General features: G+C 41.6%; 1 protein-coding gene across 1 annotated transcript; it reads left to right on the forward strand.

Annotated features, from left to right (window-relative positions):
• The first annotated feature begins 6,751 nt into the window (after nt 1-6,751).
• LOC137295139 (serine-rich adhesin for platelets-like) lies at nt 6,752-33,454 on the forward strand. The gene is made up of 4 exons (XM_067826461.1): nt 6,752-7,979; nt 21,066-21,115; nt 23,465-23,605; nt 33,355-33,454. The coding sequence occupies exons 1-4, from the start codon at nt 7,331-7,333 to the stop codon at nt 33,415-33,417; spliced, it is 903 nt and encodes a 300-aa protein (XP_067682562.1). The 5' UTR covers nt 6,752-7,330; the 3' UTR covers nt 33,418-33,454.
• Nucleotides 33,455-50,967: the final 17,513 nt, after the last annotated feature.

A 50,967-nucleotide genomic window follows, 5' to 3' on the forward strand; every position in this document is an offset into this window, starting at 1 on the left:
TAGGACATTACTTCGTGTTCCGTTATTTATTGTAGGATCGGTTTTTTATACTTTCTGAATGGAGTGAGTGAATGAGTGAGTCTATTTTTACGTCGCACTCAGCAATATCCCAGCTATACGGCGGCGTTCTGTAAATAATCGAGTCTGGACCAGACAATCCAGTGATCAACAACATGAGCATCGATCTGCACAATTGGGAATGTGTCAACCAAGTCAGTGAGTCTGACCACCCGATCCCGTTAGTCGCCTCTTACGACAGGCATTGTCGCCTTTTATGGCAAGAATGAGTTGCTGAAGGCCTATTCTATTGAGTTTTGTTGTACCAGTTTGCAGCATAGACGTACACGTATGCAATTGTTTTAAGTTCGCACAATCGTACTGACACGTACATAGATCAAGTAAGTATTCTCTGTACAGGAATAACAATGATGTAGCTTTCAGGTGTCAGGGGAATCCACTGCAGACAGCTTCAATGGATTACAGCTGTCTTTTCTGTCTCTGATATCAAAGAATTGACCGTCTTAGTTGATCGGGGGCTGTTTGATCTCTCTCGGAAGAAAGGCAGACACCAGGTGCATTTGCGTACTCTAGCAGTGGTGTAAATGTACGTTCTTTGACTAAAACCTTTAGCTCGATAAAACTCTTTCATAGTATGCAGGTTTTGTCGGCTACATAGCGGAGCGTTATTTGTCAGAGGGTGTTATCTGATTGTTAGCAATCGACACAGGAGCTTTGGAAGTTTGGTCTCTCTCATGTCGATAAGATCTTGTTTGCAGTAAAGTGTTCCCTGAGGAACAGTGGGTACTGGTTTAGGCGTCTATTAACAGATTGAACGGCCGTGTTTGACCTCGCGTATGAGCAGTGTTTGTTGAGAGAGCATCTGTAGCAGTCATTTGAGGATGTTGAGAGGATGTGACTTGGAGTTCAGGTTTCACACCAGCCCGAGTTTGTGGTATGAGGCGACTAAAGGGATAAGGTGACGAGACTCGTTGACTGGATGCATATCATTTTCATCCGATTGTGAATATTGATGCTCATTACATCAACCATGATACAATAAGCCCGAGTTTGTGGTATTCCATCAGGTTCCATCAATATTCAGTCTTATGAATTTCGATATGAAGAAATGTCTTGAAATCTATATCACTAATTACACTCTAGTGTTGACGGCTTGTCTGCTCCTGGTTCAATGCGACTTGATCCGCATTGATGATCTGATACCTACGTTTCTTTTACCTGGTGTTCTTCGACGTCTGCCCATGGCATCATTCTAAACATGCCTGGAGGTACAGAGCTAAAGAAGTAAACATGGGACATGTGATTCATGCATGGATATATCATGTATTAATAACCAGGTGGAAAAAGTTCAACGAAAACGAACATGTGAATATTTGATGTGATTCTAGTTTGGACGTTATCAGTGAAACTTTGCTTTGTGGAGTTTACAATGCAACTTCGAATTGGAAAACGCGTTTTGTACCGAATATGTATGCATGATTATGCATGAATATGCATGATTTGAAAAACTCAAATGAGCCATTCCGAATATTCACAGATTCCTATGAATGAGTAACATATTGAGTTCCCTCGACAGTTGCATGTTTAGGAAACAATTAATACCAATCGTTTTCAAATTTTCAAACTAATACATGTTTTTTCAGATAATATAATACCATTTTCATTTCCAGTGAGGTGTTGGTTAAATAGTTTATACGTGTTACAGTCAGATTGTGAAATCAGCCACTTCGCTTCGCTTCATTTTGTGTGACAACAATCAGTACCCTTCATTCATTTCATAAAATTTGATTTCATCTGTATGCGGCGGTCAGGGTGTGTGAGGTACCTGTGCTCTAGACACAGCGGTGGATTAGCCTAGTGGTTACAGTGTTTGCTCATCACGCCGAAGACTCAGGTTCGATTCCCCACCAGCGCTCTTACATGGGTATCCGTGTGAAGCCAATTTCTTCCGTGATATGTCATATTTCATATTGCTGAAAGCGGCGTAAAATCTTACTCACTGGATTCGTTACGTAACTAGGTATTTATGTCGCATCGTTCACTGAACGCGATACCCGTTATGACCCGCTTAATACCTGTTCTTCAGTTACCCATGCTTGTAGTAAGAGGAGACTAACAGGATCGGCTCGTCAGACCTGCAGTCTAGATTGACACATGTTATCGTAACCTAACTGCGTAGATCGATGCTCAAGCTGTTGATCACTGGATTGTCTGGTCCAGACTCGATTACTTACAGACCGCCGCCTTATAGCTGGAATATTGCTGTGTGCGACGTGAAACTAAACTCACTCACTCAACGGAATGTCAGGCATGCTTCATACATATCGCACGTGACACTATTCAAGTGACATTTCAGGGACCTTTATGTCAATGATGCATTAAACAACTTCAAAGAATATAAATACCAGCCTCGATCTCAACCATACTCATATCAGTTGGTAAACACCTTCTTTTAACTGAATTTTAAAAATTCCAATTTCACAAAAACACTCATCACTTCCTATTGTTTTTTCCATGACCCAGACGTGAGACATCCCATTGTCAGATTGTTGGCTCTGTTATCTGAGACATAAACATTATAGATTCTTTCCCTCCCTGGCAAAACAAACAGGATTTAAGTTAATATTGCGCCTCCAAACTTCTCATTGCAAAACGGATGAGCTGGCTTGCCATGCTATTCACTAGTTTGAGGATCGGCAAATAGCGGCAATACGTTATAAACATTATTTTCTCGGTCTGACAAATCTTAGATCACGGAATGGATAATAACCTAACAGTCAGCACGGCGACCTAAACGCTGCTGCAACGACTTGGATGACATGACAACTATGGCACGGGAACATATGACGGTATCATGGCTTAGCGACAAAAAACGCAGTTCCGTCTGACGGTGAGTTGTGAGAATGGGATTTGTAGCAGAATGGGCTACATCAATGCAATGTTATGTGTTCTCCTGGAATCAACTTAATCGGCTTCATAAACATAATCTTTACTGCTCTTTTAGGGTAACCCCAGTAGACTACATAAACACAATGATGTCTGTTCTTAAAGAGTAACCACAGTAGGCTACATCAACACAATATTGTCTGGTCTTTAAGGGTAACCTGAGTAGACTATATCAACACAATGTTGTCTGGTCTTTAAGGGTAACCTGAGTAGACTATATCAACACATTGCTGTCTGGTCTTTAAGTGTTCCTTGAGGGTAAACGACACAACCCCATCGATATCTGACGTTGTGTTTTTTTCAGTGACACCACGGACTAACATCACCAAAATGAACATTGCCACAACCGATATAACTCGTTGCCTTGCAGAATTTCTGCTGGTAAAAGATCATGGGAATATTTGCACGTTCCTGAAACAGAAATATCCGTTCATATCTCTTGATTCCACGATATTACTGGTGAAAATTATTCACCTGTTATTCATGTCAGAAGACGTAATATCTTTATGCATGACCGAAGATGCCATTTGTGTTCATACATGACGCAGTTTCTTTCTTTTCACAATATTTCAGTCCTTTATGTCGGCCACAATTCCATGATGTTATTTATGTTCGAATTACGTTTCGCCTTGATTATGATGATTGAGATCCGATCCAACGCTCCCATACTTGCAGAAACAGGCGGGATTATTGCGTGACAAGCGAACGCTCAAACCGCTAAGCTAAACTTCTCTAACTGCTGTGTATTGGTTCTTGGTACCCGCTCATAGCGATCCTCTTCCATACATCACTACACCATTCGTTCCATCTATGCATAATTTGACCACAGAATTCAGAATCTGAGAACCTTCCATAACAATGGCCGATTTGTGGAGTCTCATCTTTTCAAATGCAGTGTCAAAGCATCCATGTTTCAAAATCAATAAAAAATATTGTGGTCATTACATGTTCATATTTTCCAGAAAATAGCATAAGAGAAAGGCTTATATAAGGCTTTTGTCCACGATAAATGCATTACTGTTTCTTCTCCAATCTTTCAGAATGCGATTCCTTGGTCTGGTATATGCGCATAGTATGTTTTAAACTACATGTATTCAAGAGTTTAATTTCTTTGGCGTGGTCACCATTTTGAAGACCTGATCATATTCAAGATTATACCGCATGCAGTTGTTGGCATGTTCGGAGGCGTAATTTAGTTTTGGGTGAAACTGAAGAATGTTATGTCTTTGTTTCAACAAATTGTAAATTGTAAACCTTCAGCGTCACGCCATTGAATATCTGTCTATACAACGACGATTTTACTCTCCCGTTTTATAAACACCCTCAACAAACTACTGATCTCTTATCTGTGTGATAGCTGACAAGGTGGCATGCATGATCGTCCTAATTAGAACACGTTCTGTCACAACTTCATCAGTTCTAAAAGTCTGAATCTCTTTGACAAGTAATTGATGCACAGTCTAAAGTGGGTGCCATTGTGCTTATTCCCATCAGTGCCTTTGAACTTAATGCCTTTTGCCTTTTTTTTTCTTTTTTTTTTAATAATTTGGTGATTTTGTAATCCAGAAAGATAGATGAACAAAGCTCCTTTGTATCTTGTCGTAAACAAGAAATAAAGTGTAAAATGGAAATATGTAAAATGAACCTATCAGATGCGTCGGAGGAGCTGAGGGCATTCAGATGACGAGCTCTTTGTGAGACAAGATTCTGTTCAGATTAACCTTCCCATCAAGAGGTTCTTTAGGTGCCACACCATTAGATTTATTTTTGTGCTTATTAGATTCTTAAATGTAGGAAATCTGTCATTTTTTAGGAGGTGGGGGAGAGCTAAGTTCCTCATAACCGCCAGGGAATAATGTAAATCCTGATCTTCAGCAACCAATCCTTGTCGTAAGAGGCAACTAACGGTATCGTGCGGTCAGGTTCGCTGATGATACATGTCATCTGTTCCCATTTGCGTAGATCAATGCTTACGATGTTAGTGACTGAACTGCCTGGTCCAGATTCGATTATTTACACACAGTTGCCATATTGCCGGAATATGTCTGAGTGCGGCGTAAAACTAAACTCACTTACTCACACTGTGTAAATCTTGCTGGCAGTACCCAAAAGCCTATGTTTGCTAGTATGGTGACCACTTGTAGTTACTGGCGATCTATAGCCTCCATAAATACTGTAATTATTATGATCAACATATCCTCAAACATTCTATTACCTGCTTTTAAATTATACCTGTGAGAATCTATTCCACGACAAGATTTTGGTGTAACACTAGGTTTAGAGTTTATATTCAACTTGAGGCCACGACAAAGCTGCAAAATTCCCAGTGTGACGTTAAACTGCATCTCACTTACTCACTCACTAAGAGTGTGAGTGAAGTGAGTGAATGAGTTTAGTTTACGTCGCTTTCATCAATATTACAGCCGGGGACACCATGTGGGGAATCGAACTCGGTCCTTCGGCATGACGACGAATGCTTTAACCACTAGGCTACCCTCACTGTGACACACAGGCATTATCATCTGTACCAGACGCATCTCATAACTGTCAGAGGTGACACGCGTGAGTTATTAATTTGAACAGTGAATCAGTTTGAAAGCCGAGAGATCAAATCAGTTTAAAACATGCTGCTCGCTCGGTAACATGATTTAATACCTAAGAGAGCTTTTATCACCTCTAATGTTCTTTATGATGATGCGTGCAACTTTACCATCACAAATACATGTCGATATTGCACGTGTCATCCATTACTCTGTTTGTGTCTTCGCCAGTCATATCTAATACGTCTCTCATTTCGGTATATGGACTGTTATTGATCCCGCACAAACCCCTTCCTGCCACTATCACTAGCAGCAAAGGATCGTCCCTCATTTTCTTGTGTTGAGGTGAGACGCCCTACACGAATACAGGGATCACTGACTGTCGGTTTGCTGAAGTTTATCCGGCAAATCATTTAGTCATGTTTCCCGGCACCTGCCCGCGTCGTTTGATTTGTTGTGCAGATAATAGCTGATGCAGTGTTCGTGTTTCGTGATGAATTGTTGTAAGATATCCACCACGATGGAAGAGGACTGTTTTGACTTGATACGAAGGATCCCGTACATTGCACTTAGAGCAGGATAGCCTGGTGGTTTGAGTGTTCACTTGTCAGAAGTCCCAGGTTCAATTTGTGGTTAGAATGTTTGAACCCATTTATCGCATCCCGATACCGTATATTGCTACAGGCGTGAAACCATCCCCACATCCAGCACTAACAAGCTCTCGGAATCTTAAAGGACTGACGTATTATGAAAGGCGCCTAATGTCCGTTTATGAGCGGATTTTCAACTATCAGTGTGTGGTCAGCCTCTCTTATCAGCCAAAGAATGGAACCAACCCCTTGAACCATGATATAGAATGGTAAACCGTCCTAATGGCGTGAAAATTTCTTGCCAGCATTACTTATGATCATTAGGTAAAGAAGCCTGTTCTAAGACATACAGAAAATGATACTGTTTTCATCTACTTGGGAAAAATGTATATCACAACTCACAGATAATAATATATTTATTCCCATCCATATGAATTCTGTGCAGAATAATTATCCACCCACGGACACAGTCTTGCTGTGATCCAGTGTAACATCATTTATCAGCATCCAGACAGACACCAGCTCCATCCCTGAGGACAAATACCATTTTTTCTCTCAGGTTTAATACTTGGTATTTTAAACTAATATTTTTTCATGCCTGCAAACTATGTGTTTTGCTGGGAACGTGAATAATTTGAATCATCTTTTGTCTTCCAGATTCACTGCATGAGGACACTCATACCGATGTCTGATTCCAGAACAGCAGTGGAGCGACGTGTAACAGATATTGTATTGCAAACAGGCAAAGAAACGCCCCACAAACAATGTGTTTGAAATCATCGGGGCTTGCTATGCTTTAGTCGAGATAAAATGGAGTTGTGATCTCGTTGTGATAGACTTTCTTTGGTTTACCGAAGCAAGAGTGGTCTACATTAGAAGACTGATCTTTTGCTCTGCGTGAGAATGAGTGATCTGAATCAATAGGTGACCCTTTGGCTTACGAGCAAAGGTGTTGATCTGTGAATAAATGATTCTTTGGCCAACGAACAAAAGTTTGCATTGAATAGTTGATCCTTTGAGTTAATGGAAGCAAGAGTGATCTTTGGATCTGCGGAGGAAATTGTGATCTACATTGATTAGGTGATCCTGTGGTCTAGGGCCAAAGTGTGATCTTCATTGACCGGGTGAACAAAATAGTATTCTTCATTGGAGAGGGGATCCTTTAACTACGGTGTCACGTGTTGCCTCTGTACTAATACGTGCAACTTTTCTGTCCACTACAATCGTAGTACTGGAATGGACATCGGCATGCAGTCGTGCAGTGGACGTTGTATTGCGGTGGTGCTGGTGCTGGTCCTACAGGTGCAAGTGCACTGGGACGTGGCATCCGCTGGGAACGTCACTGTGGTGGATAATTCCACGTCACCGACATACTTACAAGACAGTATTGTGACAGGTCCTGGCAGGACGTTTGAGAATCCGGATACCGACATTTCAAGGAATGAATCTGATATTGAAATTGCATGTACCAACTGTTCATTGAATGAAAGTGATATTGATATTGACACTTATACCACAAGGACGTACGACAGCAACTACAGCACAACAACAGTGACAACGGAGACGACATCAGCAACAACAGCAACGATGACAACTGAAACAACATCAAAGGGCGTTTCAAAATCAGACTTAACAGAGAGCAGCCTAGACATTGATAACAGTTCCAGTGTAAGTCATAACGTTACTAAGGTATCGTTTGACCAGTCTTATGACAATTCAACGCAAACTACAAACTCAACGTCACAAGCAAAGGAGAACAAACCAGTTACTAGGACCAAGAAACCACGGCCCCATATGACAAAAGCGCAGTATGAGTACTTGGTTCGGCACTTCACCGGGTTCATGCAACACCTCCGGGTAGGACATGCCACGCCCAACAGTTTAGGTAAGATAAAACGGCGTATTTGCATTTTTACCTTGAGATGAAAGGAAGTACGTGTCTTTAGTCTGTGCTTCCATTTTACGTGGTCGCGAGGTGCGGGTGCGGTGGGGTAGTAAAATGGTTAAAGCGTTCACTTGTCACACTGAAGCTCCGTGTTCTATTCGCCACAAGGATACAATGTGTAAGGCCCATTTCTGGTGTCCCCCGTCCTGATATTGCTGAAATATTGCTGAATGCATCGTAAAGTCATAACCACTCACTCATTCAGTGCAAGGGGCGTGTTCATATTTTCACGTCATTTCATTAGTTTGTTCTTTGACGCTTCACTGAGCAATATTCCAGCTATATGGGGGGAGTCTGTATATAGTCGAGACGGGACTAGACAGTCCAGTGATCAATAATATGACTATCGATCTATGCAATTAGGGCACCGCGAAATGTACAAGTAGAATGTACAAGTCAGTGACCACCCGTTGGTTGCTTCTTTCGACAAGCATTGGTTGCTGAAAACCAACTCTTCAAGGTACGTTATTTTATTAACTGATAACACTCAATGTTGTAATTTAGAACCATATATGGTTTTACTGCTTTAGATGAAAAATGTCTTCTCCATTTAAAAGTCTAGCCGCTTTCCCATCCCATTCATCTTCTTCAAGTAGACCACAGGGTTGGTTCACATTCAACAGAATGTCACTTGTCTACTGAAATTATGAATTTTTCAAGTTTCGTACTGACAGAGTCAGTAAGAATGTTTTTATACAACCGTCACTATGTAAACTGCTTACCCTCTTCGAGAACACCCACTTCAAGATCACCTGGTGTCATTGATTTTTTGTGATCCATTAAAATAACTTACCTTATATGTCTGATGGAATCTGTCTCGGTGAATAATCGAAACTGGTTATCATCTGGCATTGGCTTTTTACAGTTCATATTTGTATGACAATACACGTAATGTCAAATAAATTGCATTCATCCGCTTCAATGAAATTCACACTACTCCGGACATATCCAAGTCTCTGTTTTCAGTTTGAGAATAATCCAAAATTCTGCGGTTTGGGTATTAAAATAGAATTCGCCGAAGTCGATATTTCGGCTTCAAACGAAAGCGTACCGTTTCTAAAGTTCAAATGAATCCTGGAGGAATTGCTTAGAATACTGTCTTGGAAATAAAAGATGGACTGGAAGAAGTTTCATCTGCTCTTCAAAATGTATGTTGTCTGAATCACTTAAACGAATGCAATTCCTCCATCTCACGTCTCCTTGTTGCTTGTCCATCCGATCCTGTTAGTGGGTTCTTTCGACAAGTACGCATTACTGAAGATCAAATCGAATCTGGGTAGTCACGGATACCAATTCATGAATATTAGAGTATATATGTATAATGTTAAAAGGCAGTGACTGACTGCATCCTGTGCGGTAGCGATCTGAGTGTCCAGATTTTATAAATAGTTGAGGTTCAGTTTTTTACCAGTGGGAAGATGCTGAGTCAGTATAAATAAGAAGCAGTTCCAGGCTATGTTTCATTGGGGATGCCACTTTTGCGATGGCGTACAAAAGCTAGGGGATTTGATTCGGGATTTGAACCCCCACTTTCAGAGTCAGCCACCTAAAACACCCAGCCACCGATACTTCCACAAAACTGGAAATCGGACAGATGGTAGTCTTGATCACAAACTTTGTGCACCCCTCTGACCAGCGTAAATTTGCACAGCGGAAAGCTTTGAATACATGTGTTACATCTGATCACGTTCTAAATGGCATTGCATATTCAAGGATTATTTCGTTGGGTTTTTTAAGACAACCATAGTTTTCATGCAGAAAGGTAATATACTCTTCCCAAAAAATGTAGGGGAACTGTACTTTCAATGTACGATTGTCGAAATTGGGAGATATATGGGACTGAATCGATGTTGATACAATAATAATGGATGTTTTGAGAATGCATCACCACATGGATTTCATTGAAAGTAAGCTGTTCGTTGCGTTATCTCCCTTGTTAGGTGACTGGCGTGTAACATGAAAATACAATGTATCAGATTTACAATTTTCAGTAAGTAGTGTGTGATTTGACCCTGAAAACCCTGACCATGCACAGATGTTTGCACGTGTCCCCCATGCATTGTGTTTGCATGTGGTGATAACATGAGATGATGCTGCATACACAAGATGAATGTCGTTGTAACGTTCATCAATGGGTTTTCTTTCTACCAGACTACAAAGTTCAGGTTCCACTACTATTTTGAAGAGTATATATTCAAGTAGGATATATATGGGACTGTGGGATATCGGTCTTTGTCCATCGAGAGGGAGAGTTGAGTTTTACGCCGCTTTTAGCAATATTCCAGTAATATCAGGGCGGAGGACACACGGGCCTCAATTCACAAAGTCCTAAGGTGATCGTAAATTAAGGTAACCTTAGTGCTGTGCTGAATGGGATATAAGGTTAACCTTAAGCTCAGTAACGGCTGCTTCGTGAAAGGAGGCCCAGGAATGGACTACACATATTGTGCCCAATTGGGACATAGAACCCGAGCGTGACAAGTGAACGCTTTATCCACTAGGCTACCCCACCACCTCTCTCACAGATGAACAATAGATGCCTAAAGAAGGGGAGACGTGCGTGAAGCTTTTCCTTTAAACAAAGTACGTTGTCCTCCTTGTTGAAGTATAGTTGACTTACCAAACCTTTATGAACCAATACTGTCGGTTCGCCTGGTTCGTTAGTGTTATAAACCTCATTCTTCGGGAAATGAAACCGATGGGACATCTCATCAAACTGATACGAGAAAAATATGCCAGTTACTTAAATGCCTAAATTAAGTGAAAATTGCTCCTCCGCTGAGATAGCCTTCAATTAGGACCCCGCTCTTGTGCGGAAGGCTGATGTTTTCGCCGGTTGGTGCATGCTTTGTCTACCAATACACTGTTCATTCCGTATTCAGATAGTCCACACTGGGACGTACGCTAATCAGACAGTTCTCCCTATGCCGGCTCCGTAACATCCTGCCACGCTTGTTCTGTGACCTGATAGTGTTGATGCGCTTGTTCCGTAACCCGTCAGTTCTTGGCATGCATTTTCCGTGACACGACAGATATAGTTAGCTGTTTACTTTTGACTATTTGACTATTAGTCGCTTCCGTTGCTTAAAGGTTCTTACTATTTTGGCAATCTATATTGTTGAACTACAGAAAGACAATCTTTAGTGTTGAATTACAGAAAGACAATCTATATTGTTGAACGACAGAAAGGCAATCTATATTGTTGAACTACAGGAGGAGAATCTATATTGTTGAACTACAGAAAGACAATCTTTAGTGTTGAATTACAGAAAGACAATCTATATTGTTGAACTACAGAAGGAGAATCTATATTGTTGAACTACAGCAAGACAGTCTTTAGTGTTGAATTACAGAAAGACAATCAATATTCTTGAACGACAGAAAGACAATCTATATTGTTGAACTACAGAAGGAGAATCTATATTGTTGAACTACAGAAAGACAGTCTTAGTGTTGAACTACAGAAAGACAATCTTTAGTGTTGAATTACAGAAAGACAATCTATATTGTTGAACTACAGAAGGAGAATCTATATTGTTGAACTACAGAAAGACAGTCTTTAGTGTTGAATTACAGAAAGACAATCTATGTTGTTGAACTACAGAAGGAGAATCTATATTGTTGAACTACAGAAGGACGGTCTTTAGTGTTGAATTACAGAAAGACAATCTATATTGTTGAACTACAGAAGGAGAATCTATATTGTTGAACTACAGAAAGACAGTCTTTAGTGTTGAATTACAGAAAGACAATCTATGTTGTTGAACGACAGAAAGGCAATCTATATTGTTGAACTACAGAAGGAGAATCTATATTGTTGAACTACAGAAAGACAATCTTTAGTGTTGAATTACAGAAAGACAATCTATATTGTTGAACTACAGAAGGAGAATCTATATTGTTGAACTACAGAAAGACAGTCTTTAGTGTTGAATTACAGAAAGACAATCTATATTGTTGAATTACAGAAAGGCAATCTATATTGTTGAACTACAGAAAGACAGTCTTTAGTGTTGAATTACAGAAAGACAATCTATATTGTTGAACTACAGAAAGACAGTCTTTAGTGTTGAATTACAGAAAGACAATCTATATTGTTGAACTACAGAAGGAGAATCTATATTGTTGAACTACAGAAAGACGGTCTTTAGTGTTGAACTACAGGAAGACAATCTATATTGTTGAACTACAGAAGGAGAATCTATATTGTTGAACTACAGAAAGACGGTCTTTAGTGTTGAATTACAGATAGACAATCTATATTGTTGAACTACAGAAGGAGAATCTATATTGTTGAACTACAGAAAGACAGTCTTTAGTGTTGAATTACAGAAAGACAATCTATATTGTTGAACTACAGAAGGAGAATCTATATTGTTGAACTACAGAAAGACGGTCTTTAGTGTTGAATTACAGAAAGACAATCTATATTGTTGAACTACAGAAGGAGAATCTATATTGTTGAACTACAGAAGGAGAATCTATATTGTTGAACTACAGAAAGACAGTCTTTAGTGTTGAATTACAGAAAGACAAATTATATTGTTGAACTACAGAAGGGGAATCTATATTGTTGAACTACAGAAAGACAATCTTTAGTGTTGAATTACAGAAAGACAATCTATGTTGTTGAACTACAGAAGGAGAATCTATATTGTTGAAGTACAGAAAGACGGTCTTTAGTGTTGAATTACAGAAAGGCAATCTATGTTGTTGAACGACAGAAAGACAATCTATATTGTTGAACTACAGGAAGAGAATCTATATTGTTGAACTAGAGAAAGACGGTCTTTAGTGTTGAATTACAGAAAGACCATCAATATTGTTGAACTACAAAAGGAGAGTTTTTATTGAACTACAGAAAGACAGTCTTTAGTGTTGAATTACAGAAAGACAATCTATATTGTTGAACTACAGAAAGACAACCTATGTTGTTGAATTACGCAAAGAAAATCTATTTTATTGAACTATTGAAAGCCAGGCATGCTGCTGAGTTACATCAATGCTGTTGAATTACGAACTATGTTGTTGATCTTTAGAAAGACATCAACATGGTGTGCTACAGAATGACATTCTATGTTTTTGAACTACAACACGACAATCTATGTTGTTGAACTACAACACGACAATCTATGTTGTTGAACTACAACATGGCAATCTATGTTGTTGAACTACAACATGGCAATCTATGTTGTTGAACTACAACATGACAATCTATGTTGTTGAACTACAACATGACATCCCATATTGTTGAACTACAACACGACAATCTATGTTGTTGAACTACAACATGGCAATCTATGTTGTTGAACTACAACATGACATCCCATATTGTTGAACTACAACACGACAATCTATGTTGTTGAACTACAACATGGCAATCTATGTTGTTGAACTACAACATGGCAATCTATGTTGTTGAACTACAACATGGCAATCTATGTTGTTGAACTACAACATGGCAATCTATGTTGTTGAACTACAACATGGCAATCTATGTTGTTGAACTACAACATGGCAATCTATGTTGTTGAACTACAACATGACAATCTATGTTTTTGAACTACAACATGACATCCCATATTGTTGAACTACAACACGACAATCTATGTTGTTGAACTACAACATGGCAATCTATGTTGTTGAACTACAACATGGCAATCTATGTTGTTGAACTACAACATGGCAATCTATGTTTTTGAACTACAACACGACAATCTATGTTGTTGAACTACAACACGACAATCTATGTTGTTGAACTACAACATGGCAATCTATGTTGTTGAACTACAACATGGCAATCTATGTTGTTGAACTACAACATGACAATCTATGTTTTTGAACTACAACATGACATCCCATATTGTTGAACTACAACACGACAATCTATGTTGTTGAACTACAACATGGCAATCTATGTTGTTGAACTACAACATGGCAATCTATGTTGTTGAACTACAACATGACAATCTATGTTGTTGAACTACAACATGGCAATCTATGTTGTTGACCTACAACATGACAAACTATGTTATTGGACATTAGAATGACAGCCTATATTGATAAAATACAGGATTACGAACTATGCTGAACTACAGCATATAGTGATGTACTACAGAATAACAACTTATGTTCTTTAACAAGAGAATTGAGATTTATGTCGTTGAACAACAGAATAACAACTTATGTTGTTCAACAAGAGAATTACGATTTATGTCGTTGAACAACAGACTGACAACTTATGCTGTTCAACATGAGAATTACGATTTATGTCGTTGAACAACAGAATGACAACCTATGCTGTTCAACATGAAAATTACGATTTATGTCGTTGAACAACAGAATGACAACCTATGTTAGGGAGCTGCATCATGGCAACTTAGGTCCTGAAATCTAACTAACAGCAGTCGACCATGCGACAAAATCTGATATAGAAAGCATTGGGAATGATCATTTCAAAGCGACTTTTGTCGAAACTCGAGGTGTGTGGTCTTGAGGCTGTTGAGCTGAGACATCTAGTCCAAAGGTCGAGGATAGGCGTCTCATAGTAATGAGAACAAAGTTAGACGCGAGATTTCAGATACAGAACAATCTAACTGATAGAAATTAGATGCGTTGTTGCCGTTATATGACAATTCCCCGGGCCTAAGTAAGACGTGAGATACATGCTAACAATTCCCCATCTTCAGGTTTGACGCGACTTCACCACAAGTGAATTAGGTAGGCTGTATACCAAATGCATGATAAAAGACTCTTGGTGGATGTCATGCTGTAGCTGAATATCAGACAAAGTTTCAAAGTCATGTTTGATAGTGAATGCGGGAAATGACGGTTAACCCATGTACATTATACGACGGATTACATGTAAATAACGTGTGCTGGCTACGTGCGTTTAAGAAGTCAGTATTAAGCCCTTGGTCTCCAACTGCCAGACGAAACCGCCGAGATGGTGAGGGGGTCAGTCTCTCTGTCGGAACCCAATTCAATCATTGAGGTTACCAGCCCTAAACCGACAGGGGAGATGTCCAAACACAGTTCACATCTTTTAATTACAGAAATCTTGTCTTTACTACTTCAAAGATGTTTGTGTGATGAGAGTGCCTGGACTTGATCCGATCATATCAGCTTGGCTCTTCAATCATCACATAAAGCGACTCGCTTCCACAGCCCGGTAGTCGAGTAAATCAGCCCCGATGACCACACCAACACTCAATAACATTCTCATTCCAAGATCGATCAGCTAATATCGCTTTGGATATTCCATGATTTCGACAGAGGTAACCACATTTTCTGTGCAAATCTACCAGAAAATTGAATTATGTAGGAATACTAATATTCGGGACTGTGTCAGCGAGATAACAATCATCACTGCATTGATCGCCGCCATGTAGCACCATCTTGGAAACCGGCCCTGTCCACGGAGATCATAGAGCTTAACTTACTGGAAGAGGGAGCGAGGCCACAAGATGTTGATCCCATGAGTGGATGAAGGAGACTTTGCATCACATCCAGCGACATTACAACTATATCGGGATGGCCTAGAACAGGAAATATTGCATCCGCTGTGATCCTTACTCAGCAATATAAGAGCAATATGCCGACAATAAAACAATAAAAAACAATTATGGAACTTTATTTTTCACTAACAGAATAATCTTAGAATAATTCCAAACCACGATATTCCGTTTTTAAAACATGATAAGCACATGTGCCCCGCTTTTGTTTTTGTCACGTCACGTCAAGTCACGTCATGTTGTAGTTCACATGTTATTATCACTAGCACTGTTTTCAAAAAGAGATTTGACAGATTAGAGAACGACATACTACTTGTATATTATTTTAATCAGAGGAAAAGTGTAAATATGTTTAAGAATAGTAATCACATTAGGTATGTTATTATTCTTTATTGAAATTGTCATGGGCGTAACGTCTATTGCGCAGAGTACGTATTTCCCTACAACAATTTTTGTCTATGTATAATTGTTCATGTAGATTTACCGCCCCAAACCGTATTTTTTGTTATTATTTCGACCCTGATACGCCAAAAGTCTTTTCACAAGGCCACCGAGAGTGTCACAACAGTATAAGTGTCGTAACAGTATAAGTTTGGCTCATGCCAGTGTCATTGGGTCCGCTGTTATATTTGTGGCATGCATAGTGTCAGATGACTCGTCATCAGGGGACGTTACTCTCCGTTACTCACCTTCACGACTTAAGTGTTGCTAACTGCATACAATTTCGTTTTCCTTAGTTAAGCCCGTGTTTGTTTTAAATATTACGGTTAAAATCAGGTTTAGTTTTTTCAGTGATAATGATTATTATATTCGTCTCAAAACTTTATGCAGCTTTATGCAAATCACAAAAAAGTCTCAACTATATTTATATTCAGATGAAGTGCATCTTTTCAAAGAATTAACTTGTCCTATTTTCGACCGTGTCGAAATAAACCAATAACAGTGATTTTTAGATGTTCAAAGGAAAGGTAGAACTAAAATGCTGTTGGGGACAAAGACAAATCATGTAAAGTCACCATTTTTTAACTATTAAAACAAGAAACATGTGTAAAAGAATCATCCCTATGATTCCAGTTCTTTTAAAACATTTTCTGCTGTTTTGCATTCGTGAAAACAAGTAAAACGTGTCCTTGATATTCTGAAAAAGTGTTTAGGAACGTCTAAAATTATCTTTGTTAACATATTTGCTCGCAAAGTAACACTTTTTTCCATTTTCTGTTTACCAATAGCAATTTCAGTCACCAAAATGTAGCAATAGTCAATCTGTATTTACACCCATTTCACGTGCAGAACAAATTCTATAGGGTTTACGGAGAGAATAGAATGCATGATGTGCTAAATAAGTATATGCCACGATTAATAGCTGAAGAGATAGAAAGAGCCATTTGAATGGCGCTGATCAGGTCGACATGCAGTTATGTTGCCAACACCCTCGGATGCCACCTTTATACTGTGATAAGACTTATTCGGTACTACAGAGACTGACCAAGAAGTGGACGTCCACTCATCACAATGACAACTGAAGATCGGTGCCTCCGTCAGTAAGGAAGGAGGGTGACGTTTCTTTAGGCGTTCAGTGTAAATCGCACCTGCTTATTGCACTCTGTCGCTTGCACAATTAAACTTTATTTACACGCTGATATTTCTCTAAAATGACCGACTGTCTTCGTGAAGACATACGAGGGGATGTCAATACGTTTTGAGCCTTGAGCATTTATCATACCCAGGTGTCACAGTATATGGTACGACATTGAACCTTGGAGTGTAGCTGATGTGATATAAACTCATGGGCAAAAGAAACTTATCACCCGACATTATTTGTGTTAAAAACGACAAAAACAAAAAAATGTCAGAAAGAATGTTTATATAAGAAAGATAAGCCATTTACACAGCAAAAACTGTATTTGTTGATGCCCTGTCAATGTTCATGCATGCAGGAAGTGAGGTAGATGACACATGGGGTGGACGTGAAAGTTTACACAGAGGATTGCATTCACAGAGTGTGTGGAAAACTGAATCTTGGAAGTGTCTGAGCACTCAGTACCTAGTGTGTCCACCCCTTGAATCAATGCACGCTAGTACACGTCTCCGCATTGATGTCGTCAAACGCCTGATGACGTCAGGAGGAATCCTCTGCCACAGTTCCAAGAGAACTTGCTCCAATTGTTGGCGATTTGCTGGTGGTTGCTGTCGTTGTCTTAGCTGTCTGTCGAGATGATCCCAGAGGTGTTCAATGGGATTCATGTCTGGGGAACGTGCTGGCCAGGGCAAAACGTTGATGTTGGCGTTGTTGAGGTAATCTTCAACGATTCTGGCAGTATGCGGACGTGCATTGTCCTGTTGCAAAAGAACACCTCTTGGCTGTTGACGCACAAAGGGCAAAACAACTGGCCTCAAGACTTCGTCCCTATACCTTTGGGCTGTCAGATTTCCATGCAGGATGACAAGCTGTGTCCTCTGATCAGCACAAATCCCACCCCACACCATGATACCACCTCCTCCAAATGGGTGCACCTCTTGAATGCAGTTCCTCGCCAATCGCTCACCTCTACGTCGGTATACACGGGCTCGGCCATCATTTCTGTACAAGTTGAAACGACTTTCATCAGTGAAGAGCACTCTCTGCCAGTCACGTCGCTGCCACCGACGTACTGTTCGTGCCCACTGCAGCCGACGTTGACAATGTTGGCGGGTCAAGGGCATTCCACGGAATGGACGGCGAGCTCTGATACCAGCAGCACGGAGACGTCTTAGTACGGTTCGTCTGCTGATGCGGTGTCCCAAGGCTGTGGTCGCCGTTGACGTCGCTGTGACGAATCTGTTCCGTAGGTGTATCGTACGGATATGGCGGTCTTCGGCGGGCGTCGTAACCCTTGGTCTACCTGATCTTGGACGGTCAGTGGTCTGACCTGTCTGCTGAAAACGTCTCAGGAGGTTGCTGATTGTTGCCTGGCTGCAGTGGAATGTTCTGGCAATCTGACGTTGTGACGCCCCCATATGGGCCATACCGATGGCCCTATTGCGTTGCTCCGATGACAGTCGTGGCATAACTTTGATATGCTTTTTGATAATGCATGATTGCACTGTCGAACAGCTGTATTTATGCAACCAATGTGCACGAGAACTTTTGGTTACACTCAAAAAACCTTTTTCACTGTTTTTCGTGCTTTCACGAAAATCACAATATCTCGGGTTTTTTGCTTGCTACTCAGCTTAAAAATGTGTTTTAGCGAATGTTTTCTCAGTATGTTTTACCTAGTTCAGTTTTGTTTAGAAGCGTAAATGGAAATTTTAAAGTGATAAGTTTCTTTTGCCCATGAGTTTATAAGTTTTGGTATCCTACTCTTAGAAGTTATTGAACAGCTCACTTTGACAGAAAGAGACCCCCCTCACGGCAGAGAAAATGAATAAAATTGAGTATAGAGCAGTAATTAAGTTTTTAGTTCGTGAAGGAAACTCGGCGAAGAACATTGATGAAGAAAGACTTTCAGCAGTTTATGGGAAGTCTTCCCCTTCATCTGCTACCATCAAACGATGGGTCAATGAATTTGTAAGATCTGTGATTTGACCGCCTTATTCCCAAATACCTTAAGATAGTACTTGCTGTTTCCTTGCCTGTTGACGGGCGCCATTATGGGAATCTTACAAGGGATGCTGGGTGTGAATTCATTCAGTTTTATGTACCCTAGTGAGGTATTAATGTCAAACTGCGAATACAAATCAGACTCAAAACAGGGCCTGTAATGATCCAGGTTAGAAATGGTCTTCAGCAACCAATACTTGCCGTAAAAGGCGACAAACGGGATTGGGTGGTCAGGCTCAATGGCAAGATTGACACATGCAATCGTGTGACAATTGCGTAGATCGATATTCAAGATGCGGATCACTGGATTGTCTGATTCAGAATTGAAGATTACAGGCCGCAGTCATATAGCTAAAATATATCGTAGTGCGGCGTAAAACAAGAAACCAACCAACCACACACAGTCACTCACGCAGGTATGTCGCTATAGAAACAAGACGTTGAGCATGGAGACGTTAAATTCACCTCAGCAGTCGTCATTGTTAGTATTTGTCGAAACTGCGCTGAAGTCCTTCTGAGAAAAGCCTGTTGAAAGTCTATCTCAAAATGTTTCCCTTGTCAATTATATTGAAAGTTGTAATTCACCTGAAAAACGAATGTCATGTGCAAGGACAGGATGCATATGAAAGTGGTGTTTCCACGATTCTTACCGCAAGGAAACTCCATATTCATAAATACATAAATAAATGAACGAGATTTTGACGAGACAGTATTGTGCACGAAACCGTATTGTGTGAACTAATCACTAACGTACAACATCGTTTCAGCAGACAGCATCTCATACCAGACATTTTCTCGTATGAATAAATAGAAAGTCGTTGATTCCGATCTTTTAAACACTCTAATCCTGAACCGTTTTGCATACATTTGAAAAGGTCAGAATGCATGTCTCCTGATTATATAGTCTGGTTCCGATCCATTCCAGTGAGGAAAACGCACAATAAATAGACTGGGACATTTTCCAAAAATCTATGAATTTACCTCAGAGCCTTCTGGGTGCATTAACAATCACGTTTAATTGATTGGCCAAATTATCAATGATAACAAACTTTAATAATCACATGGATATTGCAGTAAAAATATTGCAAGTCACGGTGATAAAGTCGGCCATTTTGCCGTCATTAAGAACGTGTTTTACGACATGCCGTAAATGTGGCTGGGATAGTTGTTAACAGACAACTAACGATGTTAATATTAACCTAGGTCTGTTATTACTGTAACTCATGGCTGGCATCCGCATACAGCTGTATCTTCATTACTGTGGGGAGACCGGTTAGAACTGGTCTTCAGAAACCTATGCTTGTCGCAAGAGGCGACTAACGGGATTAGGTCGTCAGGCTGGCTGACTTGATTCACACATGTCGTTGTATCCCAAATGCGCTGATCTATGCTCAAGCTGCTGATCACTCGATTGCTTACAAACCGTCACAATGTAGCGGGAATATTTCTGAGTTCGGCGTAAACAGCCAACAAACCATTTCTAGGAACTGTTTCCCGACAAGAAAATTTATTGTTGCTGTGTTGTCTATGTAAACATTGGTACACGTGGCAAATGTTAAATTTATTGTACACATTTCGATTTTTGCCAAATAGAGATACAAAGAGTCAATGGATTCGATTTTGTGTAAGCGAATGGTTTCATCTTAGAGGACTGAGCAACACTGTCGATGTATATACATACTTACGGTGGCCCGCTTTCAAATAAAAAAGACTCATAAAAACAATTACCAATTACAATTGCAAAGCCATTGCTCAAAGTCATTCACTCAAAAGCAGAAAAGCCATTCATCTTCGTTACATGGTTGAAATATTGCCTTTACGACCTTAATCTAATCCCTCATTTAATTTTCTATCGACCAATTTCAAGATCGTCAGCGTTAATGTTTCCATGTTGCTGGAGGAAATATGTGACTCTCTATCTTGTTTCAGCCGATCCTCTGGACTTCGACGACGGCCCTTTCGGGAGTGTTCTTTGGAGGGTAAGAAGTAAATATATTCGTCAGAAGACTGCATCACGTTAATCTTGCTCCTGAATCTGGGCTCTCATTAATACATCAATGTGTAGAAGGTGAAGCATATTAAACGTCAGAGCCTTCATCATAAATCGTATTATGATAGTCTCCAAGAGCGTCATGATATCCCGGGGGCAGACTGACCTCAGTCTCCTGCATTTGGAGCTCCCGTCTCCAACATCCCCGTGATGTCGCTCACTGCACTCATGCCTCAGCTAAAGTCGTATCATCCTGTCCTTCCTCCCGATCCTCTCCCCTTCCCCCTTTGCCGGACTATCCCCCACACAATCAGCGTCCGGTTGTCTATTTCCAACGAAATCAACCTTTGCCTCATTCACAATTAGGTTTGTTTCGCCAACTCTGAATCACAGTGTATCTTTAATTCTCCTGTAATTAAGAACCCTGGGAGACAGGTTTCCAGAGCTCCATTCCGTGTCGCCAATTAGTTACGTAAAACGTCGTATTTCGTTTCTTCTATTACATAGGGAATTCTGCGTACTGCCAACCAGATTTATGTTCCCATCGGCGTCGACTTACAAGCTCCGCACAGCGCAGTCAAACCTCACCGATGCCGGTCGCAATTAATATATCTGTTCTATCTAACGTACCTTTTCGCTGTCTAGAAAGTAACTGTCATGAGAAGGAACATCTTCTGCGATAGCAGCAGAGCTGCAACTTTCTTGATTATCAGCTAGTCTTGCAGTCAGGGCCAACGTTAACGTAACGGTAATATATCTGACTAAGCGGCCATATTCTGACGACCGCGGTAGACTGATTGTCAAATGATGGTAGCTGCTGGTGTCGGAAATGTGAATCTTGTTGTCAGATCAGACTCGAGTGATTTTATAACCCAGAATATTGTCTGAACGTGGACTATTGCTGCTTGGTGATCACAGCAATACATCTTCTAACACAGACATCTTACATACAGGCGTTTTGGAGCACAATGCATAACAAACCTTGTATCATCACCGCTGTAAGGGCACATGGGCATTCTGTACCGCGGCCTACTGCAACACACATTTTTGGCTGAATAGGTGAATGTTGTAAGATTCTAACTATTTATCGATGAGTAAATAATCAAGTCTTACGTAAACCCATCACACAAACATCAGTTGACAGATATCTTGCTCAAAAGTTCTTGAGTGAGTATGCATTTAAACACCTTTTAGACATATTCCAGCAAAATCACGGAAGGGGGCATCAGAAGTGGGCACACACTGTGTCCATGTGGGTACCCGGACCTTCGATGTCACGAGACTGCCGCCCCCATTTACATAACGGACAATGTAGTTAACATATTAGGGCCCTGGGGTAGCACAGTGGATGAAAGGTTCTCTCACCACGCTGTAAGCCTTGGTTCGATTCCCCATATGTGTCCAATGCGTGAAACCTGTTTCTGGTGCCCCCTGCAGTGATATTGCTGGAATATTGCACAAAGGGGCGTAAAACATTATTCACTCACTCACTCGCTTTAACATACATGTTAACAAGAATATATATCAAACATGTAGTATATTGAAACAGTGTGTGTGTATATGTGTGTGTGTGTGTGTGTGTGTGTGTGTGTGTGTGTGTGTGTGTGTGTGTACATACATATATTATACATTCGCAAATTATACATAGAAAGTACAGTACAAACTGATTCATTTACAGTTCATTATCTAAAGGATCAAATTCTATCATACAGTTTATGTATATAACATTCTTCATACAGACTACAGATCCCGCTTTGATCATAGACACTTTCCCAGGGTAAATTTAACTATCCGCGACCCAACATACAAATGTTAGTTCCAATATTTCGGTCACAGATCCAACATTTAGATATCGATCCACCATATTCCCAAAGATCGAAGATTCAAACTTTTAAGATAAACCTCAGATACAGATAACGGATTCAACGTTTTAACATAAAGATACAATTTAGGTAAAATATCCACGCCTTGATGCTAACTATTGATTCAGAGAATGAAATATGGTTGTACATGTGAATCGGCAACATAGCATATTGCAGAGAGCAGACCTGGCACGAAGACTGATGATCTTGCTATAGCATCACCTGCTACTACATCGGCGGCGTGGACGTCTACCTCGACACTGTTATCCATGGCGACGTTTACCGCAGATGAGGCTGCTGCCATCTACGACATAATCAGTTTTATAAGGGAAACAGCGAGCCCTCCCAACTGCCGCGACTTCATCATTACGACGTTGTCGTGTTACATTTCTGTAGTACATCTATAAGTGCCCTTCTCCCAAGTATGGCCTCTTTACCCTGATGTTGCCGTTCATTAGTGATTTAATTTCTTTCAGGACAAGAAATACTTGGTGAGCGTTCTCATTCCGATCGGCGTGGGGATAACTGGAGCCATGCTAATTATTGTCACAGCCTACGCTACACGGGTATGTCGCAGGAGGAAGGTGGCGGAGAGGAACCCAAGGACACTGTTACAGGTAAATACATGTCACTGACACAAGGGGATGTTGTTACAGGTAAATATAGGTGTCTGACTGAAGGTGATGTTGCTACAGGTAAATGCAGGTGTCTGACTGAAGGTGATGTTGCTACAGGTAAATACAAGTGCCTGCCACAAAGGGATGTTGTGACAGGTAAATACATGTGTCTGACACAAGCGGATGTTGTGACAAGTAAATACAGGTGTCTGCCACAAGGGGATGCTGCTACAGGTAAATGCATGTGTCTGACAGGAGCGATGTTGTGACAGGTAAATACATGTGTCTGACAGGAGCGGATGTTGTGACACAAGGGCATGTTGTTACAGGTAAATACAAGTGACATACTTAATGGGATATTGTCTCAACCTGACACACAAAATGAGTCAGATAAATACAGACGTCTGACACAAGAGAAAATTCTTAACGGTAAATACAGGTGTCTGACACTAGGGGACATTGTTAAAAGTAAATACAAATGTCCGACTCCATCAGAAACATTTTATGGAACAGAATCCTTTTTTTAGCTGTGTCACTGTTTCTGCTGGTCGACTAAAGAGTCCGAGTTTAATTATATGCTTTGTAGCATTCCGCTGCTATGCTGAGTCGGCTTTTAAGGGAACGGATTTTGTCACTTATGAGCAACAGAATTTCTCCTCTCGCACACTGCAGGCATATTCCAAAATCAACCTATCGTTCAAACAAAAACCATAGGCGCTATTGTGTGATCGTATCCTTGGTCAATCCCCTCCCTGTTTTGTCTACATGCCGAATTATATGGGCAGTGTGCTGCTTTGCGATGTAAGGCAAGAAACACGTGCTAAATCCAGTGTGAATGACGAGTGTTACAGGTAGGACTGGGTATGGTTAACCTGTTTGCGAACACCGGGTGTCATTTACAGTGGTCCAGTCATACAATGTTTACCGCTAGTTTCCCATAACCCTCAATTCGAAAGTTGCTCGCTGGGATAGTCGTTACCGGCTATTACCCAGTGTTGTTGTTTAATATGTTTTATTATCATATTGTTAATTTGAAAAATATTTTTCACTGGCAAAAAAAATGGATTGAAGTGAAGGGCCGTAAAGAAACGTTTTGTTTCTTATTTTAGCCTTACAATGTTTTTAATACATGCATGAATGTAGAACCAACAATTAAAAAAAAACCACTTAAACTTGATTTGCATTGCTTGTGACATGAAAACATATAAGTGTCACAATTATCATCTTATATTGCCAAATATATATTGACCATATAAGTAGCTTAAGGCGTTTTTAATAAAGAAAAATAATGCTGATAGAGGTAGAGGGTTATTAATAAGAGAGTCTGTGTAATTTTACAATGAAAACCCCGACGGAATGAGAAGCTTCAATGTGGCACTGTCTGGACTTGGAAGAAAAGTATAATGCTGGCGAGTAGTTTACTAGGAGGGGCGAAGAGGAAATACTGAGCGAACACCTGGTGTGATCGTCATTCATCACTTCTCTATCTCTCTCTCCCTTTCCTCCTCTTTATCTCTTTCTCTCCTCTCTCTTTCTCTCCTCTCTATCTTCCTCCCCTTTCTCCCTCTTTGCTCCTCTATCTCTCTCTCCTTCCCTTCCTCCATTTCTCTCTCCCCGCCCGTCTCTATCACCCTCTTACTCTCTCTCCCTTCTATCCCACACCCACTCTCTCACTCTCTCTCACAAACCCAGACTCTCTCCCTTCCTACATCTTCCTCCATCTCTCTCTGTCTCCCTCTTTCCCTCTTTCTCTAATTTTCCCTTTCCCTCTCTATCCCTCACCCACTCACTCACTCTAACACACACACAATGTCCCCCAGTCGAGATATTACACTTTTAACTTGCCACCCCAAAGATCTTTATCATTACCACATTTCGCCATTTTCCCTTTTTCATGTATGTAGATTCGGAGGCACTGTATACCATCACGTGCTGTTCATGCATAATGTTAAATTTTGTTGTGATTAAATATGTTCAGTTACATTGGAGATGAACATCTCAGCCGTACTATATATATATATATAATGCATTTATGCAAGAATTTTATTAACAAACGGCCTAAGCGCGACTTACGTGGAACGACCTGCCGATTTTCATCCACTGTACAACATGTTCGGTGGTTGTAACGTAGTGATTACTGGTTACTGATTACAGAAATGAAACGGCTCGGTAGAATTTGGCACATCGATTCGACTTTAGCCCTCTTTGAAGCGAACATACTTGCATACATAAATACATACACGCACGCGCACGCAAACAAACTCACACACACACACACATACATACACACATACATACATACATACATACATACATACATACATACATACATACATACATACATACATACATACATACATACATACATACATACATACATACATACATACATGCATGCATGTATGCATGCATACATACATACATACATACGAGAAGGGGTATATAGGTAGATAGAAAGAGAGAGAGCGCTTGTTTCATGTAAACCATGAACAGTCATCAAAATGTTTACCTTTTAAAATTTTCTTGACATTTAAAGGGCAAATACTATAGACATTTGTGCAACGAAACCCTTACAAAATGTTGCCCTTCTGAGAGAAGTTGAGGTGTCTTCACAAATACTTCAACATGTCTTTACAGTTGCGGTTGTTTGGGGTTGAAGTGTCTGTCGAATAAAATAACAGCCACCAATAGCACATCCCCAAGTGCATGGAATACACACTGAAGCATTATTGACTATTTTGAGACTTCCTTCGACGTGTGTTTTGAAGCAAAACATTAATAGAGAATAAAAGATGGTAAAGCGTCCACTTAGATCGTCAGCACAGCAAATCCATGACAAAGTAGCGCCTGAAGGATGTTTGATTTCCGTAAGACTAGACTAATATGAACATCAGATGTGCCCAAACAGATTGTATGTCAGCCTACAATACAGACCCAGGCTATACACATCCCATTTTCATGTCAGTTAGGTACAATTCTGCTGACTTTAAAGAAATACTAATATAATTGGAAAGAGAAACTAGAAATGTTGTTTTGTTTTTTGAGGGCGGGGGTTTGATCTACATACACTAGTTCCCGTGGATGCGATGTCAACTGTCTTTGCTCATTGCCGCCAGTTTATTCTATAAAACAGAACAAGATATCACAAATGTTTTAACTCAAACAAGACGGAATTCCCCGAACGCTTACTCTCGACTTTTCATGTTTGAAAGTTGACAAATTGAATATAAAATTTCCATAACCATCCAACATGGAAATCGTTATCCAGTTATCTGTGTCTTTTTATGTTTGACGTTAAAGGACAAGAAAACTGTCGAAATACAAACCAAACGGGATTTCGATCTTTTCATATGCCATAATTCACAATTACATCTTTGGATGCAGAATAAAGTGCATGACGGAGAGGTTTAGATAATCAATATGGAATCGGTAGACCGCTGGAGGCAACCACAGAAACTGTGTATCGCATGTCAAAGGCAAATGTATTTGTAAAACTGTCACTTTGCTGTTGCTTTTTATGCCGTAATCTCCCTAATCGACGTCAAGCGGTATTACTATGCGTATGTGCATTCTTAGTGGTGTATTGATTAATCAGTGTCCAAGTATCAGAATCTAGTGAGTGATCGAATGCTGTTTAATGCTGCGATCGGCAATATGCCAGTTGTCCTCGCGGCAAGTGATGGAATCAAATTAGCGGAGCCGGAGTTAGTGCGAAGCAACAGTCACGTCGTCGCATGATGACGAATCTTGCCTCTAGCCACTGCCGTCGAGGTACGTTGACGCACAGTCCCCGGGTCTGGCCTCTCAAACACTGCCGTCGAGGTACGTTGACGCACAGTCCCCGGGTCTGGCCTCCCAAACACTGCCGTCGAGGTACGTTGACGCGCAGTTCCCGGGTCTGGCCTCCCAAACACTGCCGTCGAGGTACGTTGACGCACAGTCCCCGGGTCTGGCCTCTCAAACACTGCCGTCGAGGTACGTTGACGCACAGTCCCCGGGTCTGACCTCCCAAACACTGCCGTCGAGGTACGTTGACGCGCAGTTCCCGGGTCTGGTCTCCCAAACACTGCCGTCGAGGTACGTTGACGTGCAGTCCCCGTGTCTGAGCTCCCAAACGCTCAAGGTACGATGAAGGTACGATGACTTTCAATTTCCAGGTCTGGTCTCACAGACACTGTAGTGTCTCACAGACACTGTAGCAATCCCCAAGTTTAACCCCGAAACACGAGGGTACGATGACACACAATGGGGTCTGACTTGAACCCAAACATTGTCACCTGTTCCGAAGGCGCTTTCTACTTGGAAGCTCTCCAGCTCCGGCTTCTCAACAGCTTCAGGAACTGTTGGGTATAGTGGGAATGGCGAACATACCCACTTGATACAAACTCTCACCTTCGATTTATAAAATGCACGAACTGCGTCTATCGTTAAATGTTACAACATATTTAATATACATAATCTTGCTTAGATAGCATGGGCATCAAATATAAGATATCTGCTATTTTCGTATGGATTTGGATATGTGTCGCTTTTCCAAGGTGTTATTAACGTGTATCTTTTCATGAACGAATTTCGTCAGAGAACCCTTGATACGTTTCGTCAGAACTGGAGGAGTGAGTGAGTGAGTTTAGTTTTACGCCGCATTCAGCAATATTCCAGTTATGCAGCGGCGGTCTGTAAATAAAAGAGTCTGGACCAGACATCCCAGTGATCAACATCGTGAGCATGGATCTGCGCAATTGGGAACCGATGACATGTGTCAACCAAGTCAGCGAGCCTGACCACCAGATCCTGTTAGTCGCTTCTTACGACAAGCATAGTCGCCATTTATTGCAACTATGGGTTGCTGAAGGCCTGTTCTATAGCTACCCCGGATTTTCACGGGTTCAGGATTGGATGAATGTCCTTAGTTAAGATTCGCGATTTGAATGTATATAAGTCCTTTAAAACAATTATTAAACCTGAGCGATAATTGTCAAACATTACAAGCATGAAACAAAGACCTACAGCTATGGGATTTAGACTTGACACTTTTGATTCAGGTACGACAGATACAGTGATTAAGACTATCCGTAAACAGTCACTGGCCAAACATTTCAATTTTTTCCCTGTATGTTTGGCGGATGATAAAGACAAATAACATATGTTATGGATATCACGTCGATTTAAAAAGGCTACATTCCACAGAAATATTTGTGTCACACTGGGAAAACACTTATCGGATTTGTATTATCAGAAGACGAAACATTTCGTTCATTTAGTCCTGTTTTTAACAGTTTCGTTGACATTAAGAAAGAGTTGGATATTTTCTAGCAAGTAATAGCACGTGTACGTTATGACGCTTTCCATAGTTTGCACTGTCCATACTCTTTCTATCATTATAATAAAACACATACGGACTGCTGGCATTTTGTACAAGAAAATTATTCTTGATCTTGTGCCACAAGTTCGGCAACAGATCTAGTTATACAGGGAAGGGACAGGGTTCTTGGTGCGTTGTTACAAATGTGCGAATCCGAAAAGTGGGTTCATTGTCACTATACGGCGTATGATGTATTTGTATCAGACAGACATGTGGATAAAGACGTGCTGGGCTTCACAATCTCCAAAGTTTGGTATGATACGAACTGTGTGTGTGATCGACTTGACTAGACTCAGTAAGTCCCTGATCTACATGTCAGTTGTATATTGGAAAATATGGAGAACAGAGGATGTATTCTAGCCCTGTGTCCCGAGCCTCAAAGCGATCCTAACGTTACGACCTGTCGTAACCCAATAGTTTATCATTGGATTACGAATGTCGTAACGCTTTGTGGGCCGGGACTCGGAATCGTAACAGGTGTATCAGCTAGTTGAAACTGAGTACAAAATTAACCCTTAAGATGACCTACGTGGGCACGAAATATGTTCTCAAGACAAGGGAGCCAGAGGCTAACTTTGCTTAATCTGTGATAACATCCGATGAGACACAATTCACTTTAACCGAAAAGAAGCACACTGGATATGGTTGCCTGTTCATTGCCTGTAACTCAAAAGCGTACTGAAAATGGTTGCCAGGTCGCATTGAATGTGACGACATTTCGACGTGACTCACATCCAGAAATGGTTGCCGCTCATTATGAATATGATGACTTTTACATGGCTTTAACGCAGTCTGTCACGCTGACACCGACAACATCAGCAACTACAACAACGAACAAACTCCAAGATTCTGTGTTGTATTCCATCTGCGGTTCTATTGACTACGCTATCACTGCACCCGCTATTTCATTCGTTTCAGTGAATGAGAGGAATGTCTTTTGCTTCTCTAATAATTTTTTGTAAACGTTATCGATTTTCAAAATGGCTATGAACGGTTTTCACTATTTAATTTGAAAATTGATCTCTCAACTTATGTTCTATACTAATTAAACCCGCGATCGATATTTCAACACAGACTTGGTTAAACGCAAGAATGTTCGATGTTTGATAGATTGATAATGGTGTGACATACCCGTGACATTGACGGATGGGCTGATTCCTAGTTCATTTGTTTTTGTGTGCAACGTTTCTTGTTGTATTATATTACATATGGCATACTTTCTACGCAAAGACATATGATAATGAATGTTTGCTATAAGTGGAGTTCCACGGATGATGATGATGATGATGATGATGATGATGATAATGATGATGATGTTTTTTCATAAATAATTCTCATCATTCTCCTTGTATTCTGGTCAGTTTCAGTCTTTAATAAATCACTAAAGTCAAAAGTTTCAGTTTCCAAAATCGACAGCTTTGAGAAAGATATCCGCGCTAAACCAAAACATGATTTATTCTGTTTTTGTCCGTTTTACCATAACATGGGTTAAAGTTGAAGCAACTGCACTAGCCTGTTCGCTCATGAAAATTGGTTCTAGTTCTTGAATTCTTGAATTACCAGATGTAAGGCATCTGTGTTACACGGAGGCTCCAGCGTTCATGGCAACGCGAACGTCGTTGAATATATTTTGTGGAGCTCTAGAGAACATTTTACGGTGCTTCCTTACATTATTTCTGATCTTGTCCCTCGCTTCATGCTTCACACAGTCTAACGTCCGGATCCGCCCATGGGTTGTCACCCTCCCTTCTACGGCCCTCTCCTCACCCCCGTTCAATACCTGACCCTTGACCTAGCGTCCTTGTACCTCTCCCCTAACTGGTCCTAATGTGAACCCTGACGCTTGATGATCCGGGCTAGAACTGGTCTTCAGGAACCCATGCTTGTTGTAAGAGCCGACTAACGGATCGGATGGCCAGACTCGCTGACTTTGTTGCATATGTCATCGTATCCTAGTTGCGTAGATCGCTGCTCATGCTGTTGATCACTGGATTGTCTGCCCAGACTCCATTATTTACAGACAGCTACCATATCACGGGAATATCGCTGAGCGTTAAGTATATGAGAATACACTTCTGAGGGTTTTGGTAAACAATGTAAACCCGGAGGGGAGGGAATTACAGTGCAGATGATCATATGAAGCTACATAACAATAACCGAAGCGCACGTAAAATCAATGTAATGCCTGTAACTATGAAAAGATAATTCATCCCGTACTCCACTCGTCTACCCGGTGGCCGTATAGCAGGGCATCTGCCTACAAATTTGAGGGATACAGTTTCAGTCTTGTCAGGGAAAACAACACTTTGAGCTTAATCTTGAACGATTTTTTCAATTGATTTCAAACATATCATTTGAATGTTGATGTTCATATAGAGTTAGGAAACTATGGCTTCAGAAAGTAAAACCTGGGAGGAGGTCTTATTAACGAAAAGTAAAACCTGTCTTAACAGAAACTTCAAATGCGGTTATTCTGGGAAAACAGGAGATGACTTAATATATAGTGAGAAGCACTCTTTAGGTTTGTATTCTGACGTTAGAAAGCAACCTAATCCCAACCAAATCAATCTCTCTTCCACCCATGTCCATCTCCTCAAAAGCCACCCCAAGCTCTCCTGTCTCCCACCCATGTCCATCTCCTCAAAAGCCACCCCAAGCTCTCCTGTCTCCCACCCATGTCCATCTCCTCAAAAGCCACCCCAAGCTCTCCTGTCTTCCACCCATGTCCATCTCCTCAAAAGCCACCCCAAGCTCTCCTGTCTTCCACCCACGTCCATCTCCTCAAAAGCCACCCCAAGCTCTCCTGTCTTCCACCCATGTCCATCTCCTCAAAACCCACCCCAAGCTCTCCTGTCTTCCACCCACGTCCATCTCCTCAAAAGCCACCCCAAGCTCTCCTGTCTTCCACTCATGTCCATCTCCTCAAAAGCCACCCCAAGCTCTCCTGTCTTCCACTCATGTCCATCTCCTCAAAAGCCACCCCAAGCTCTCCTGTCTTCCACCCACGTCCATCTCCTCAAAAGCCACCCCTAGCTCTCCTGTCTCCCACCCACGTCCATCTCCTCAAAAACCACCCAAGCTCTCCTGTCTCCCACCCATGTCCATCTCCTCCTGCATCAGCACCCAACGCCAACATTATCTCGCGTCTTCCCCAGTCCCACCCCTTTATCCCCCGTCCTGTGTCTGTTCTATATCCACCTGGGTGATTCCCGTTTTGCCGGTCGCTTTTGTTTTAGATAATCAATGACTGATGCGCGAAACTTCCCTCAAATAATAGGGACCTTATGGTTTGTTTCGGCCTAACAAAGTACATGTTTATCTCGATTTTGTTATGTTTTCTCTTCACGATAAAATTCATAAATACACATCTCGTACATTTTCAGAATATGGGAAAATGGTAACTGAAGTTCTGGAAAAAAACAACATAACATCTGTTACAAATGTAGAATATAAAATTATAATATAAGGTATAACAATGACTTGGCATTACATCCGATGACCTTATTTAGGTCATGTCCAGAGTGTTAAATTTTGTACTTCTTCTGAATGCTAACTTGTGCGTTTGTCATTATGCAATGAGGGAACCACGTCTACATTCTATAAATACAGGAACAAAGACAGAAATAATCATTTGAATAAACTTCACTCAATTTAGCTAATATAATTCGAGTTCACTCAAAACATTCACTCAATTGGTGCCATGCAATTAATGAGTTTGAACTCTGTCTGCCAAAGTGGTTCATGTCCCCCCAAATGAGACTGTTAATGGCAATTGAAAACAGGCTATAGATTCGCGGACCGTGACTCTCAATCCGTTATCATCAAATCAGATGTTCGGCAAAGTCCCACCCACCCGTCCCCCATCCCACGGGCATGCCATTCCTTGTCCCAGCATCGACTATTACCGCAAACATTCAATAATCAGTCATGCATGACGGTGACTATTAACGCAGCCTGAGAGCTATTATATCGTTATTGATTTCCTTGTATTGATCTGTTGCTAGACTAGATCTAGTTTCATCGTTTATGTGACGCTTTGTATTAATCTCCGTTCGTGCTATAAATGTTTGAAGTAATGAAACAATTGCACAGAGATGCCATTGTACATGCGAGAAAATAAGTCCAAATATTTAACAATACCTCCTGGTATAACGAGTACGCTTGACAGCAGTTTTCTCCCTTCTTGCAGTCAGAATACTGTACATAGATGAAGTATCTCAGGTGTATAGTTACTTCCACTCATGAGTGTATTAGCGACTTCCACCGGAGATATTGGCATGACTACCGCAAACATAGTTTTGTGTACAATCAATGGCTTCAGTATTTATGTATTCGAATTGTTTACTAATCATAATTACACAATGCATTTTATATTTTCTGTCCACAGCCCAGCGTTTCCAGACCGGATGACATCATGCTTCTCGAACAGTCGTCGGATGATGAGTTTTGAAAGCCTTATTTGATGTCACATATACCACTTTCAGAACTGTGCCACGGCCTCTTTGATGTAATGCAAGTTGACCACTACCCACGCGCACAAATCGATCTTAGCGACATGGCTACCGTAAGCCGATGTTACAGTATTTGAGTTACGATGGCCTTAGTGCTAAGACAGGTTTGTGTATGCCATTGTATATATTGATATTGACGCTAAAATGATCGTACTTATATCGTAAACACACAAATTCTTGGTAATACAGCACAACGGCTTGGTTGTACACTAAGTTCTTTGCGCTAAGATGAAGTTCATACTCAGTCACTGGCTTCGCAAGTCGGAGAGCAAAGATTGTTTTGTGAAAGGGACCATTTTGCCGTTTTGCAGAGCAACCTTAGCGTTCGACAGTCGTAAATCTATTTTAAGGTATCGGAGTTACGATCCCTTAGATTTGCGATGTCTTTGTAAAATGGCATCCCAAGCCCACTCGCACAAAACTATCCGGTCTTAATACCTACACCCAAACGCAGGTCATGACGCTAAAATCGCTTTGTGAAGCGTGCCCTGATTGTATTACGCCACATGCATCCTGAAACATGTCTGTGACATAACAATGTATGTGACGTCAGCGAAGTCGAATACGTAATGGCCGCGATTACGTGTTTCATAAATGACGGCTTCCACATGAACCAAAACCTGTCTAATGACTTCAGTGCACTTCCCGTGCATAACCATTTACAAGTCTGAAGCCGAAAACACGTGGATGCCTTTGTTCAAAGCTATCACGACACTAAGATAATCGTAACTCCAACACCTTCCCACAGACATATGCCGGTCGTAGCGGTATGGTTGTTTTGTACGTCACCATGGAGCATGTGAGAACTCAGAGTGTTTGGACCTTCGAACAATGTGTTCTAAACAATTCGTCAAAGAGCTCGGAGCCAATGACGTCACAGATTGTTCTTCATCATTCCAAGTGACGTATTTCAATGTGCACATCTCCAAAACAATAGCAGCTTGGACTACTTTGCAAAACTAACACCAGAGTCAATTTCACGACTTCTGGAAAATGCAGCATTCATCACCAGGATGTCTGGACACATATGAAGCACTTGTTTCGCAACATGTTTTTACTGGTTCGTGGATAACAGGTTTTATGAAAATGCTGCAGCTTTAACAGAACCAAACAGTCACACCGGAGACAGTAAACCAATCCCTGCAAATCATTTTACAGATCTTCCACAAAGATAATAACTTTTGACATTGTATCTGTCCCCTATGATATTGTTTGTTACTTAAGATATTGTTTGTAATTAAATGTTTCAATTTCTCGGTTGATGTGCAACCTTCTACCATACCACCGTGTAACATGCTTATTGCTACAGTTTGTCAATATGGCAGCATGATTCCTCAACAGAATATATTTCATATTTCATGAAATCATGATTACGCAATTCCACCATGATTGTCCGCGTGAACATATGATCGTCAGGCTCTTCCAGGTCGTCTCTGAAGGGTTCAGGGGTTTATAGTTGTGGTATATTTCTGGTTCCAAGTTTGGCAGCAAATTAATTTGTCAAGGAGGAAATGAAATAGCATATTCCACACAAAAGTGCATTATCAAGCTTCCCACACACATCTACAAATAAAACCCATCTCCAAGACACGATACTGTGAGCAGTGACGATGTCGTCACATTTACCCGACACACTTTACTGTGACCAGTGACAATAGTCAGTGACAATAGTCAATGACAATGACAATGACAATATATTTCAGTGTGAAGACCACATGGCCTAACGTACATTAAATATACATAAGAAACAGTGGACAGCGGTGTACAAAGAGTGGAGGGTTGTGTACTGCCAATATACTCAAATTGGCAGGTTTCGTTTCAAATAGATACTTAAAGCTAATACGTGTTCATAGTAAGTTGATGTCAGTAACTGATAATATTTAGCCAGTGATGGATCAGCATGATAATATGATGGAATAATTTTCTTGCGGCTTCCAAAATAATAAGGACAAATAAGCAAAAAATGTTACTCATCCTCGATTTGCTGCAACTGGCACTTAGTGCATAATAACATTCTTTTCTCAAAAGTTTTATCAAACCTATACTGTTGAATGTTTAACTTATGTGAAAGACAGCGAAACTTACATCGGATTCTTCTCAAATCGTTTCTGTCAGCAAGTGCGGATATGTATTTCTCAGGAGTTAATAGTGATTTCAGTTTAGAATATGCCCCCCAAAAGTGAGAATTACCAATCTGAGAATGCCAACTGCTTAATAAATATGTCAGCTTGACCACAATACTAAACACTAGTATCTGTAGTTTTTCAAAGGCATTTAGCAGCTGAACGAACGCGAATACATGACACGTATTATGGATTCGCCCGATGAAGGAACAAGAATTAGCTCTGAAACGTCGCGTAGAGAATACACAGAATTAAGAATACAAAGGAAGAAACCGTGTCATGCGTTCACTAGCATCTGTCTTTAAGACTGTTGACACTTAAACTGACACACTACAATGCAACCGGTGAAACAGTTAACATATTTGACTGGCACAATACAGTGACCAGTGGACGCATCTACCCGATACACTAAACACAGTGACAAAGATGTCACATCTACTCGACATACGGTTCAGTTATGTCTACCAGACGCATTAATTTGTGACACGTCTACCCCAAACATCGACCAGTAACCTGTGACACATTTACCCCTAATATCACCCGTTCAGTGCAATACACAGTACAGGCCATAGTAAACATATCTGCATGACTCACATCACAGACCAAGGTGACACAGTTCATAAATCTGTATGAATCACATACAGTCCACAGTGACACAGGTGACACATCTACATGACGCACAGTACAGTCTGCAGTGACACAGCTGACACATCTGCATGACTCATAGTGCAGTCTACGGTGACACAGTTGAGACATGTGCATGACTCACACTACAGTCCACAGTGACAGAGTTGACACATCTGCATGACTCAGTACATTCCACAGTGACACGTTGACACATGTGTATGACTCACATCACAGTCCACAACGACACAGTTGACACATCTCCATGACTCAGTACAGTCCATATTGACACAGTTGACACATATGCATGACGCACATTACAGTCCACAACGACACAGCTGACACATATGCATGATTCATTGTAAAGTACAAAGTGACAAATCTTGTCTTCTATCAATTTACGCCATGGAGTTGCCGCATGTCGTTGCCTGGGTTCAGCAGTTCGGCAAATACCAGCTTCCATCGATCATCAATCATATCATGCATACAGCGTTTTTGGGTTTTTTTGTTTGGTTTTGTTTTTTTGTGAAATAAAGAAACGTGAAGTCGAGTTTGAGTTTCTTCCATTTAACTTACATATCAAATATTTTTTTATCTAACGTTTACAGAATACACTGTTTTCCCAATGAACCAGAGGCAGGTCACATGACCGTGAAACTGACGTTCATAAGTTTTTCACTCGACAGTTTCCTTGAAATGAAACACAGGCAGATACGTCCACATTATAGGGGAACCCCTGGGAATTCCTACGTAAGAATAAACATAGAATCGATGTTTTCTAATCACTTTGCACCGTTAATCTTGGACTTGACGTTTTTGCATGAAATTGGATAAATAAGACACAGCAATGTGTGTCAGTTAAAAAACATCCGCATATTGACTGTAATGAAGAAATGCACATCCGAGCTAGGAACTCAAATCATTAGCTGACAAGACGTTAGTGACACCCTTGAAGATCCCTGTTAGAACTGATCTTCTATAGCCAATGCTTGTCGTAAGAGAGGACCAACGGGATCGGGTGATCAGGCTCGTTGACTTGGTTGACACATGGCAGTTCCCAGTTACGTATATCGATGCTTATGCTGTTGAATACTGGATTGTCTGGTCCAGACTCGATTATTTACAGACTGCTGCCTTATACATGTACACGGAATGTTGCTTAGTGCGGCGAACACTTAAGCTCATTCACTTACTCATTCAGACACGAGAGTCCACCGGAACATATAGATTCTAACTTGGTATCAATGTGACATATGATCGACCACATTATCAGTGTTAACTAACCCTACACGGTAATGAAATACTTCGATTTACTTCTCACGTCTGTCATGGCGGCCATTGTGACATCATGTATGCGACGTAAACGCATTACGACGCGTTGTCGCTGTGACTGACCTATTGAGGTATGTCGTAAGCCACATTATTCGCCTATTTAGAGGTACTCACCAACAAAAACTCTTTCTGTGGTGCAAATTCCAGATGCATCCAGCCATGCAACCTTCTCTTGAAGAACTGTATATTCTATTCGGCGTTTCAAAAGATGTTCCTACAGATAAACAGAAGATGCTCCAATAGGGCAAGTGGGGTATACATACATTCATGTAACCTCTATTTTTTGACGAACTGTATATTCTATTCGGCGTTACAGAACATGTTCCTATAGAGCAACAGAAGATGTCCCAGTACCTATAGAGCAACAGAAGATGCCCCAGTACCTACAGAGCAGCAGAAGATGTCCCAGTACCTGTAGAGCAGCAGAAGATGTCCCAGTACCTACAGAGCAGCAGAAGATGTCCCAGTACCTGTAGAGCAGCAGAAGATGCCCCAGTACCTGTAGAGCAGCAGAAGATGCCCCAGTACCTACAGAGCAGCAGAAGATGTCCCAGTACCTGTAGAGCAGCAGAAGATGTCCCAGTACCTACAGAGCAGCAGAAGATGTCCCAGTACCTGTAGAGCAGCAGAAGATGCCCCAGTACCTGTAGAGCAGCAGAAGATGTCCCAGTACCTGTAGAGCAGCAGAAGATGCCCCAGTACCTATAGAGCAGCAGAAGATGTCCCAGTACCTATAGAGCAGCAGAAGATGCCCCAGTACCTGTAGAGCAGCAGAAGATGTCCCAGTACCTGTAGAGCAGCAGAAGATGCCCCAGTACCTACAGAGCAGCAGAAGATGCCCCAGTACCTGTAGAGCAGCAGAAGATGTCCCAGTACCTATAGAGCAACAGAAGATGCCCCAGTACCTACAGAGCAGCAGAAGATGTCCCAGTACCTATAGAGCAACAGAAGATGCCCCAGTACCTACAGAGCAACAGAAGATGCCCCAGTACCTACAGAGCAGCAGAAGATGTCCCAGTACCTACAGAGCAGCAGAAGATGTCCCAGTACCTGTAGAGCAACAGAAGATGTCCCAGTACCTGTAGAGCAGCAGAAGATGCCCCAGTACCTACAGAGCAGCAGAAGATGTCCCAGTACCTGTAGAGCAGCAGAAGATGCCCCAGTACCTACAGAGCAGCAGAAGATGTCCCAGTACCTACAGAGCAACAGAAGATGTCCCAGTACCTACAGAGCAGCAGAAGATGTCCCAGTACCTACAGAGCAGCAGAAGATGTCCCAGTACCTACAGAGCAGCAGAAGATGTCCCAGTACCTATAGAGCAACAGAAGATGCCCCAGTACCTACAGAGCAGCAGAAGATGTCCCAGTACCTACAGAGCAACAGAAGATGTCCCAGTACCTACAGAGCAGCAGAAGATGCCCCAGTACCTACAGAGCAGCAGAAGATGTCCCAGTACCTATAGAGCAGCAGAAGATGCCCCAGTACCTGTAGAGCAGCAGAAGATGTCCCAGTACCTGTAGAGCAGCAGAAGATGCCCCAGTACCTACAGAGCAGCAGAAGATGCCCCAGTACCTACAGAGCAGCAGAAGATGTCCCAGTACCTATAGAGCAACAGAAGATGCACCAGTACCTACAGAGCAGCAGAAGATGTCCCAGTACCTATAGAGCAACAGAAGATGCCCCAGTACCTACAGAGCAGCAGAAGATGCCCCAGTACCTATAGAGCAACAGAAGATGCCCCAGTACCTACAGAGCAACAGAAGATGTCCCAGTACCTACAGAGCAGCAGAAGATGTCCCAGTACCTGTAGAGCAACAGAGGATGCCCCAGTACCTGTAGAGCAACAGAAGATGTCCCAGTACCTGTAGAGCAACAGAGGATGCCCCAGTACCTGTAGAGCAACAGAAGATGTCCCAGTACCTACAGAGCAGCAGAAGATGTCCCAGTACCTATAGAGCAACAGAAGATGTCCCAGTACCTACAGAGCAGCAGAAGATGTTCCAGTACCTATAGAGCAACAGAAGATGCCCCAGTACCTGTAGAGCAGCAGAAGATGTCCCAGTTCCTATAGAGCAACAGAAGATGCCCCAGTACCTACAGAGCAGCAGAAGATGTCCCAGTACCTATAGAGCAACAGAAGATGCCCCAGTACCTACAGAGCAACAGAAGATGTCGCAGTACCTACAGAGCAGCAGAAGATGTCCCAGTACCTGTAGAGCAACAGAGGATGCCCCAGTACCTGTAGAGCAACAGAAGATGTCCCAGTAGCTATAGAGCAACAGAAGATGTCTCAGTACCTATAGAGCAACAGAAGATATCCCAGTACCTGTAAGAGCAGCAGAAGATGTCCCAGTACCTATAGAGCAGCAGAAGATGTCCCAGTACCTGTAGAGCAACAGAGGATGCCCCAGTACCTGTAGAGCAACAGAAGATGTCCCAGTAGCTATAGAGCAACAGAAGATGTCTCAGTACCTATAGAGCAACAGAAGATATCCCAGTACCTGTAAGAGCAGCAGAAGATGTCCCAGTACCTATAGAGCAGCAGAAGATGTCCCAGTACCTGTAGAGCAACAGAGGATGCCCCAGTACCTGTAGAGCAACAGAAGATGTCCCAGTACCTACAGAGCAACAGAAGATATCCCAGTACCTACAGAGCAGCAGAAGATGTCCCAGTAGAGAAACAAAACATGTTCATGTAGGACAAGTGGGGTATACATACATTCATGTAACCTCTAGTAGTATTGACGTTAGCGGTTTTGGGCTAGGTCCCTGGATCCTTGAGAAGTCCCTTATCCAAAATCGCTATTGTCAATGCTACTAATGATGTGCATGTAAAATTTGGTTAGAATCAGTCGAATAGTTTTCGAGATATGGACCTTTAAGTGAGCATAGGGGTCGGTCGGGAAAGGGCTAAAATGTCCAACGTTTTGTCACCTAATCTAATAAAGTCATGGAGAGTGTTTATAAATTGGGCCCTTGAAAAGGACCTGGTCTGAAACCGCTATTGTCTGTACTGCTCCTCTTCTTTTGTAGACCTGTTTATTCGCTTCAGCGTTGTTTCTCCTCTCTTCTTTGCCATCACTTATGTTGATAACAATGTTAGAATCTACACCAAACGTCGCTCTTTGCAATAAACACATGACAAGCTGTGGAAGTCGCGGTTGCGGAGTCTGTTAGACGGCTGACTTTGTGTGCTGGCGATTCGGTGCCTGACTCTGAGGGTACAAATCCTGGATGGACTCAACAAAAGCGCCAGTATCTCTACTGAAAAAGTGTTATCTCAAACATAACGTGTTACATCCGACTACGTCCTAAATGGCATTGTGTATTTTCTAAAGTAACTCTACGTTGGTGTCTATCAAGTTAGTATAGTATTACTCTTTGACTTCAAGAATGTCGCGTAATTTGGGCATCACTCTACGACGTTTAGTATTCCATGGAAGTCCAAACGGGTCAGATAGATTTATTTTACATGCAGTCGGATAAATAAACTGCCGGGTGAAAGAAAACATATTTTAATGGACGTTACCAAAAGCATACACATGTTAGTAAAACGTTACCAGGCCGGAACAGTGGCACAGACACCACAAATGTAAGTTCCACAACACGAGTATGACAATCGTGAGACAGTGGAAGCCGTGGTGGCTGAGTGGGTTAGATGGCTGACTTTATGTGCTGGTGGTTAGAGCGTCTCACTCTGTTGGTCTGAATCCCGAATGAGACTAAACCTAGCGAAAGTACTAGAATCTGTACTTTACTGAGAAAGTACATCCCAAATAGAACACATGCTGCACCCGATACCTGTATGAGATACAACGCCATCAAATATCAATTTCACTTTTGTTTCAACAACCAAACATGACTGTAGCCAAAATGAGGCTAACTAAAAGAGGCAAACTAAATGAGCCTCTTTATAAATGGATAGTCAGCAAAGATCACAAATAAACTGTTTCCCAGACAAAAACACATTCTGATTCTTGCCACTTAGGGAAACCACAAATACGAATACACGCTAACGAGGATCTGATATTAACGTGATTATATATTTACTTATGTGTTTGCAGGAACAGTATCGACCTCAGAGTACACAGTTAATGGGATGTGATTTGACAGGTGAAGGCAGTGCGAATTGCATTTAGTAATTACCGTGTCGTACATGTCATTGCACCCAATGACTCCACTACATTAGGTTCATATAGATGGACATCAAAAGGTCATATCGCCTCATTAATGTGACTCAGCGGAAACTGTCAATGCTGCCATGTAAAACGCAATTCAATGTGCTGACAGAACAAAGGACGTCCATCTTGAACAGTTGCAGACCAACCGTGATGAATACAGTCTTGAGTTTAAATACAATTTTTGGTTTACAGGTATTACGGATGTCTGCAGACAGTAATATACCACGATGGTTCTTTGGTCTGTGTTAAGTAATATTACAGCAATAGAGTAATGGTCTGTAGTCGGTGAATGATATCACAACTGTGCCATGACGATCTGTAGTTTGTCTGTAATATTGTAGATCTGTAATCTCTACCTTCACAGCGATACCAAGATGGTCTTGTTGTCAGTAATGTCTGATATAGGAGAATTTATCATCCCAAACTGTATACCGCATGAGATTTTGCTCGTCCGATATCACACGATATCTCCGATATCTGACTCAGTATATCATTATTGTTCACCAAGACTGTTGGACATGTCAGATGGATGCGTTGTGGGGCTGGAATAATTATTTTATGGTTTTTTTCACTATATCCGTGTTTGCGGCTTTCGTTTAAGTGGAAAACGTCTTTCACCTGAAACATTTCAGTGAGTGAGCATGATATTACGCTTCTTTTAGCAAGTGAGTGAGTGAGTTTGGTTTTATGCCGCACTCAACAATATTCCAGCTATATGGCAGCGGTCTGTAAATAATCGAGTTTGGAACAGAAAACCCAGTGGCCAATAGCATGAGTATGGATCTGCGCAATTGGGAACCGATGACGTGTGTCAACCAGGTCAGCGAGCCTGACCACCCGATCCCGTTAGTCGTCTCTTACGACAAGCAGAGTTGCCTTTTACGGCAAGCATGGGTTGCTGAAGGCCAATTCTACCCCGGGACCTTCACGGGTTTGCTTTTAGCAACATTCCTGCAATATCCCGGCAGGGGACGCCAAAAACTGGGCTTCACTCATTGTGTAGGAAAGCGATACCTGGTCTGAGGCGTGACGAGCGAACGCTTTAATCAATAGTCTGTCTGAAGTGTGCTTCATCAGTTTGTGACATGAGTAATACAAGTGTGAATCTCAAGCTGAAGGCGTGAGAGTTGGCAACCATGCAACCATATCGACATACAGTTACTCAGTTACATAGTTACTCAGGTGTACAGCGTGAGTTGTAGGATGCTACTAAATCAATGCTTATGTGCACCGTCAGTCATAAATATCCTTGAATACACTACCGGCCAAAAGAAAGTACATACTTGGAGACTGTACATGACTTAAACCATCAAACCACTGAACGTTACAAGGCTAAACACAGTTTTAGAAACCAAATGCAACCATATCCGTATGAAATAAATTTACAACCCCATCAAATAAACAAATAGTTTTGTTTTTCAATTTTCACTTTTTTGGTCCCCATCAAACATAGTATTCAACTTATTGTGCGCGACAGTTAAACATAAAGTCACCAGACTGAATACCCTGTTGTTGGCTGGTGGGTCCTTTTAAACTATAATGGTGTTTGTATGTATGATTGTCCCGGGGGGAGGACAGTGCATGTTGGCAACTGAACGCTTGACTGCGTGTATAAGTGCAGCAACTGCTGCATGCCTACAGCAGTCATACTTCCGAGGTGCCGTTCATAATTTATGGCAAGGGGGAATGATAATGATTTTCAAGGGAGGTCGCTCATTATATTCTGGGTAGGTAGGGAGGTGGGGTTCATCCACAATCCAGTGCAATGCACATGTAGGAGGGAAGTCAGCTACTTTGTACATAAAAAACAAGCAATTAAAACATTATGCTTTAATTTATGGAAACGGAGGGGGGTGGAAGTCATTGATTTTGTACATAACATGGGCTGTGTGAGAGGGGAGATAGAATATCATCATCCCCGAGTCATAAATTATGAGCTGTCCCCAGGCATTTGTGTAGAAAGAAGTTTTATTCATTTGCATGCTTTATGTGTAATCGATGACACAACAAGCACCCTCTTTTGTGACTGCATGAGTAAAATTTAAATTTATTATGATGGGCATGGATCATGTGTTTACTGCTTTGAATAAAATGTTAGGCTATTGGTGTATATAGTTTTCTAACGACAGGTAAATTTAGGTACTCGCTCACTCACTCACTCACTCACCCACCCACATACCCACTCACTCACTCACTCATTCACTCACCCACCCATTCACTCACTCACTCACTCACTCACCCACCCACCCACTCACTCACTCACTCACTCACCTACCCACCCACATACCCACCCACATACCCACTCACTCACTCACTCACTCACTCACTCACGCACTCACTCACTCACTCACTCACCTACCAGTGCCTGCTAAGTGGCCTACTTATGAAGAACGTCCAGGCGTAATGAATATGTTTACGCACATGAGTGTAAAGAAGAGTGAGTGTTCGGGTACACATTGTTTATAAATGTCGAAATGTCGAGTAGTATACCTAAAGTATATAATGACGAACACGCGTATCAACAACGAGCCTACAACACGCCACTGATCTAATAAAGCACATCACGCTAATCTTCAACAACCTACAATCACAGCCGCTAATGATCCTCATTACGATGTTAAGATGAAAGCATTGTGTTTCTGAAAGGCATAAAAAGTAGGCTTAGCTTATATAACCGTTCTCAATCGAATCAATAGAGCGATGTATAAACAAAATAATGAACACATATATTCTAAAAAGATTCACTTGATTAGGGAGCAATTATCAGGGACTGCAAACACATATGTGGGTTGAGAAGAAAGAAAGATATCTACCGACAGCGTCAACACAACAACAATATTCTCATCATTATGATTGACAGATTCATGATGGTGGAATGCCTTAAAAGTTTGTTACTTTTATGTACAAATACATGAACAGATGCAGATGCTTCACTGTAGGGATCAGTGTATACAAGATCCTAAATCACTGCCTCGAAATCATACCTCTGATAAAACGAAACAATAAAACACAATCATAAAATCAATAGTATGTATTTTCATGATTGCTCTACAAACTGCATGCATGTTAACACGCACGTGCGCACACACATTCACAAACCAACAAACACGCACAATCACTCACCAACACACACACAGTCACTACACACGCACGCACATTCACAAACCAACAAACACGCACAGTCACTCACCAACACACACACAGTCACTACACACGCACGCACATTCATACATACTCTTCTTCATTCACGAAATGACTGATTTCACAATCTGACAGTAACACACACGCATGCACACACATTCACGCATCCATGAACATGCACGTCCACTCACCAGCACACACGGGCGCGCGCACATACATACATACATACATACATACATACGCACGCACGCACGCACGCACGCACGCATACATACATACATGCTCTTAGTCATTTCACGAAATAACTGATTTCACAATCTGACAGTAACACACACGCATGCACACGCATGCACACACATTCACGCATCCATGAACATGCACGTCCACTCACCAGCACACACGGGCGCGCGCACATACATACATACATACATACATACATACATACGCACGCACGCACGCACGCACGCATACATACACACATGCTCTTAGTCATTTCACGAAATAACTGATTTCACAATCTGACAGTAACACACACGCATGCACACGCATGAACACACATTCACGCATCCATGAACATGCACGTCCACTCACCAGCACACACGGGCGCGCGCACATACATACATACATACATACATACATACATACGCACGCACGCACGCACGCACGCACGCACGCACGCACGCACGCATACATACACACATGCTCTTAGTCATTTCACGAAATAACTGATTTCACAATCTGACAGTAACACACACGCATGCACACGCATGCACACACATTCACGCATCCATGAACATGCACGTCCACTCACCAGCACACACGGGCGCGCGCACATACATACATACATACATACATACATACGCACGCACGCACGCACGCACGCACGCATACATACATACATGCTCTTAGTCATTTCACGAAATAACTGATTTCACAATCTGACTGTAACACACACGCATGCACAAGCATGCACACACATTCACGCATCCATGAACATGCACGTCCACTCACCAGCACACACGGGCGCGCGCACATACATACATACATACATACATACATACGCACGCACGCACGCACGCACGCATACATACACACATGCTCTTAGTCATTTCACGAAATAACTGATTTCACAATCTGACAGTAACACACACGCATGCACACGCATGCACACACATTCACGCATCCATGAACATGCACGTCCACTCACCAGCACACACGGGCGCGCGCACATACATACATACATACATACATACATACATACGCACGCACGCACGCACGCATACATACACACATGCTCTTAGTCATTTCACGAAATAACTGATTTCACAATCTGACTGTAACACACACGCATGCACACGCATGCACACACATTCACGCATCCATGAACATGCACGTCCACTCACCAGCACACACGGGCGCGCGCACATACATACATACATACATACATACGCACGCACGCACGCACGCACGCATACATACACACATGCTCTTAGTCATTTCACGAAATAACTGATTTCACAATCTGACAGTAACACACACGCATGCACACGCATGCACACACATTCACGCATCCATGAACATGCACGTCCACTCACCAGCACACACGGGCGCGCGCACATACATACATACATACATACATACATACATACGCACGCACGCACGCACGCACGCACGGATACATACACACATGCTCTTAGTCATTTCACGAAATAACTGATTTCACAATCTGACTGTAACACACACGCATGCACACGCATGCACACACATTCACGCATCCATGAACATGCACGTCCACTCACCAGCACACACGGGCGCGCGCACATACATACATACATACATACATACATACATACATACGCACGCACGCACGCACGCACGCATACATACACACATGCTCTTAGTCATTTCACGAAATAACTGATTTCACAATCTGACAGTAACACACACGCATGCACACACATTCACGCATCCATGAACATGCACGTCCACTCACCAGCACACACGGGCGCGCGCACATACATACATACATACATACATACATACATACATACATACGCACGCACGCACGCACGCACGCACGCACGCACGCATACATACACACATGCTCTTAGTCATTTCACGAAATAACTGATTTCACAATCTGACTGTAACATATATATCACGATTTTCTGGAAATATCTATGTCTAAAAAAATAAATCGAAACCACAAATGACCTAATGACCTATGGTAATCTCAGTCTGTGTTCGACTCACGTTTACTCTCTCACCCAGGAATGTGCCATAATTTACATGTATAGATACATTATTGTGCATTTATATATCCATTATTCACTTATGGGCTATTGTCCAAATATACTTCAAGTAGGAGTCGTCCGCTTTTACCAAGGACCATAGATCTGTGACAGTTCGACCGACATTTAGTAAATATACATCACACAACCCTATTCACTAACCACTGCCACACCCCCACACCCCACCCCCACCCCACCCCTCTCTCTCTCTCCCCTACCCCATCCCCATTCACTGCACCTGCTACACCAATATGAACTATTTATTTTTGGTCGATATTGCCTTAACACACAGCTAAGTAAACAGGCAGTCACCTGCGCAATGATCGTATCACTATGTGAACAAACAGGTGGTCGTATCGAGATGCCTGCATACCGATGGTCTTATAAAGGATGTGGTATTATGGTATCTGTATACAGGTAATTTTATCAAGGATGTCTGTATACAGGTGATCGTATCAAGGTATTTGTATACGGTGATCGTATCAAGGTATCTGTATATATACTCTTCAAAAACGGAGGGGAACTGTACTTTCAATGTACGGTTTTAGAGACTGGGAGATATATGGGATTGAATCAATGTTGATACAATAATGATGGATGTTTTGAGAATGCAGCACCACATGGATTTCATTCAAGGCAAAGCTGTTCTTTTAGCTATCCCCTTTGAGTTTTTAACATGTTTGTATACGGGTAATCATATCACGGTGTCTGTACACAGGCGATCGTATCAAGGTGTCTGTATACCGGTGATCGTATCAAGATGTTTGCATACAATCGGTCTTACTAAAGTCTAAGGCTGCCGGTAGTTTCATCAAGGTGTCTGTATCCAGGTATTCTTATCAAATGCAAATGTATATGTTGCATTTAAATGTTATTGACCGACCGGATATATACTTTTGTATTAAAAAATGAACGGAACTGAGAAGTTATAAGTATATATGTTCTTTTTCATTGGAATCATAAGATGGATTTTTAACTCTAATCATTCGCTTATTGTGAAACGGCCATTGTGCTCAAATCATAGCAGATGATAAAAGTGCCATTTTTGTGCTTTCGTTAATTTCAGGTGAATCAACGGGTGTTATAGGAACATGGTAAGAAATATATAGTGTTCCTCTAAAGTCTGTATACATAAGTAAAATACGACAATACTGACAAAGGGAAACCAAACAAAGACATAAGACTAGTAAGGTTTTAAGCCTGTTTTGTTTATATCTTTATATATTTATATCTTTTTCAATTAACTTGAAAATGCAGTCTGCAACCATTTACATTAGTACATTACACATTGTTTATGTTTTTATACTTATGTTTCTTGCTGCTATTGTCATCAATGTTTCCATGCGGATTTCATAAAAAAAGTAAACATATTAATAACACATTTTATTGATTTAAACGTTCATTACATAATTTCCATATGAATGGTTTTCGTGCATCTGTTGACGTTGATGTTTGTAATGTATATGTACCATCTGTGACAGAGCCGATTTGAAAATTTCCAAATCGTATGTAACTGTAAGCAGGATTCCAGTTAAGAATTACAAGTCTTTTTCACAATGACTGTTATGTTAAAGAATAATAAAAATGTAACACGCCCACTAAATTTACATGTGGCAACACATAATACTGGGCAAAAAAGAGTCATCACTTTTGAAATAATTTTACAAAAACCAAAAAACCTGGTACAGATTTGAACCCAAGCCGAAAACAATCACCAAAACGCAACATCAACAATGCAACTGTCGTTTACGAATCGCGCAGTCTTCAAAACGTGAAGAACGTAATTGTGGAACACAGATCCAGTTGCACGTGCATGATCGTGACGTAAATATCGATGCTAGACAGAGCAAGAATGCATGCGCAGTAACCATGCAAGACTTACGCAAGAGCAACGAGGCAGAGCGATAAGAATGGCCTCTAGAGGGACTTCACACCGTCAGTTAGCAAGAATCTTCAACTTCAGCCACGCCACCATGAGCAGACTGATAAACCGCAAGCACCGAAGGCACAAGGCGCCCTAAGATCGGAAAGACCAACAGTCAGAGCACCAGAGCAAAGACAGCTACAACCGTCAGATCCACCTCCGGAACAGATTCGTGACGGTTATGCCAAGGCTGGGGCATATCACTGGGGTACGCCATCAGCAGACGAACAGTCCTTCCACGACTTAGTATGGCTCGTATATGAGCTTACCGCCCTTTCCGCGGAATTGCCTTGACCCGTGTACATCGTCAACGCAGACTGCAAAGGGCACGTAATGTACATCGGTGGCATGAGACTGAGAGAATGCTCCTTACAGTTGAAAGTCAGTTCAGTCGGTTCAGAAACGATAGTAGAGTTCGCATTTTTCGACGTAGAGGAGAGCGACTGGGGCAAAACTGCGTTCAAGACGTCCATCCATTCGATAAAGGAGGCACCTTGGTATGGGACGGAATTTGTGGCTAGAGAACAATAAGATTGGTTGTCATCTATGGAAATTTGAATGTCTAGCGATACAGGAATGACGTCCTTTTGGGATGCCCTTTATTCGACCAGGAGGGATCGTTTTCAAGCACGACAACGCCAGGCCTCACACTGCCGGAATTGTTTGAGAATAGCTGTCACACGGTTGACGTAAGCGGTTTACCTTACTCATATTTTTGGTTGTGTGTAGACCCCCAACATCAAAGAAGAACACTCAAACAATCAAAAATTTTCTCACTGATTTACTAGAACGGATTATCGTGGAACCAGGAATCCTCATTGATTCACTCTCAGACTCCAGTTAAAATTGTTCGATGATGTCTTGAACAGTTTTACCCTCAAACACCATGTTTCAGCTGTCACTCATAAAGCTGGTCACATCTTGGATTTGGTGATCACCACCAGTGTGTGGCAGTTGCTGATGAAAATATTTCGGATCAGTTTGTTATTAAATGTATTTTTTTATCTGAGCAAGCCAGTGCCACCACGCAAGGTAGTCTCATATAGGAAGACTAGAAAGATTGATGATTTTGTATCTGATATTGTCACCTTGTTTGGCCGAGTTCCGGATGCAGCAGAGGTTAATGAGAAAGTCCTCAAGTTTGATGAAACACTTGAGCAGATTCTTAAGAGCCATGCACCTCTGAAAACCAGAGTAGTTGTTATACACCCAAATACAGGATGGTTTAATGACAATATCCCTGACTTGAAACAGAAGCGCCGTGCTGTTGAAAAGATTTGGTGAAAAACGCACCTAGAAATTCACCTTCAAATGTATTGTAATGCTCGCAATATTGTGAACAGTCAATAACGTTCGGCAAGGCAGGCATTAATCTTGAAAAAACATTAAAGAGAGTAAAGGCAACTACACCTTCCCCTCAGTGACCTCCTCAACCGAAATTCTAACTGTTGTCTTTCCGAACACAGTGATCTGAAGAAGAGTTTGCGAATTTCTTCTCCAGCAAAACTGAAGACATTCGCAGCGATTTGCAAAGTAGACAGAAACTGTGCATCATGGTCTTTGCTGAGATTCCTTCCACCGGACAACCACTCACAACATTTAGAACTCTTACAGGTCCTGATATGGAGCTGGTCGTTTCTGCAGCAAAAGTGAAAACTCTTCTTCCAGATGTGGAGAAGCACCAAGTGTCTACAAACAGACTGTCATCACGCCGCTGTTGAAGAAACCAACACTTGATGCAGACAAGTTCAGACACAACAGGCCAGTGTCAAATTTCTGTCTAAATGTCTTGAGAAGATTGTTGCAAACAGAATTGTGCAACACCTTCAGCACCATGCCTTGATGCAGCCTTACCAATCAGCGTACAGGTCAA

The sequence above is a fragment of the Haliotis asinina genome, chromosome 8 (assembly GCF_037392515.1).
Source record: "Haliotis asinina isolate JCU_RB_2024 chromosome 8, JCU_Hal_asi_v2, whole genome shotgun sequence".
In the NCBI taxonomy this organism is placed as follows: domain Eukaryota; kingdom Metazoa; phylum Mollusca; class Gastropoda; order Lepetellida; family Haliotidae; genus Haliotis; species Haliotis asinina.

Coding starts and splice junctions, on each gene's coding strand:
- LOC137295139 (XM_067826461.1), top strand. CDS start 7,331: ATGGACATCGGCATGCAGTCGTGCAGTGGACGTTGTATTGCGGTGGTG. Junction 21,116..23,464: donor TCGGGAGTGTTCTTTGGAGG/GTAAGAAGTAAA, acceptor AATTTCTTTCAG/GACAAGAAATACTTGGTGAG. Junction 23,606..33,354: donor ACCCAAGGACACTGTTACAG/GTAAATACATGT, acceptor TTCTGTCCACAG/CCCAGCGTTTCCAGACCGGA.